Raw genomic sequence first — 72,089 nt, 5'->3', positions numbered from 1 at the left:
ACCCGCTTGAAAGACCAGATAGCCTAGCCTCGTTCAAAAGCACCCACCTGGAAGACCAGATAGCCTAGCCCCATTCGAAAGAACCCCCTGGAAGACCAGATGACTCAGCCCGGTTCGAAAGAACCCACCTAGAAGACTAGATTGCCCAGCTCGGTTCGAAAGAACCCGTCTGGAAAACCAAATTCCCTGACTTGGCACATGTGAAGCCTAGCTAAGGAAAATAATAAAAAAAAAAATCAAATTGTTTTTCTATTTATTACAAGATTGGATGAACAGAGAATTTCTCTCTTGTAACCATCGGTCCCAGATAGTCCAGTTTGGCTCAAAAGACCTAGCCTGGAGACCATATTTGGGTGACCTGACACATCTGAAGCCCAGCTAAGGAAAAAAAATAAAATGTTTTTTATTTATTGCAAGATTAGAAGAATAGAAAATTTCTCTCTTGTAACCATCGGTCCCAGATAGTCCAGATGGGCTCGAAAGACCCAGCCTAGAGAATATATTTCCCTGAACTGGCACATGCGAGGCCCAGCTAAGGAAGAATTGGGATCGGAGTACTAACCTTTTTTACAGGATTGGAAGAGCAATGAATTCCTTTCCACAATTGGTAGCCCCAGGTAAGTCCTCAACTTCAAAGTAGGTAGGAGATATTATCTATTACATTTTTCAACTCCGTCATAACTGAGCAAGATGACGGCAGTACATGCTCTGGGTGACAAAATGTGGTCATTCTTTTCTTTGCCCTTTGGCCATTGGCATAGGCCTCGGCCAAAGAGGGGCATTCTGTAGACACCCAATTTTGTCACCCTCCTCTGGCTATGATGAAATATGGATCTTGGATGCGACTTTCGACTTCCGACCGACATATATGCTGATGAAAACATTCCCCTACCCAAAACCCTGGAAATCCCCACGCGGGAGAGAGGAAGGCCTAATTTTGACTTTTCATATATGAAGGAATCTGGTCAAGATGACCATACAAATGAATAGTGCTCAGAAATACGATTCTGACGATATATGATATGCCAAAATCGGACCAACGGATCTCTAGCAATCGTTCCTAGAAAATCATTTTTTTTCGCGTGCATGTCTCGCCTTCCTACACATATGCCGTGCACATGGACAGTCCCGCTGAAAATCTCAAAAAATCCTCACCTGAACCAAACACCATAAAATTCATGCCCTACCAACCCATATATCCCCGAAATCCTCCCGGGTCTGAAACCCTAGAAATCCCCGTGTTGGAGGGAAGGGGTCTAATTTTGACTTTTCATAATTGAAGGAATCTGGTTAAGATGACATTATAGATGAATAGTGCTCAGAAATATGATTTTGATTAATATCTGGTACGCCAAAATCAGACCGATGGATCTTCGGCAATCATTCCTGAAAAATCACGTTTTTCCTCGTGCATGTCGCCACACTGGCCAAGCTGGCGGCCCAACCGGCCGGCCCAGCCAAGCCAACCAGCCCAGTCAAGCCAGCCAGCTCAGCCAAGCCAACCAACCCAGCCAGCCTAGCAAAGCCCAGCCTGGCCGCACACCTATGCACAGGCCTGCCGCATGCTATGCGTGGGCCAACTGCACGCTGTGCGTGGACCCGCCGCACGCTGTGCAAGGGCCAACTGCATGCTGTGCATGGGCCTGCTGCACGCTTTGCGCCGGCTTGCCGCACATTGTGAGGGGCCTATCGCACGTTGTGCGTGGCCCCGTGGCATGCTTTGCTCGGCCCCGCCGCATGCTGTGCGCGGCCTGCTGTACGTTGTGCGCGGCCCCACCGCATGCTTTGCTCGGCCCCGCCGCATGCTGTGCGTGGCCCTGCAGCACAGTGTCCAGGCCTCGGCTGCACACTGTGCACACTGCGCATACTGCGCCCGCACACTTTGCACACCTGGGCCGCACACCGTGCACATGGCCTGCACACCATGCACACATGGCACGCACACCGTGCACATGGCCCGTACACCATGCACATGGCCCACACCCGTGACATCCCTCACACCCCTGTCAAAACCTTCTATCTCCTCTCGCTTTTGCGAAAACTATCTTTTCCAGCAAAATTATGCACATGGCCCACACCCGTGACATCCCTCACACCCCTGTCAAAACCTTCTATCTCCTCTCGCTTTTGCGAAAACTATCTTTTCCTGCAAAATTTTTCTCTCTCCTCTTGCTTTTTCAAAAGCTACCTTTTTTGGAAAAATTTTCTCTTTGCTCTCACTTTTTCAGAAACCGCCTTTTTTCGACAAAATTTTCTCTCTCCTCTCGCTTTTTCGAAAACTACCTTTTCTGGGAAAAATTTCTCTCCTCTCGCTTTTACGAAAATTGCCTTTTTTGGCAAAAATTTCTCTCTTCTCTCTTTTTCAAAGACTGCCTTTTTTGGAAATATTTTTTCTTTCCTCTCGATTTTTCTAAAACTACCTTTTTTGATAAAATTTTCTCTCTCCTCTCACTTTTTAAAAAACTATCTTTTTCGATGAAATTTTCTCTCTCCTTTTGCTTTTTTGAAAATTACCTTTTCTGGATAAAATTTTCTTTGCTCTCGCTTTTTTGAAAATTACCTTTTCTGGCAAAATTTTCTCTCTCCTCTCACTTTTTTGAAAACTACCTTTTTGGATAAAATTTTCTCTGCTCACGCTTTTTTGAAAATTACCTTTTCTGGTAAAACTTCCCATTTTACCCACTGGACAAAAGCCCTCCGCACCCATTTTTGCCTTCAACCCCCTTTTACCCATTGGACAAAAATCCTATCTCTTCACTTTGGGCAAGAGCCCCCCTTTCATCCACTGGATGATAAAGGGATTCCCCCTCTCCTACTTGGTTGAAAAAAAACTATAAATACCCCCCTCTCCCTTAGAAAAAAGGACACCAACAGACACCTGAATCCCTTTCAGAGTGAAATTTTCCTCCCCTCCCCCCTCTTGATTTTCTTCTGATCTTCGGAGCGATCTTCGTCAAGATCCAAAAACTCATTCGGATCTTCGAAGTGTTCTTCAGGATCTCAAAGATTTTCAATCCAAATCTTTAGTTAGATCATGTTTTTAGCCAAAAACAGTAATTTCTTGAGCCTCCTCCTTTGAGTGTTCTTGAGTGTTCTTGAGTATTCTTGAGCGTTCTTGAGATAGAAACCCTCACCCTTTTTTGAGGCTCTTTGGGTCTACGATGAGATCTTTGTCAATATCTGAAAATCTGTTCGGATCTTCAAAGTGTTCTTTGGGACTTTGGAGTTCTTCAATCCATTTTTAGGTCAGCTTGTTTTTTATTTTTTATTTTTCAGAAATAGCCTTTCCTAGTAGAACCTCTGTCCGAGTGTCCCTGGAATCTTTCTAGGAATAGCTGTTCTTAACGGAAGCTCTGCAAGAGTGCCACCTCATCCTAAGCTCAAAAATAGACTTTTCTAGCCGAACCACTATCCTTGTGTCCTTGGAATCTTTCCAAGAATAGCCATTCCCAGTAAAGCTCTGCCAAAGTGCCACCTCAGCCTAGCCTTCCCTTAGCCTATCCCCAGTGGAAGCTCTGCCAGAGTGCCACCTCATCCCAAGCCCAAAAATAGCCTTCCCTAGCCAAAGCCCTGTTCGAATCCAAATCTGAAAATAGTCTTCTCTAGCCGAAGCTCTGTTCGAATCCAAATCCGAAAGCAACCGTTCCTAGTCGAAACTCTGTCTAGATACCATCACAATTAGCATCTCTCAAGAAAGGAAGTTGGAGGTCAAGACCATCTTCCCCTGAGCTAGGAGAACATGAAAGACAGTCCGAGCCGGTACCGCAGGGTCAAATTCAGGTACAATCTCTCTCCCTACTCAAGCATAATGTAGATATCTAATAAGCCTTGGTTTAGTGTATATAATAGTTTGAATTCAATTAATGTATATATGTGTGATAACTTATCCGTACATGTGGAATAGTAATAATTGTGGAAAATGTTTGTTCCCAAGCGTCTAGCAAGAAGATCGGTTAAACCGGGCAGATTGGGTGTTCAACACCTTCCCAACTTTGTAACCTGACACTTACCCTAAATCTCTGGACCAAACCAAATTTTGGGCCCTTTTCTTAGGGATCAGGCCCAACCCCGGGTCCTAGGCCCATAACCCTAGGTGGTGACTTCAAACCCCATTTACATGATCTTCTCCCCTTATTGGACCATCATCAAAACCCCCGTATCAAATGAAGAATTTTACACCCTTGCAAAATAGGTCTCCACGTATCTCTAAGCGGTGATACAGTGGTGTGGGGCCCGTAAGAGAAGCCCACGCGATGCGAGCCACCTCCCCCTCACCACGAAGGTGAAGGGAGAGAGCAGAGAGAGGATGGGGATCCATCTTCGACCGCTACCCTCGCAACATCCTGCAAAAGTTGGAAGGGAAGATATGAGAACACTGATAAGATTTTTTTTTAGTAGGAAACTATAAAACAAGGAAAGAGAAAAGTCAAGTAAGTACAGTTACAGGGAAGTGATTAGTGAAAATGACACACCCTTACTGAGCATATTGAATGGGCAACATATGTAGAGTGACAAATAAGGGAGAAGAGCCCTACAAGTATAATGCCATTGTTATAATGAAACCACACATGAATGGTTAATGGCAAGAACCATATGTAGATAAATGAGTATTTTAGAGATTGCGATGCTTGATGTAATTCACTAATAAAAGAAAAGATATGGAAGCAATTATTTAAGGCATGGAGAGATGTAAATACCAAGGTTGGCAACAAATCGAGACAATTGACAGATTTTTCAAAAGAAGAAGGAAATGGAAAATTTCACAGAGAGGAGCATAAACCTAGCATAACCAAAGCATTGAGGAAATTTTTGGCAATAACATATGAAGGAAAGTTCAATTTCATGCAAATGTATATATCTTAGCATATTGAGGTCAAAATAAGTGAAAACCCCAAATTTTATATGAACCCTAACCTAGAAATGTCAAAAGTTCATGCCAAAATGAGAAAAGTGATGCATAGATGAAATGTGACACTCTTATTACTATTGTGCAGTCAAATGTGGGTGGATAGACTCATTGAATCGTACTTTGTGCAAGGAAAAGAGAAGAAAAAGGGAAAACCCTAAAACAGAAAAAATTTGGGAAAATAGGGTTATGAATCCATGGAAATGGTAAATGTGATGATCAAGGATGAAAACCATGGAACAAACAATATATACTCATACTACATTTTATCTATTTGGAAGAAAATCAATAGAAAAATGGATTTTAGAGAGCATAGGGCAAGAACAACTGAAATCCCAAAAAGAGAAGAAGGGAGAACCACTTACTTGAGCTTAGAGTTGGTGTTGGGAAACCTTGAATCCAAATGTATGTAAGAGGGATGCTTTATAGGGCTCCTAGGTCTTCTCTTGTTACCTCGGGCAATTTGGAGAAGAGAGGGAAAAGAGAGGGAATGAAGGTATTTGAAAATATGGGTTTTTTTCCCTTCATAACAGAACCACGCAGGTGACTGGCGGGTCCTGAAACTAGCCCACCCGTCGGTACAACCTGCCGGTGTGGGTTTTTGGGCCAAAAAATCCCAAAATTTGGGGAATTGTTATTCAAGCCTTGTAGATCCTATATTTGTGTAAATTATGGGTTGATGCACAATTAATCTTCATGCATGCTTATGTGGAATAATTATGACACCATATGTAACTTAATGTTTGGAATGCGTGCTATGATGATGAAACGCACTATGACTACACAATGGGAGGCATGATGTGCATTAATTTTGTGCTTACACGAAGTAAATGTGGCACTTTATTGTACCTAATCTTGATGCAATCCAGGTACAAAGCATCATGGTACATACTAGATCCAGTAGTAGTGCAAGAGGGGCCCCATGTGGTTCCTGTCCTGTTGGACGACCACCTATCCCTCGGGGATCTCGACCCCAGGTGAGTCTTAGATAAGAAGATATAGTTGAGGACTCACCTACACCTAAAATTTCAGATCATCCTCCTGTTGTTACTCCCAATGATGTTGTGGCTCTTATTCAACAGTTGCAACAGGTATTCCAGCAACAATTACTACAACAACAACCGACCTTCATGAATGTTGTGCACCAACAGTTGCACCCTATGCAATTGGGTCAACACCCTCATGGGGTACCTTTCCCACAAGATCCTCCTGTGGTGCCAAGTGTCGGAATTCAACTGGGGAGTGCTTCTCCTTGAGCACCACCTGTTGATACACAAGGGAGTGCACTAACTACTATACCACCATAGGACCAACCAGGGGGTACTCCACCTGTAGCTACTCCACGGTTCCCTCCTTATGGAACCTCTCCATACATGATGCCACCCCCGTATCAGTATTACCCGGCTTATCCTCTATACTATCCACTAGCAACCACTACTGTAAAGGTGGAGGAATCATTTAAGAGACACATGCCACCTATCTTCACCAAGGTGGGGAGTGATCCTTTAGAGCCGGATTGGTGGATCCCTGAAATGGAAAAGATATTTGAGGTGGTAGAATGTACGGAACCTTAAAAGCTTAACTGTGCCAGGTTACAGTTAAGAAATGAAGTTGATTTGTGGTGGAAGGCTTCTAAGCCTATTTTGGTGGCAACCCATCCAGAACTAACATGAGAACAGTTCAAGGAATTTTTCTTATCAAATTATTACCCCACCAGTTTCAAAGATTGAAAAGAAGCTGAGTTCTCAGCCTTGACTTAGGGAAACAAGTCTGTCCTTGAGTACTAGCAACAATTTGAGGAATCATTCTACTTTGCTCCTCCACATATGAAACAACGGTGGAAAAGGAAAAGAAAATTTTACAGTGGCTAAAAGTATCTATTGGCACAATTTTAGGGGCCATGGATTTACTAATTATGCTCAAATTGTCAAGAAGGCCAAGACTATAGAAGACAAGCAAAAGGGAGAGTCTACCACCACACCTGGACTTTGAAAGAGGTCCGATCCCTATGTAGATTTGGGCAACCCGAACAAGAGTTTTTGAGGGACATATAATTATGGTCCATCATATCAACAACCCTATAGGTTATCGGGTTATATGCCCTGGCCAGCCAGTAGATCGAGTGCTACCTCTTTCTGCCCTAACACTAGCATGGTGCGTACGACCCCGTGGCCACCTCATCCTCCTATTGCACAGGGCCAGATACAGAGGGCTCTAGTATCAGTGCAAGCCTCTCAGAATAGGTGCTATGGTTGCCATTTACTCTGGCATTTTGTAAAAGATTACCCATACAAACCAGTTGAGGTACATAGTCAGCCTCTAGTTCATAGACCCGCTTTGACTTAAGGTGGTCCTCCTCAAGGAAGAATGTATGCATTATCAGTTTAAGAGGTTGTGGCAAGCCCTAATGTCATAGAAGGTACCCTACCTGTCTCGGGTATACCAGCTTATGTATTATTTGACTCTAGTGCATCGCATTCTTTTATATCTAAAAGATTTAATAGAAAGATTGACATGACCCCCAGGGCTCTGGAAAGTAAATTGATTGTTAGTGCACCCGCGGGCAAGGTGGCACAATTAAATGAAGTGTATGGGCCCTGTCCCATAGAAATAGGTGGAAAGAAGCTGGATGCCCAGCTTATCAAATTTAATATGTAGAATTTTGATGTTATATTGGGTATGGATTGGTTATCTATTCACCGGGCAAATGTGATGGGTGCCGAGAAGCAAATTAAAGTGGTGAGCAATGAAGGTGAAGAGTTGCTGTATCAAGTAGATAAGATAAAATGACCCAGAGAGGTTCTTATCTCTGCATTATAGGTGGTAAAATTATTGAAAGACGTATGTCAGGGCTACCTAGCTTCAGTACAAGATGTAGAAGCAAAGGTCACACCATTGGAGGAATTGAATGTAGTTGGGGAGTTCCTTGATGTCTTCCCAGATGATCTAACTCGGCTCCCGCCTGACAGGGAGTTAGAGTTTGCCATTATTTGGTTCCTGGAGCAGTACCAGTGTCTAAAGCTCCATATAGAATGGCACCACCCGAGTTAAAGGAGTTACAGACTCAGTTGCATGATTTGTTAGAGAAAGGGTTTATACATCCAAGTATTTCTCCTTGGGGTGCCCCAGTTCTATTTTCTAAGAAGAAGGATGGGAGTTTGCATATGTACATCGATTACCTAAAACTGAACAAGTTGACCATCAAGAATCGGTATCTGTTGTAAAGTGTAGATGACCTTTTTGATCAGTTGCAAGGTGCTAAAGTATTCTCAAAGATTGATCTCAGGTTTGGTTACTATCAGCTCAAGATAAAGAGCAGTGATATACCCAAGAAGACCTTTAGAACCTAGTATGGCCATTATAAATTCCTAGTGTTGTCTTTTGGGTTGACGAATGCACCAACAACTTTTATGGATCTGATGAATCGAGTATTTTGTGATGTCCTCGATAAGTGGGTTATTATTTTCATCTATGACATCTTGATATACTCGAAGACTGAAGAAGCACATGCACAACACTTGCGAATGGTACTTCAAAGATTAAGAGAGCAACATTTATACGCAAAATTCAGAAAGTTTGAATTTTGGTTGAAGCAGGTTGGATTCCTAGGGCACATATTGTCTGAGAATGGAATCGAAGTCGATCCGGGAAAAGTGAAAGCAGTAGTAGGGTGGGAAGCTCCCAAAAATGCTACGAAGATCAGAAGTTTCTTGGGACTAGCAGATTACTATCGGCAGTTCATTGAGAATTTTTCTTGAATCACCGTTCCAATGACCGGTTTGACTAGAAAGGGCATGAAGTTTGAGTGGTTAAAGGAGTGTGAAAGAAGTTTTTAGGAGCTAAAGAAAAGATTGGTGTCAGCCCCAGTGTCAACAATTTCAGAAGGCATGGGTGGCATGACAGTCTACACTGATGCTTCCAGAATTGGGTTAGGTTGCATTCTTATGCAACATGGCAAGGTAGTGGCATATGCATCTATATAGTTGAAGGAGTATGAGAAGAACTATCCAACTCATGATTTAGAGTTGGCGGCAGGTATCTTTGCCTTAAAGATCTGGTGCCGTTACTTGTATGGGGAAAGGTGCGAGATATTCAGTGATCACAAAAGTCTCAAGTACTTCTTCACCGAGAGGGATCTGAATATGAGACAGAGGAGATGGCTGGAACTCATGAAAGATTATGACTGTGATATATAGTACCATACAGGTAAGGCCAATGTGGTGGCGGATGCTTTGAGCTAGAAAGCTCAGACTGTATCACTTGTTATTTGGCCACCATCCCATTACTTAAGCAAGAAGCCATATTGATGGATGAAATCAATTTGAATGAAGGATTGACCTTAGAGCTTGATCAGTAGCCAAATAATATCAAGCAGTTAACTATATCTCTAATAGCCCTATAAGTGCAACCATCCATTAGGTATGAATTAATCATGAAACAACCCATAGATCCTGAGTTACAGAAAATCAGAGTTAAAAATCCAAGAGTAAAGGATGGATGATCCTGATTTCACAATAGCCAGTGATAGAGCACTATTGTTTTAGAGCAAGTTGTGCGTATCTAATGACATAGAGATATATGACAAGATAGTGAAGGAAGCACATAGTTCTGAGTACATGCTTCACCCCAGAAGTACCAAGATGTATAAGGATCTTAAGCAAAGTTATTGGCGGCTAGGGATGAAGATGACAGTAGCTTTATATGTGGCATTGTGTCTCACATGTCAAAAGGTCAAGGTAGAGCGACATTGACCATGTGGCACTCTTCAGCCACTCCCAGTACCAGAGTGGAAATGGGACATGATTACTATGGATTTTGTCATCGGGCTACCCCGTACACCCAAGGGAATGGATGCAATTTGGGTGATAGTTGATAGACTTACTAAAACTATCCATTTTATTCCAATCAAGACAACCTACTCCATGGACAAGTTAGCATAACTTTACATGAAAAATGTAGTATGCTTACATGGAGTGCCGGTGAGTATTGTGTCGAAGAGACCCAAGGTTCACATGTAAGTTCTGGAAGAGCCTCCAACATGCTATGGAAACATAGGTGAACTTAAGCACTATCTTTCATCCACAGACTGGCAGACAACTAGAATGGACCATACAGATACTAGAAGATATGCTCAGAGCTTGTGCTATGGAAATGAGTAGCAGTTGGGAAGAAAACATCCCTCTTATGGAGTTTGCTTATAATAATAGTTATCAAGCCACAATCAAAATAGCTACATATGAGGCATTGTATAGCAGAAGGTGCAGAACTCCCTTATATTGGGATGATGTAGGAGAATGGCGAATGCTTGGGCTGGATATGATACAGATGATGTGTGACAAGGTTGATGTCATTCATGAGAAAATCAAGGCAACCCAATCCCATCAAAAGAGTTATGGGGACAACCGCAGGAAAGATACTGAATTCCAAGAGGGGGAGAAGGTATTTCTGAAAATCTCTCCTACTAAGGGCTTACATAGGTTCCATAGGAAGGGCAAGTTGAGTCCAAGATATGTTGGCCCGTTTAAGATCCTAAAACGGGTTGGCTCAGTAGCATATATGCTGGCCCTTCCACCATCATTCAGCAACGTACACAATGTTTTCCATGTTTTGATGTTGAAGCGGTATGCACATGATCCATCACATGTGCTATGAGGAGTAGCCTGCTGAAATCCTGGACCAGAAGATAAAGAATCTTCACAATTGATCCACTGATTTTGTAAAGGTGCAATGGGCCAACCATTCACTCGAGGAAGCATCATGGGAGAAAGAAGATGACATCCAGGATAAATGTCCTCATCTATTCAGACAACTAGATAACTTCAATTTTGAGGATGAAATTTTTAAAGAGGAGGGGTAGATGTAGAGCCCTGCTCTTTAAACCCAATTTATTGACCGGTTGATTCAGTTTGGTTTTGCAGGGCCCGAACCGAAAAGGGTCAATGCTGGTGCCCTATGGTACATGACAGCAAGGGTGACATCAAATGGGGGGTGGCCAAATAAGATTGAGCTAATACCCGAAGTGATTCGCACGTCTAAGTTGTGCCTTTGCACATATTACAAGGCCATGTACGAATAGGAAAGTTACGTTATCATATTTGAATGATAAGAACTTAGTCCACAACAAGAGGTGAGGGTGAGATATGCATAGGATTATACTTTCCCCAAGAATACAACAAGGTTAGCTTTGCTTTGGCTAACTGGTGGGTGTCACTGGTAGGTGCGAGTCCCACCAGTGTGACCCACCTATAGGGGTAATGTGGGCCCTAGCAAGACCAGCTTGGGCGAGCACGCGTGTTTTAGAATCCTCATTGTAATGAGGCCTTGTCTACTCGATAATGTTAGCTATTTTGGCCGGTATCACGAATTAATGCGTTTTGGTCCAAAAGGGGGCAAAACTAAACGGACCTTAGAAGATATTTATTGGCCATGGTATAAATAGCATTTATATCTTTTTCTCTCTCCCATTTATGATTTTCGGAAAAGGTTGGTGAGGGGAGTAAAGGGGAGGGAGAAAAGAGGAAGAAGGAGAAGAAGAGTAGGAAGAAGGCTTCCCCCTTGATTTCTGAAGCTGCACCTTACTTTTCATCGTCAGAATAGTGACCGGTGTCTTGAGATCTGCGTTTTGAGGTAAGTAACACCCTAAACCAATAAAATGTGATGAAACTCTCTTGTGTATGGTCAAATCAAGGAAATAATGGAATCCTTGTGTGATTTCCTTGATGGATTTAAGAAGGGAAACAAAGATTTTGGGAGTTATTGAAGTGACAGTGAGTTTTGGAGAGAGGATCTCAAGTTTAGGGTTTCTTGAGCCAAGGTAAGATTTCTTTCTCCAAAACCTTGATGATAGCTTAGATCCATGAAATGATCAAGTAGATGAAGCCATAGAATGTGTGGGAAATGAAGTGGAAACTGCCCTATTGGGTTCCCAAGAGGTGGAATGAAGAAAGGAACGAAAATAGCAAAACCCGCAGAATATCGACGGGTAGTCTGATCCACCAGTGTGAACCCCCTAGTCTTGCTTGGGCTTTTCGTCCAATCGGCCAATAGGACCGATGGGTGCCACACCCACCGGTGTGACCCACCGATCTTCTCTGGGCCAATCGGTGAGTAAGACCGGTGGGTGCTTGACCCACCGGTGTGACCTACCAGTCTCCCCAGTGCTTCTACTTCTACCAGCGGGTAGGACTACTGAGTACCAGACCCGTTGGTATGACCAACAGTCCCCTCTGAACCTATTGGCAGGTAGGACCAGTGGGTACTAGACCCACCAATGTGACCCACCGGTCTGTGTCTGTTTGCTATCAGCCTAGGCAGTTGCACAGGTGGGTTCACCTAGCCACCTGTATAACCCACCTATAGTCCAAATGAGCTCCGACGGAACTCAAACTCACCGATAACCACCTTCACACTATTATACGCGTCATGACCATATTTTACATCAGTTATAATTTTGAATTTGACGTATTCTAAATTCCTATTTGTGTTAGGTTTCAAGACACTCGTCTTCACTCCGGATCTCAACCGTACGGTGAGTGCGTGTTCTCCTACAAGAATAGGTAATTGAGGAGAAAAACCACAGTTGTCCAGATTTTCATATTTTCATCCAATTGGTTTAGAAAAACCACTTTTCCCCCCATTGGCTAAGGAAATTCCCTTTCCCTCCCATTGGTTCAAGAATCCTATGAATACCCCCCTCCCTTTGGTTTTTCACACCACAACTTCCAAGTCTCCAAGTGAACATCTTTGGTAGAGAAGCTCTGCCGTCTCTTCTCCCCTTTCCGCCTTGAGGTTTTTCAAGTCTTCAGAGAGATCTTCATAAGGTCCGAAGTGTTCTTCAGGCCTTTGAAACTCTTCAATCCTTTGCCTTCTTTGAGTGATATTTTACGTAGAAGAAATTTCCCCCTAGTATCCCATCCCCTCTCAGGTTCTTCTAATCTTTAGAGAGATCTTCATAAGATCCAAAATGGTCTTCAGATCTTTGAAGTGTTCTTCGGGCCTTCAAAGTTCCTCAATCCCTAGGATTAGCCTATACCCAGCGAAAGTTCTGGAAAAGTGCCACCTCAGCCTAACCCTCCTATAGTCTATCCCTAGTGGAAGTTCTATCGGAGTGCCACCTCAGCTAAAACCTGGAAGTAGCCCATTCCTAGCGGAAGCTCTGCCGAATCAATACCACAGTAGAAATTCGAAAGTAACCGTTCCTAGTTGAAACTTTGTCCAATAAATATCTCTCTAGAAAAGGAAGTTAGAGGTTAAGACCATCTTCCCCTGAGCCAAGAGAATACAAAAGACAGTCCGTGCTAGTGCTAATCAGGGGTCCACCCCTCTTAACCTGAGACAGGGGTCAAGCCCAGATTTAATTTCTCAACAGAATTAGCATAATGTAGACTTTATATTGACCTTGTTTTAGTATATATAGTTATTTAAATTCAATCAATGTATATATGTGTGAAAACTTAGCCATACATGCAGAGTAGGAATAATTGTGGAAAATGTTCATTCTTAGGCATCTAGTAGGAAGATCGGTTGAACCAGGTAGATTGGGTGCCTTACACCTTCCCAACTCTATAACCTGAACTTACCCTAAATCTCTAGACCAGACCAATTCTCGGGCCCTATTCCCAGAAATTGGGCCCACCCCTAGGTCCTAGGCCCATAATCCTAGGTGGCAACTCCAAACCTTTTTACATGATCCCGATCCCCGTATTGGAGCATCATCAAATCCCCATCTCGAATGATAAATTTTACACTCCTGTGAAATAGGCCTCCACGTATCTCTAAGCGGTGATACAGTGGTGTGGGGTCCATGGGTAAGCACACACAATACACCCCTCTCTGATTAAAGAGAGAGAGAGGAGAGAGGGCGGAATGTATGCAAGTCCTTTTCCCCCCCACCAAAGGGGGAAGAGACTAGTCTCCGGCCGCTACCCTCACAGTGGTGACTCCACTAGGGACAAATGTCAAGCTTCCGACACTTGATGCTACCTCTAAATGCAAGAACATTTTTCACCACATCTATTTGAAAATATGTTTGCTAACCCCATGTTTGTATTTGTACTCGCTAACAGCATCATGCATCGTGCTTGAAGTGAAATCATTTGGCGATGGACTCCCTGTCATGCCCACACCCTCAGAGAGGTCAGTGCATGGTATGGAGAGTACTCTGAGAGAAAATGGTAGGCACTTCCTGTATATGGGTGTGGGGTATTGTTAAACGGCGAGGATGTTCATAATTGTGCCAGTAGCCTCAGAGAGGTCCGTGCACTTTATGACATTCTGAGATCGAATAATGATATTCTCACATTACACTTTTGTACACAATCACTCAAGAATCCACCACCCCGTGGTCAGTTGCTTAACCTCGTGTGTAGTCATGAGTAATAGGAAAGGAAGTCACCCCCTTGATCTCGTACTGTGAGGGTAGCGGCCGGAGAATGATGAGATGTCTCTCTTCCCTTGGGGAGGGAGAAAAAGACTTACATCCCATCCTCTCTCCTCTCTTTCTCTTTCATGAGGGAGGGGTGTGTCGTGTGTGCTTACCCTGTGGGACCCATACCGTCATATAGCCGCTCAGAGATACGAGGAGGCCTATTTTGCAGATATGTGGAGGCCTATTTTACAAGAGTGTAAATTCGTTATTTGAGGTGGGGGTTTGATGATAGTCCAATATGGGGATTGGGATCATACAAATGGGGGTTTGGAGTCGCCACCTAGGGCTATGGGCCTAGGACCCTGGGGTGGGCCCGATTCCTTAAAAGGGCCCGATAATTGGTCTGGTCTAGAAATTTAGGGTAAGTGTCAGGTTGTAGAATTGGGAAGGTGTTAGGCACCCAATCCACCTGGTTCAACCGGTCTTCCTACTAGATGTTTGAGAACAAACATTTTCCATAATTATTCCTATTCCACATGCATGGCTAAGTTATCACACATTTATATATTGACTGAATTTAAATGACTATGAATACTAAAACAAGGTCTATATAAAGTCTACATGATAAAAATTTGGTTGAGAAACTGTACCTGAACTTAACCCCTGTTTTGGGTCAAGAGGGGTAGGCCCCTGATTAGTACAGGCTTGGATTGTCTTTCGGATTCTCCTGGCTCAGGAGAAGATGGTCTTGACCTCCAACTTTCTTTCTCAAGAGATGTTAACTATGATGATATTTGGAAAGAGTTTTGATTAGGAACTGTTACTTTCCGATTTGGATTCGGACAGAGCTTCGGCTAGGGGAGGCTTTTTCTTGATTTAGATTCGAACAGGGCTTCGGCTAGGGGAGACTATTTCTAGGTTTGGATTCAGACAGGACTTCGGCTAGGGAAGGCTATTTCCAGGCTTAGGATGAAGTGGCACTCTGATAGAGCTTCTGTTGGGGATAGGCTATGGGAGGGCTAGGTTGAGGTGGCACTTCGGTGGAGCTTCCGCTGAGGATAGGCTAGGGGAGGGCCAGGCTGTGGAGGCACTTCGGTAGAGCTTCCGCTGGGAATGGCTATTTCTAGAAAGATTACAAGGGCACTCAAATAGAGCTTTCACTAGGAACTACTATTTTTGGAAAGAAATAGATTGACCTAAAAATGGTTTGAAGATTCCCAAAGCCCCGAAGAACACTTTGAAGATCCGAACAAAACTCCGGATCTTGACAAAGATCGCTTTGTAGACCCGAAGAACCTCAAGGGGGGAGGGATTTCTACTTTTGGTAAAAACTAAGAACACTAACAGGAGGGAGGCTAAGAACATACTATTTCTAACAAAAAATAGATTGGACTAATAACTTGGATTGAAGATCTTCAAAGTCCTAAAGAACACTTCGAAGATCCGAACAAGATTTTGGATCTTGATGAAGATCGCTCTGAAGATCTGAAGAAACTCAAAGGGGGAGGGGAGGAGGAGAGAGGGCAGAGCTTCACTTCCTAAGAGGGGTTGTGGGGTTGTGTTGGTGTGTAAAATCCAAAGGAGGGGGGTATTTATAGGATTTTCGGGTCAATAGGGAGGAGAGAGAATTTTTAACCAATAGGTAAAAAGGGGTTTTGTGGACTGAAGTGGGTGAAGAGGATTTTTAACCAATGGGAAAAAGGGGTTTTATGGACTAATGGGAGGAGAGAGTTTTTAGCAAAAAGTATGCTTTTGGACTAAAGTGGGTGAAGAGATTTTCTCTTCACCAGTCGGGCCAGTGGAACACAAATCCTGGCCATTGACGATGACACACAAGGTTGGGTTGAAATGGATGGGGCATGCAGGCAATGTGCGGGTAATGGTGCATAGCTAGGCACAGGTTAGGAACAAGGGTGTGCGGGCATAGGCACATAGCTGGGCACAAGCTGGGCACAAGGGTGTGAAGGGAGGTTGGCATGGGTGTGCGGCACATGGCGTGTGGAGTAGGCTGAACTGCATGGGGCAGCATGTGCATGGTGTAGGCAAGGTGCCCGCGGCAAGTAGGCAGGTGCACGTGGCTTGCTACGGGGTGCGTAAGCAAGCGACGACGGTGGATAGGCCATACAACAGGGGTGCACGCAGCGTGTGGTGGGGTGTGCGGGCAGGCAGCGGGGGCAAGTAGGCTATACAGTAGGGGTGAGCGCAGCATGCGGCAGGGGCTCACAGGCCATTAAGTGGAGTGGCACGGGGGCTGTGAGAGATAGGCTGGGTTGGCTGGTCTGTGTGCGCAACATGCACATGAAAAAAATTTGATTTTCCAGGGAAGATTGCCAGAAATTCGACGGTCCAATTTTGACGTGCCATATATTGTCGGAATGATATTTCCGAGCACTAATCATCTGTACGATCGTCTTGACTAGATTCCTTTATAAATAAAAAGTTAAAATTGGACCCTCTTTTCTCCCACAGGGGGTTTTCAGGGTTTTCAGGTAGGGGGACGAATTTGGGGTATTTGGGTAGGTAGGGAATTTTTTTTAGGTTTCCAGCAGGCTTGCCGCATACTTACGAGAAGATGTAATTTTTTGGGGACGATTACGAGAAATTCGAGGGTCTGATTTTGACGTGCCATATATCGTCAGAATCGTATTTTCAAGCACTAATCATTTGTATAGTCATCTTGATCGGATTCCTTCATATGTGAAAAGTCAAAATTGGGCCCTTTTCCTTCTTACGTGGTTTCCAAGGTTTTAGGCAGATGGGGAATTTTTTGGATTTCATCATCTCTGTTGATCGGGAGACAAAAGTCACATCCAAGATCCACATTTCATCATAGCCAGAGGAGGATGACAAAATTGGGTGTCTATAGAATGCCCCTCTTTGGTCGAGGCCTATGCCAACGGTCGAAGGGAAAAGAAAAGAACGACCACATTTTGTCACTGAAGCATATACTGCCGTTATCTTGCTTATTTATGATGGAGTTGAAAAATACAGTAGATAATATCTCTCAACTACTTTAGAGTTTTAGCGCTTAACTGGGCTGTCGATTGTAGGAAAGAAATTTGCTGCTCTTCTAATTCTGCAAAAAATATTAGTACTTTGATCTTTGACTTTCCCTTAGCTGGGCTTTACATGTGCCACTTCAGGGAACTTGGTCTCCAGGTTGGGTTTTTTGAACCAATCTAGACTATCTGGTACCGATGGCTACAAGGGAGGAATTCGCTGCTCTTCCAATCTTGTAACAAGCAAAAACATTTAATTCTTGGATTTTCCTTAACTAGGCTTCACATGTGCTAGTTCAGGGAATTTGGTCAATGAGATCGGGTCACTCAGAGCTGATACAAAGAGAAAGGGTCACCCGAGGCCAGGTAAATGCAATTGGGCCACCTAGGGCTAGGTAAATGCAATTGGGCCATCTGGGGCCGATCAATGAAATTGGGCCACCTGGGGCTGGGTCAATGCAATTGGGCCACTTGGGACCGAGTCAGTGAAATTGGGCCACTTGGGGCTAGGTAAGTGCAATTGGGCCACCCGGGGTCGGGTCAATGAAATTGGGCCACCTGAGGTCGGGTAAATGCAATTGGGCCACCAAGGACCGGGTCAATGAAATTGGGCCACCTGGGACCGGGTCAATGAAATTGTTTCTTTTCCTGATTTTCCCTTGATTTCTTATTTTTTTTTCGGTTCTTTGATTTAGAATCTTACTTTTACTATTGATCTTACTTTCTACTTTTGACTTTGAATTTTGACTATGAGAAATTCTTTTACCTATTAATAAAATTTTGAATTTTACTTTCCTCTTTCCATGTGATATAATTTTCACCTACGACATGAATTTGAATTTTGCTCTCCTTTTGATTTTTACCTTCCATTTCCATGTGATACCTACCACATGGATGTGAGTTTTACCTTCTTTTTTATTTTTACTTTCCATTCTTATGTGAATTTGAATTTTCAACTACCACAAGAATTTTTACCATCCCTTTGATTTTTTACTTCCCATGTGACAAAATTTGCAACTACCACAAAAATAATTTTGAACTTGGTATTTGATGGTAAAAAACTTTAATTTGCACCTTGGGATTGGAATCTCAAAAAAAATTTTTTTTTTTTGGAAAACAAATATTTTACCCATAAAATGGTCCCCCTGCCTTTGTTTATTCCTTATTCTAACTTTTCTGAGTGGGGAACGATTTGTGAGTGAGTGAGTTTGGGTTTTTGAAATCTTTTCAAAGATCAGAACCATTTTGCATTTTCTTGGGTTTCTTCAAATTTTTGCGAAGATCTTCAGGTTTTTCTTGAAGTTCTTCATCTTTCTCTTGAATATCTTCATAGTTCTTGAGGAAGGAGTCATTTGGAGAATTTGACATTTTGTGAGCTTTTGTGGAAATTGGGAAACTTCTTGGGGCTCTTTTGTGATTTTGAAAAATATGGCTGAAAGAAGATAGAGAAAGACTTGTGGAGAAATCTAGCTGGAGAGTTGCAGTAGTTCCCCCTAAAGGGATGAGGGCCTGGCCATTTGGTACTCTGGGTAGACTCTTCATAATAGTCAGAACCACATTAGCAACTCCATATGGGGTTCTTGGGTAAGTCTTTACATTTGCTCATTTATATTTGCTCATCTTTTATTTTTGTTTTGTTCACTTTTTTTTTTTTTACTATCTTTTATTTTTATGATTTTTTATGTATATATATATATATATTCTTTGTTTCTATTAGCATGAAGGGAGGGAACCACCTACCTTGGCCCTGTATGGCCATTCGAACATGGTTCAGTCATGGTATAGGATACTTCCTCGTAGAGTGAGGGAGATGGTTGATTCATCGTGCCTGTGTCGGTTAGCCCTTATAGAGACCCAAAAATTCAATCCGACAATGGTAGTGGCCTTGATATTACAATGGTGACCAAGTACTCACTCATTTCATCTTCCTATTGGCGAGATCAAAATCACGCCTCTGTGCTTCTATGCCTCGATGGGCGTTCCATTTGGGGGTAGACCCATGATCCTTCTAGAGGCTCCGACAGTCAGGGAGTTTGCGGACCTGACGGGCCTTACCATTGCTGCTGATTAGACACATATCCATCTTGGGGAGATTAGTGTACGATGGTGGAGAACCGACATGTGGGTAAACCTTGGCAACATAGCCCAGGTGACCCATTCTTTCTTGTTGTTTGCTGTGGATCAGTGTCTTTTTAGTGATCTCTGAGGGGGAGTAGACATTTGCCTGGTGTTCTTCTTCCAGGATCTTTAGGAGGTAGATTCTTGGGATTGGGGTGGGGCTGCCTATGCATATCTCTTGCGGACCCTAGACCTGTTATCATATAGAGAATGACGTCTCAAGGGAGCAGGATACATTCTCCAGGTAATTTTCATTCTTGTACCCATCTCCTTTCATTCATTTGGATTGCATTTCCTTACTTTGATATTTTTAAAATAGCCTTGGTGCTTTAAGCACCTGGAGATTATAGCTCCCAGACTGAGGGATCCTCAGGCATTTTCCTTCCTCATAGCTACAAGGTGGGGAGACAATCAGGTGCTTAGGGGTCGGCGCCATCCTTAGGGGACCACTACTCGTTCTCTTTTGAATGGTCTTACTAAGGTATGCACATTTAAAACTAAAATTCCTTTTGTCCTGTGTTGTACTTACTTTTCCTTGAATTTGCAAGTCATTTGGAGGCCGTTCCAGTCTCTCATATTTCCAAATTCTGACTAAGTTGTCTTGGCCCGATGCTTATCTGAGAACCGGGTCTTGTTTCGAGGCATATGGGGCCACGTCTGGTACCTGGGAGAGAGAGTCATACCCCAGTGGTCTGATCTCGAGTCACGTATCTCTCCCTATCTTCCATCACCTACCATGCATTGCCCAGAGATCATCCTTGTGGACAAGATTGAGAGTTTGACCAATGGAGTATGGGATGAATAATTCCTTAACCGAGATAGGGACAATAGAGCCTTCCTGGAGGAGGAGACAGTATGCACCCCTCTTAGTCTTGATGGTTTAGTAGTAAGTCGCCCTTTCTTGAGTATTTCCTTCATGCTTCAACTTCTTTTTTGTTTTGGTCTTGACTGATGTTCTTTTAGGGGAGAACACGTTGTGTGGACCCTTCTACTGTTCAGTTGCACGTCAGTGCTATTGATCCTTCTCAAGCTGGACCCTTTACTAGTGCGGACGGAGCTCTCAGAATAGCCAATATCCCCTTCTGTGGCTTCCCAGCTTGGTGTTATCCCAACGTGGCCAATCCTAGCCTCCCTAATCTTCTGGAGCGAAGGACAGATGTAGATGCTTCCCCTTGGGCTGCCCATTCCTTATGACTATGTGAGTATCTGATCATCCTTCAAATGACTTTTGACTTCCTTTGGCTGATATGCTATTTCTCAGTGTCTCCGGAGGTCTATTCTGAGATCAGGAGGATGCATTATGGCTTGTGTGAGGCGATGACTGCCAAGGTATTTCCTACTTTCCCCTTTTTTCTTTTTGCCCTTCTTCTTTCATTATTCTTCTTCTTGATCCTTTCCTATATTGCTTAGGATGGAAGGATTGTCGCCTTGGGGAGCCAAGTCAGCTCCTATGAGTAGGAAATTGCACAGCAGGAAGCACTGATTCAGGATATGACAAAAAGACTAGAACATACTGGACTAGCATCTGTGAATTCCCTGGTATTCCTTGAGGGTGATGCCGAGTATGGTTTAGATGATGACTTTACTTCTTAGGGACCTGTTTTTGTAGTTTCTGCAAGTGTAAACACATGTATATTTTTTATTTTTCTTTTTCCCTCCCTCTTTTATTTTGGCATCTTATGAATGGAAATCTATCTTTGACATAAAGAGAAAATTTTCCTTTTGTTTTTGTTTGTGGCTTGCAATGTTTAGGCATAATCAATTCCACAACACAAGTCATAATTAGAATAATTGGGATAACATAAAAATCCAAATACTTCTTCATTCTATTACCAAGTGAATTACATGAAAAGGGGAAAAATTTTCCTACCATAGATAGGATAGGTAAGTAATAAGGTGAGGAGACAACTCTTGAGGTGGGTGAGAGTTCACTAACTCTTCTGGGTCCATCACCTCGAGCCCATATTGTTGGTCGATGCATGTAGGCAAAGAAAATGATGTGTAAGTCAATCCCATCAACCTGACGTAATTGTAGCCAAGGGACTTATTTGAGATTTAAAATGTAACCGCAAGCATACGGATCAGTGTAGCTACGGGTCGAACACAGGGAGAGCAGCCACTTTATTTTTTTATTTCTTTTAATAATGCGAAAGTGAACCGATTAATGGTTGTGATCTAATTCTAATTACCGTCCTAAACATATGTATCTAAAATAACGTCCTAACCATTCGTCATCTAAGAATTTAAAGATGCAAGCCACGCAATTAAAATTAAATAAATAACTAAAAATAAACAACCCACGCAATTAAAAAATAAATAAATAAAGGAAAAAAATGTTGAAATAAAAATAAAGTAAAAGAAATGGGATAAAGCTAGAGAGAGACTCACAAGTAGGTTTCTCTACTTAGCCCGAGAGATGCATCATAATATGAGCTTCCCTACTTGACCAGAGAGTCACTCTTACAAGGGTTACTCTACTTGGCTTTAGGGAAAGGGAGACAATTAAAATAAAAGCAATAAATTGATAGTTCTATGGCTAGGAGGGGCAAAGCCAACACATACACTAGCCATGAACCTTGGGGGAAAGGGATAACAATAATGTAACAACTGAAAATAAAAATCCTAAATTAAGAAAGAAAGGGTAGTCAGAAGAGGGAATGAGAGGGGGGAGAGAAGACTACTGAAGGAGCCTACTTACTTGAATCAATGCTTGAACTTGAAAAAAAAATTGCTCCACGGCTCGTGATCTTGTCACCTAGATCTAAGCCTAGAACTATAACTTAAAAATTACAACTCAATTGCATAAATCATAAACATAAAAAGGCTGAATAAGAATAAAAGAGTGCTTGCATTAATTGACATAAAAAACTATTACAAAAGTGATTAAAGCAAAAATAGAGAAGAACTAAAACTAAAGAGTGAGAGAGTGAGAGAGGGAGAGAGAGAGCAACTAAAAAAAACCTAGAAGAAGAATGAATTGTCTCTCCTCCTCTTACATGAGTTGTATTTATAGGGAATAGGGAGGTAGGGTGACAAATTTCTCTTTCCTAAAAGAGAGAAACACACAATTGATTGTGGGATCTTTTGAGTCCAAAAGTGCTAAGATGGAGGAGAGATAAGAGAGAAATACATTTGGAGAAATTTCCTATAATTTTTTTGCTTATTTTCTTTCTTTTTTTTTTCTAATTTATTTCTCTTCTTTTTCTCCCTCCAAGGGACGATTTTCTTCTTGCTTTGTGTGATTTGGACAATATTTTGGTGATGATGTGGAGGAGAGAGAAGATTTGGACAATCTTTATTTCTCCCTTTTTTTTTCTTTCTCTATGCCCTTAGTGCTTTAAGTGAGTGAAAAACAAGAAATCTTCAACAAAATTCTCTAAAAAAAAACAATCATGAGATTCGAACTTGAGACCTCTTGGTGAGCAAGGGAATTTTGCACACCATAGCTCACCAACTATGCTAGGTAGTTGTTGTTATCAAAAACAAATCTTTAATCACTTAAGGATGTGGTCCATCGATCCTTGTTGGCATTTGGAGTATTCCTTGTGCCTCTGAGACAATTGCAAATGGGCTGGTTCTGCATCTCGGTTCAGTTCTAATCCATTATTCTTTTTCTGACCTGAAAAGAATAATCATTTGTACGGGTGACCAAACGAATGTGTACTTTTAATTGAACACGTCCATCTTACTCAGAATTTCATCCTCTTCGCAACCATGAAAAGAAATAGGACCTCTTTACATGTAAAATTGAAGATATAGCACCCGATAGTCCTTAAGGCCTTGAAAATATAAAACCTGCAAAAAGAGAGTAAAACCCAAGGTAGCTCCATTCTAAATATGTAAAATGCATGTTTTATTACCCTAGATTTCACACATAAATGTGCTTATTAGAATTCCCCCACACTTAGACTTTGCTAGTCCTCGAGGAAAACAAAAAGAAAAAGAATAAAGATAAAAAACCTAACTCACTTTCGTAGGAATCACGGTTGCACTTAGCATGTGCAACAAGCTTTTAAACCCCTAGGTCACCCCTAGTGGATGAGTTGTGTCTCGTGGGTGTTTGCAGTGAATATACACCCAAAATTCAGAATAAACAAATCCCAACCTTGGCTAAAGGTAAGGCTCATACCGATCCGGAGCAAAGATAATTTCTCTTACAAGGGACCCCCACACTTGAACTTTTATTACTCTTTATCAATTCCAGGCACTAGCATATTTCTTAATTTGGAACTCACCTCGTCTCTTCCAAAACATCCTTATCTTAAGGCAAAACCACTTGTGAAGAAATAGGGAACCAATGACTAAGGCGTTGGAGTGTTTTTGACCAAACATGTTACCAAGCAATAATGACATTTACACATTTTTTTTTAAGAATAATAAACTCTATTCTACTCCACTACTTTTGGCTTGAATGACATGGTGGAGTAAACACCAGACACCAAAATTACTATGTAGCTTCGCTTTTTGCATATGCCCACAAAGGTAGTGATGCTAGAGTTACTTCAGAAGTTTCTCCCAAGGAATTTCGATCAAGACACCACGCTTCCTGAGACGCAATGCCCTGTCTAGTTATAAGGGAATCAACTCTTATTCTTCTTTATACCACATTTCACATTTCATTTAAAATTGTGCATTTGTCAACCCATGCCAAATTAAAAAGAAGGTCTCAACTCCAAATCAAAAGTACAAGGAACCCACAGACTTACATATGGTCCATCACCATAAAACAGGGGTCTCTTATTTTTCAAAAGAAAGTCTCATCTCAAGACACATGCTTGTTTTTTTCTTCTCAACAGGGTTTTATATATTCAAAATGGGTACCTTAGTCAAAACTTTTATTTTCATACATCAAGCAACCGAATGGTATGATCATTAGCCAAAAGCCAAAGTAGGACTTCATCCTTAGCAAGCTCAAAAAAAACAAAAAGAAAAACAAATAAAACAAAGTGAAAAAAAAACAGAAACTGGTTTCCCTCCCCCACACTTAAGTCATGCAATGTCCTCAATGCATGGAAAGAATTAAAAGCAAAGACAATGCAAGGGGGTCATACCTGATTAAAAGTTAGTCATCAGTGTAAAGAGGTTCATGGAGATTCATGACTTCTTCACTACTAGTAGTAGGAAACTCAAGGAACGGTTTCAAACACTGATCATTAACCTTCGAAATTACCCCTGTTCCTGGATTCAAAATCTCCACAGCCCCATGGGGATATACATTATGGACAATAAAAGGGCCATCCCATCGGGATCTAAGCTTACTAGGAAAAAGATGCAATCGAGAGTTGTACAATAAGACCTTATCACCAATTGCAAAAGATTTACGCAGAATGTGCTTATCATGGAAAGCTTTAGTCTTTTCCTTGTAAATCCTAGAACTTTCATAGGCATCATTCCTAAGTTCCTCTAACTCAGATAGTTGGAGCCTATGGTGAATTCCCGCATCAGACAAATCAAAGTTGAGCTTCTTGATGGCCCAAAAGGCCTTATGCTCTAACTCAACTGGTAAATGACAAGCTTTCCCATACACCAAACGGTAGGGAGACTGGCCAAGGTTAGTCTTGAATGCAGTCCGATGGGCCCACAAGGCATCAATGAGCCTAAGGGACCAATCCTTACGGTTGGGATTAACAGTTTTCTCCAAGATTTGTTTGATCTGCCTATTAGACACCTCCACTTGGCCACTAGCTTAGGGGTGATAAGGGTTAGATAACTTATGGGTGATCCTATACTTTTTCATTAAGGCCTCAAAAGGTCGATTACAAAAATGAGTACCCCTATCACTAATTATTGCACGTGGTGCACCAAAGCGGGAAAAAATGTTCTCTTTGAGAAACTGGACCACTACTTTGTGGTCATTAGTTTTACAAGGTATGGCCTCTATCCATTTAAAAACATAATCAATGGCCAAAAGTATGTACAAATTCCCAAAGAAATTAGGGAACGGTCCCATAAAATCGATGCCCTAAACATCAAAGATCTCAACTACCAAAATAGGGTTGAGGGGCATTATGTTCCTCTTATTGATACGGCCAAAAGACTGGCAGGCGGGGCAAGCATTGCAAAAATCAAAAGCATCTCTAAAAAGAGTGGGCCAATAAAATTCGCATTGGAGAACCTTTGCGGCAGTCTTTTTAGGTCCAAAGTGTCCACCATATGCATGATCATGACAAAAAGAGAGAATGAAATGTTGCTCATGATCAGGAACACATCGTCGGATAATCTGATCTGGACATATCTTAAACAAATAAGGATCATCCCAGAAAAAGTGCTTAACTTGGGAATGAAACCTATACTTATCTTGGGTGGACCAGTGATCCGGAGTCACACTTGAAACTAAGAAGTTGATAATGTCAGCAAACCATGGTTCACTGGACATTGTAAATAATTGTTCATCTGGAAAGTTCTCGTTGACTGGAGAATCAACAGTCAAGGAATTGGGAAGCCAGGATAAATGGTCTACAACTAGGTTTTCAACTCCTTTCTTATCCCTAATTTCTAAATCAAACTCTTGCAAAAGTAAAACCCACCTAATGAGACGGGCTTTGGCATCCTTCTTCTGAACTAGGTATCTGAGGGCAGAATGATCAGTATACACCACCACATGTGAACCAACTAAGTAAGATCGAAACTTTTCTAATGCAAACACAACATCTAAAAATTCTTTTTCAGTGGTTGTATAATTGAGTTGTGCATCATTTAAGGTCCTACTAGCATAGTAAATGACAGTGGGCAACTTATTAATCCTTTGACCCAAAACTGCTCCTATGGCAAAATTCGAAGCATCACACATCAGTTCAAAAGATTCAGTCCAAATAGGTGGTTGAACAATGGGTGCATTGGTCAACTCCTTCTTAAGTTGTTTGAAGGATTCTAGGCACTCTTTAGAAAACTCAAAAGTTTGATCTTTGGCAAGTAATGAGGTGAGAGGTCGGGCTAACTGACTAAAGTTCTTAATAAACCTTCTGTAGAAGCCTGCATGCCCTAGAAAGGACCGAACATCCTTAACAGGATTGAGGAGGTGGTAAATTATCAATTAAATCCACTTTGGATCTATCTACCTTAATTCCCTCCTTGGATATTACATGGCCTAAAACAATACCAGATTTAACCATAAAATGGCATTTCTCCCAATTCAAAACCAAATTCTTAGATATGCACCTTTTCAAAACTAGGGAAAGATGATGAAGACATTCAGAATAGGAATTCCCATGAATTGAAAAGTCATCCATAAATACTTCTAAGAATTTTTCAACCATGTCAGAAAAGATGCTTATCATGCATCGTTGGAACGTAGCAGGGGCATTGCAAAGCCCAAAGGGCATATGCCTGTAAGCAAATGTTCCATATGGGCATGTAAAAGTGGTCTTATGTTGGTCCTCTAAAGCAATTGGGATTTGGTTATAGCCAGAATATCCATCAAGAAAACAATAGTATTCATGTCCAGCTAACCTCTCTAACATCTGGTCAATGAATGGCAATGGGAAGTGGTCCTTCCAGGTTGCCGCATTTAACTTCCTGTAGTCTATGCACACTCTCCACCCTGATTGGACACGGGTTGGAATTAGTTCATTATTGGCATTGGGAACTACAGTCACACTAGACTTCTTAGGCACTACGTGAACTGGGCTTACCCATTGGCTGTCAGAAATAGGATAAATTATTCCATGATCCAAGCACTTTAGGATCTCTTTCTTAATGGCTTTCATCATCACTGGGTTAGCTCTTCTTTGGGGTTCCGTGGATGGTTTGGAATCCTCCATAAGATGTATATGATGTTGCACAATAAAAGGGCTTATACCCTTGATATCAAGCCATGGTCCAACCTAGGGCTTCCTTATTATCTTTTAACACTTTAAGTAACTCCTCTTCCTGGCTAGAAGTCAAATTTGAAGAAATTATTACAGGAAGAGTCTGGTCAGGCCCTAGGAAAGCATACCTCAAATTGGATGGCAACTCCTTAAGATCTAGCTTAGGGGGCTCAACTATGGAAGGTTTGGGAATGGAATTGGAAAGGGGTCCTAAGGACTCCACAGGTGTGTGAAGACTCAAGACTTCAGAAAAGAAATTTTCACTATCATCATCCAACTCATCTATACACTCTTGGAATTCTGAATCAAAATCAATATCAAAGTTGGTAACTAAATCAGTAGAAAAATCCTGAAAATCCTCAAGTATATTGATCTCTTCTTCCATATGTGGTTGCTTGCCAATCCTAAACATGTTAAACTCAACAGTTTGGTTACCAAAAGATAATCTTAGGAAACCATTCCGGCAATTGATTAATGCATTACTGGTAGCCAAGAATGGTCTTCCTAGAATTATTGGGATCTCATCCTTGGTTGAGAAGGGCTTAGTATCTAACACAATGAAATCAACAGGGAAAATAAATTCCCCCACCTTTAGTAAGACATCCTCAACCATCCCTTTAGGAATCTTAACAGACCTATCTGCCAACTGAAGAGTAGTTCCAGTTGCTTTCAATTCTCCCAATCCTAGTTGCTTGTACACATGGTAAGGTAAAAGATTCACACTTGCGCCAAGGTCAAGTAAGGCATGCTCAATGTAGGTGTTGCCTATGACACAAGATATGGTAGGGCTCCTTGGATCCTTATACTTGGCTGCTATAGGCTGAGTAATTATGGAACTAATGTTACCTGCCAAGAACACCTTTTTGGGCACACTAGTGATACGTTTGTGAGTACACAAATCTTTCAGTACCTTTGCATAGGCGGGGATCTGGGATATGGCATCCAAAAGAGGGATGTTCACTTCTACCTTTTTAAAGACTTCTAAAATTTTATCCATGGAAGCAGTCTTCCTTTTGTTTACCAAGCGATTAGGAAATGAGACAGGATGAACATAAGGACTGTTAGGGATTTGCCCCTGTTTAGAAGAATCATTTTTGGTTTCCTTAACCAAATCATCTTTAGTTTCAGAAAAAATCTTTAGATTTATCAGACGAACCTGGAACAAGAGGCACACTTGTGTCCTCAACTGAAGAAGAGTTAACAGAAGTAATAGATGGGGAAGATTTAGAAATACTCTGTTGGTACTCTCTACCACTCCTAAGGGCATAAACAACATTACATTGGTTAGAGGGCCCTTGTTGGGTCTGACCTTGTACTATATTCAGTGGTGCATTAGTTGGTCCTTGTGAACTAACAGGTTGATGATGCCTAGGGTTAGGCTCTGGTTGACTGGGTAAAGTTCCCTTCTCCCTCTCACGCATAATTGAGACAACTTGGGTAAGTTCTCTAGTAAGATTTTGATGGTTTGTCATGAGGAGGGTCATATTTTTTTCCAAGTCACTTATTCTACTTGCCTCTCCAGTGTTGGTAAACCAGGGGGTTGCTGATAAGATGATAGGAGAGGGGTTGTAGGAAAACTCGCCTGAGGTCCTACATTTGACCTAGGAAAAGTATTTTGAGAAAAATATTGTTGTGCAAAGGGAGGCCTTTGGGGTCTAGGTTGACCTTGATTATAGAAATTGGAAGGTCCTGCTTGGTTGCCCTGATTCCAAGAGAAATTTGGGTGATTTCTCCATCCTGGATTGTAGGTGTTACTATATGGATTATTCTGGTATAAGGCATTAACACTATCATTAGAAGTGCCCCCAGAGGTGTTGGGGCATTCTTCTATGACATGTCCAGGGGATTGGCACCAAGCACAAATCTTAACCAAATTGACTGATGATGGCTCTCTAGGAACAATAGCCTCAATCCTCTTGATTAGGCTATCCAAATGGGCTTCCTTGGCTACTATCCCATCCACAAAATATCCTTTTCCTCCTATGGTTCTTTCACTCTCTTGGGTTGATTCCCACTCACGGGTTTTGTCAGCTAAGTCAAGTAAGAATTCCCATGCCTTTCCTTCATCTGTAAAAGATGTGAATCCCTCAGGGCACATAGACTCTATCATTTGTTTAGTTGGGTAATCAATACCCTCATAAATTATTTGACATAAATGCCATAGGTCTAGGCCATGGTGAGGGCATTCTTGGAGTAGATCCTTGAATCTCTCCATAAGTTTGGAAAATGATTCATTAGGCATTTGCCTAAACTGAAGGATATCACTTCTAAGCTTATTGGTCTTGTGAGTTGAGAAAAACTTCTTAAGGAAGACAACTGTGAACTGTTCCCATGAGGTTATGAAATTTGTGGGTACCCCATACAACCACTTCTTAGCTTGGTCTTTCAATGCAAAAGTGATAAACCTAAGCTTAACAGCATCATCAGAAAGCTGTTGGATCTTAATTAGAACACATACCTCTTCAAATTCCCTTAGAAATAGGTATACATCCTCAGAGGTCAACCCATGAAAGTGGGGGAACATAGTGATGTATTGAGATTTGAGTTCAAAATTATTACCCTGGGCTTGTGGTAGAACTATGCAGGAAGGTTGGGCTGTTCTAGTAGGGTAGAACCTATCTTTCAAAGATTTAGGTGAAGGGTTTTGCTGTTGGTCTCCCATATTGAAGGGTTTTAAAGAGAGGAAACGTATAGGGCCACTACTTATTGGATCTCTTCTTTTTAACCGATTCTTAGTATTACGTACCCACTTAACACTCATGCAACAGAAAACTACCCGCAACTAAAGTAAGACAAGCACAAAAGAATGGATAGCAAAACTTTTTTTTTTAATGATTTTTTTTATTTTTTTTATTTTTTTGATTTTTGGCTTTTTGGAAGCTTACTGGTAGGGATCCGGGGTTGCTCAGGTCAATTCCTGAGGTACTGCTACAAGGCGAAACCTGTCTTTATCATACTATGAGGCATGGCAACCTCCACCGATGCAACTATTATTGCAAGTTGTTCTTCTCAGGAATTCAACAAAAGAAAAGGAAAAACAAAAAAAGCAAACAAAACACTCCGATTTACCAAAAGAAAGCAAAAAATAACATAGAACTGTCTCCCTGGTAACGGCGCCAAAAACTTGTTTGAGATTTAAAATGTAACCGCAAGCGTACGGATCAGTGTAGCTACGGGTCGAACACAGGGAGAGCAGTCACTTTATTTTTTTATTTCTTTTAATAATGTGAAAGTGAACCGATTAATGGTTTTGATCTAATTCTAATTACCGTCCTAAACATATGTATCTAAAATAACGTCCTAACCATTCGTCATCTAAGAATTTAAAGACGCAAGCCACGCAATTAAAATTAAATAAATAAATAACTGAAAATAAACAACCCACGCAATTTAAAAAAAATAATAAATAAATAAATAAAGGAAAAAAATGCTAAAATAAAAATAAAGTAAAAGAAAGGGGATAAAGCTAGAGAGAGACTCACAAGTAGGTTTCTCTACTTAGCCCGAGGGATGCATCATAATATGAGCTTCCCTACTTGACCAGAGAGTCACTCTTACAAGGGTTACTCTACTTGGCTTTAGGCAAAAGGGAGACAATTAAAATAAAAGTAATAAATTGATGGTTCTATGGCTATGAGGGGCAAAGCCAACACATATACTAGCCATGAACCTTGGGGGAAAGGGATAGCAATAATGTAACGACTGAAAATAAAAATCCTAAATTAAGAAAGAAAGGGTAGTCAGAAGAGGGAATGAGACGAGGGAGAGAAGACTACTGAAGGAGCCTACTTACTTGAATCAATGCTTGAGTTTGAAAAAAAAAATTGCTCCACGGCTCGTGATCTTGTCACCTAGATCTAAGCCTAGAACTATAACTTAAAAAAATTACAACTCAATTGCATGAATCATAAACATAAAAAGGCTGAATAAGAATAAAAGAGTGCTTGCATTAATTGACATAAAAAACTATTACAAAAGTGATTAAAGCAAAAATAGAGAAGAACTAAAACTAAAGAGTGAGAGAGGGAGAGAGAGAGAGAGAGAGCAACTAAAAAAAAACTAAAAGAAGAATGAATTGTCTCTCCTCCTCTTACATGAGTTGTATTTATAGGGAATGGAGAGGTAGGGTAACAAATTTCTCTTTCCTAAGAGGGAGAAACCCATAATTGATTATGAGATCTTTTGAGACCAAAAGTGCTCAGGTGGAGGCGAGAGAAGAGAGAAATAAACTTTGAGAAATTTCCTGTAATTTTTTTGCTTATTTTCTTTCCTTTTTTTTTTCTAATTTATTTCTCTTCTTTTTCTCGCTCCAAGGGATGATTTTCTTCTTGCTTTGTGTGATTTGAACAATATTTTGGTGATGATGTGGAGGAGAGAGAAGATTTGGACAATCTTTATTTCTCCCTTTTTTTTTTCTTCTCTTCTTGCGCAGGAACCCTTCCACGATTTTGCTTGCTTCTAATTTGATGTGGAAATCCCCTCCATGCCCTTAGTGCTTTAAGTGAGTGAAAAACAAGAAATCTTCAATAAAATTCTCTAAAAAAAACAACCATGAGATTCGAACTTGAGACCTCTTGGTGAGTAAGGGAATTTTGCACACCATAGCTCACCAACTACGCTAGGTAGTTGTTGTTACCAAAAAACGAATCTTCAATCACTTAAGGATGTGGTCCATCGATCGTTGTTGGCATTTGAAATATTCTTTGTACCTCTGGGACAACTGCAAATGGGCTGGTTTTGCATCTCGGTTCAGTTCTAATCCATTATTCTTTTTCTGGCCCGAAAAGAATAATCATTTGTACGGGTGACCAAACGAATGTGTACTTTTAATTGAACACATCCATCTTGCTCAGAATTTCATACTCTTCGCAACCATGAAAAGAAATAGGACCTCTTTACGTGTAATATTAAAGATATAGCGTCCGATAGTCCTTAAGGCCTTGAAAATATAAAACCTGCAAAAAGAGAGTAAAACCCAAGGTAGCTCCATTCTAAATATGTAAAATGCATGTTTTATTACCCTAGATTTCACTCATAAATGTGCTCATCATTATCCAAAGGGTAAGGACAAAACTTTCTCTCTAGAAGCAAACCTATTATCTTTTGCAAGGCGGACGGTAATGATTCAGTCAATCTTAGCTGCTACTCCAAATCACCTGATGTTATGTTTTGCTTTTTTCCCAAGCAAACTTGCCAATAGCTAGATTCGATCCAACTCCATTTCTGGAATGGAGATGGCAACCAAAATAAGAAGGCACACCTGATAGGCTAGACCAAAATTTGTTTACCTAAAAATGTTGGAGGCCTTGGTCTTCACAACACTGCAACTCAGAATAAATCTCTCCCTCTTAAACTCTGTTGGAGATTGCTCACGGAAGGCAATACCCAATGGTCCCAAGTTCTTGAAAGTAAGTACTTTCCCAACAGATCAGTTTTCCGTCCAAAAACTCTCAACAAGAGGCTCCCCTACTTGGAACAGCCTGGTAAGCATCCTCCCTACACTTAAACAAATGATTATCCGTAAAATAGGGGATGGCCGATCCATTTCTATCTAGTTTGACCCACGGATTCCCTCCAACCTTTTGTTGGACCCTCCGCAACACACTGATTCCATAAACAAAGTTTGTGAGCTCATTGATGAGAATGGTTGGAATCATTCCACACTCACAGTGCACTTCCCACCAAACATTAAATCAATTATTATGGCCATCTCGCTCCCCCTCCTTCTCCATCAACAGACACATGGTGGTGTCCATTATCACAATCTGGAAAATTCTCTGTCAAATTGGCAATTAAGTTTCTCACAAATAATCTAGGCGCTAACCAACATGGGCTTTCCAACAGGTGCACATGCTCCTCACTTTGCTCACACTGGTGGCGTTTCTTTTGGAAATTGAATCTGCATCCGAAATTCAAACTCTTTTTTTGGAGGGTGGCTCAAGGGGGTCTCCCAACTAAAGATCGATTGTAAAAATAGATGCCATTAGACCCAATGTGTGAACTCTAGGGAGGTCTCCCAACTAAAGATCGATTGCAAAAATGGATGCCATTAGACCCAATGTGTGAACTCTGTCACCACCATATTCAGAACTTATGGCATATCTTTGTGTCATGTGAATTTATCAGAAGAGTTTGGGCAGCCAGCCAATTGGGCCTTAGGATTGGGCGGTTACAACCTCCATCCACCACTTTGAATACCTTAGTTTTGTATTTATTTAACTCAGGGATTATAAATCAGTTGCATCTAAGACCCTTTTTCATCTCATTCATAATAAGGTGTTTTTTTCTCTAGTCTCATAGGAACAGAGTTGTGATGTAGAAAGAACAACCAAACCCTCTAGAAATCATGCATAACATGTATAACTGATCCCAAGGTGTAAACTCGGTTCTCACAAGAGACCTCACCACCCAAACCCAAATAGTACCAACCACCATAAGTTCACCACACAATGAATACAAACTAGCCTGCTCCATACATAAATCCGAAGAAGGTAGGATGTATGGATGGGCCTATGGCATTTTCTATAGCACTAATACTATTTATGTTATGGCCAATTATGTGATGACAAGAAACCATACTGAAGCCAGCGCAAGGTCTATCCTTTACGGATTGAAGACAGCCAAATACAGTGGGTGGCAGATCAAGGAAGTTTGGAGCGATGATCTAGTTTTGGAATCTCTAATTCAGCACTTTTCTAATTTCACTACATGACCTCTAAGTATTATCTGTATATAATAATCAACCTAGCTTTACATTCAGACTTAAGCCAAACAGTATGATGGTGCGATCTACGCATCAACTAGCTATTGCCTCCACTAATACCCAATTACCACTTACTATGGACACTATTATCTTCAATTAATATAATATAGTTTAGTGTGTGTTTTACTATATATATATATATATATATATATAAAAATCTATGATTGATCTGCTCACCCTACAAACTACACTAACTTAATAGGAACTTAATTTAACACACTTTTTTTTTTTTTTTGTTGGTAAAAGGTAATATTAACACACATATAACAAGAATGAAACTCTCTCTCTTGCTCTCTTTCTATGGGATAACTTGCGAGTGACAGTGGTTGGATGAAAAGGTAAGGAGAGGGGATGGTCTACAACAAGCGCTTTTATGATGAAAACATTTCTAGCTCTTAAGTCGTGTTGTTCTAGTTCTATCTCTACCAAGAAAGGAAAAAAGAAAGTTGTGTCAGATAAGGTAAAAATTCTCACTGGGAGAGAATCCAGACTCCATTCTTTTAGCAGAACCCTACATTTGTTTGAGGAGAGAGTGTCTATGGGCCCCATGACTCATATGTGAGGAGATGTGGGAATGAATCCCCACTAGAATTGTAGAGATCTTTTCCTAAAGGGGAGTTGTTTCTTGAGGGGAGTGCGGTTCTTACGCTCATGTGTGAGGGCCAATTAGAGTACGCGAGGAATATCCATGAAGATGTTATTTTCTCTTTCATGGGGAGTGGGCAGGTCATTTCGTGCCCCCATAATGTCTAGGTGCAGTGGCAATAATCCCCTCTAGAAAACTTTTTCCCTAATAAGAAGGCAAAGGGTTGTGTGCACTGTCATGCATGCAATTGTTGGATGAAGTCGAAGGGTTGTGTTGTAAACCTTCATCCCCATCCAATGGCTTTTTGCATAGTTGTGCACCATGCACAACCATGCACAAAACCCCTCCCGTAATAGTAAGGGATAGAAAACTCTACCTGGTCACATGGCCCTTGCGTCAGTGCAAGTCAATGGGAGTGTCCAATTGAAGCATCCAATAGGGACAGAGCAATTATTTTGCTGCCCCTGTGTCTAAGCATAGGGGCGCACGATCGGATAACATTCTTTTCTAACCTTAAATACAAACCTCTCTCTTCACCAAAAAAAAAAAAATACAAACCTCCCTTTATCGTCAAGAAACAAAACTATCCTTTCAAATTATTCACAACTCAATTTCTAGTTTTTTTTTTCAACTTGAAATTTTAGTAGGGAGGAACATTTTCTATCGCACGCAAGGTTTTTCTTTTCCCCTCCAAACCATATAAAAGTTTAGGGCAGTGTTTTTTGGGGGGGAGTGCAGTTCTCCATTTGTGCAATGGCCAATTGAAGCACACGAGAAAGCATCTACAGAGATGTCTTTCCCATTTAATGAGAGGTAGGTTAGTCATTTTGCTCCCATGTATCTAGGCGGAAGGGCCACACTCCTCCATAGAAATCTTTTACTCAGGTTTTATGTCTCTAAGATCATATTATTGGTACCAGTGTATGGGGGTGCCAATTCCAAGTCCGACCCAACAAGCCCAATCGAGCTTGAAATAAATTGATCCGATTAAGCCCAACACATTTATTAAATAGGCAGTACATGATGCAAGATGTAAGCAAGACGGGCTCCTGACCGACCCGACACATTTACAACCCCAGCGCTCAACTCAACCAATTAGCTCGACGTTTATTTGGTATATTTTGATTTTTCTTTAGTCGAATAAGGTGTGTATATATATATATATATTTATCAATTGTTGAATGTAATTAAGTGTAGAGTCTTTCCTAAATTTTTGATGATCAAATTAATATATTAAATTTTCTTAAATCTAAGACAATTAAAGCCTTCAAAATGTGCATTAGCTCATTTAAGGCCAGATTAAGACAAAAATATGGCTCAATTAGTAAAAGCCCAGTTAAATCTCGGAACCCAATTGAACCCTACTAATTTCTTAAATAGATAGTTCACGGTGCAAGCCAAGAAGCCAACAAGGTTCGACTAGGCCTGACCGATTGACACCCCAACCAGTGTATCACCAAATATTCTATCAAATATCAACTGTGGTACAGAGGTAACTGGTAACCTTGGGGCATAATCAAATATCACTATAGTAGGCTACGTTTGGTAGTCATTCAATTTCAGAAACGTCGTTTCGTGTCAAAAATAGAATTTTCAGTTTCTATGCCGAAATTCCATTTTAGAACAAAAAATTGGCGTTTGGTGAACCTATTTCAGGAACTATTACCGGAGTTGTTCACTTTTACATATTTGGAACGAAACTGAAATGACAGAATAAGATTTTGTCATTCCATCATTTTGTGTTTCTATCGTTTTTTCCCCTTTTTCATTCCAATAAAACCAAAAAATATGAAGTTGACACCAACCGCTTTATTCCCTTTTTTTGTTCTCATAGAATGACTAAACATATTTTAGTTGCTATTGGTTTTGCCCACCTAGCCAAGCGATTAAGCAGGGGGGGCGTGTTTAGACATAGTTAGCGAAAACGAGAACAGGAAAAAAACAGAAATGGACAGTACGGGTTTTAAACAAAATTTTCCAAACGATGCGGTAAAAAAAAAGAGAATGGTAAAAAAGGGAAAACGGACCATACGTGTTTTAAACGTGTAGATTTCAAAAAAACGGGATCAAGAAAACGGTAGTATACTCGTATAAATTAAGGAATTATTACATGAATACATGCATCTAATGTTCAAAACAACTACAGTATCCAACACTAATGCATATTGCATATGTATATCTCATGTCTCATTATAAGTTTTATGACATATAATTGAGCAATGTGGCTTGGCTATGATGTTGTTCATTGTTGTCAACATAGTCTTTTTTTTTTTTTGCTAAAAATTGTTGTCAGTATAGTCAACACACTTTTGGAGTAATGTATGTTCAGTTTGAGTTGGGAGTCATCACTTAAGAAACATTTTTCAGCAAATGCATCAATTTATATCTCAATTTCAGGGTCCATACATTGATATTGAGTTAGCTTCAAGTCGGCGAAAGAATCTAGTCGATCAGAGTGCGGGAGAAAGAGATATGGTCAATTAAGTAGACATTATGTTCAACAAGTTAAGTCTTAAAATACGCCAAAAAAGGGAAAACGTGTTTAAACCCATTTTAATTGTGTTTAAAACGAGAATGCTTGTCGTTTGGAGTTTTTTCAAGTACCTTTGGGAAGCATATGAAAAAACGTGTTTTAAACGATAAAAAACGAGAACATGTTTAAAACGGATTTTTGCTAATAGTGGTTCGGACTTGAAATTCAAGTGGACATACTGACCCTTCGGATCATGGGTCTAGGGAAACCCTCCAAGCCCAGCCGGTTCTGATCAAGAGCTGAACCACATATTAGCCCTTTATTTATCGGGCTAGGTTCATTCGTCCCGGGTTAGAATAGGAAATTTGGCGCGAGCCCACCAGCTAAGGCCCAAATCCTTCTAGACTTCTAGTCCGTTCATCCTTCTTCTCTTCTATTTCACTAAACTATCGAAAATTATTCTTCTTCCGATTTTGCCCTTGTTATTTCTACCAAATCGTATGTTTCTGCTATCGATAAAATCCAGATCGAAAGTCGAAACCCTTAAATTCTTCATTTCTTCTCTTCCTCTGATTCATAAACTCTATCCTGTTAGATCGGATTTTCGGTTTGATTAACTACTATCTTCCATTATCCTCTTTCTCTGATTCGATTTCAAGCTCGATCGACTACTCTCCGTCTCTGTGAAGGAGTTGAGATGGCGACGGCAGTGGATAATTATAACCCACCGCAATCAAACAAGGTTCGATGGGGTGAGCTCGATGAGGACGATGGAGAGGATCTGGACTTCCTTCTTCCACCTCGTATGGTGATTGGACCGGACGAGAATGGCTTGAAAAAGGTCATTGAGTACAAGTTCAATGAAGATGGCCACAAAGTTAAGATCACCACTACCACTCGAACTCGAAAACTAGCTAAGGCTCGACTCAGTAAGCGAGCCCTTGAACGACGGTCTTGGCCTAAGTTTGGTGATGCCGTGCATGAAGAGGTCGGTAGCAGGCTCACCATGGTTTCCACCGAGGAGATTCTACTTGAGAGACCTAGGGCTCCTGGTTCTTTTTCTTTTTCTTTTCCTTCTCTTCTCTTTACCTTCAAAATTCGTTTTTCCTTTCTTTTTGTGGCATGCCATCCTTTTAATCTAGTTTTTGAATTGTTTTATTCATATGTTTGTTCAAGTGGAGAGAAACACTATATATTTACCCTAAAAAAAAAAAAACCTATTTACACTTAGAAGATGGCTTTTGTTGAACAATTTGAGTTGTGTATTGTCATAGAATCCCAAATTCGCATGGGTTATGATTATTTCTAATGTTTTTATCCTGATGAGTTTCCGTTATATAATGATTCAAGGAAAGCTGTAGAGAAGTGGTTGGTTTCATAGAGGACTTTGCCAAGACTCCTTGACAGGTTCATATAATCTTTCGTAGAGGACTTTGCCAATTCCGTTATGAAATGTTTTTATTCTTGAAACTTGTAGCCATGAAGGAATATGCGAGTGGCATGAGATTTATGGATAGATGAGCTTTAGATAGGTAGTATTCTGGAGGACGTTGTTGCTCTGATGAGAAAGAAGAGATGGTTGAGTTTTCTCATGAGAAAAGCTGAAGTCAAGGAAGTCTTCAAGAGGTTGTTTGAATGGATGAAGCTAGTTGGTGTTTATGAGAATCATTATTGTAAAATGCAAAAAGTTTCATTTATATAGCTGATGATCAAAGAGGATGCAATAATGAATCATCGTCAAGTTGGTGGATTTTTGGAAGCCGAAGGCAAGTTTGATGGCCATATGATGGTGTGCCATAATCATTACTTAGGAGGGCATTTTAAGCTGCGTTCCTCCTTCATTTTGAAAATCTGTTGGGTTTAAAGAATCCTCCTGTTTCTAAGGTTGGATAATTACCTTCTTTGTGGGAACAAGAAAAATTTTGCCGGGTTCTTGGATTTCATGGGCATTAAGGATCCCAAAATACCCGAGGTGCACCTCCAACTCATGGTTTTGGTTTCTCAGCCTGACACTGAGGATCTGCACAAAGGAATCTACCCAAACAGGCACTCCGTCTGATGCAGATTCATACCCATGGACCGATCCAAACCCATCTGGGTATCCAGACAGAGTTGAACCGGATCCATATTTGGTTACTTGTCTAGTAGAATTTTAGGAAATCTTATTTGTTTGGGAATATTATGTAATCTTTTATTTCAAGTAGGATACGCAGGGAGATCAGTTTCTTAATTTATTTTAGTTTCTTAGATTGTGTTAGTTTCTTATTTAGAGTTGGTTTATAGTTTTAGTAGTTTTATTTCCTTTAAATACATGTGTAACTGAAAAATGATGAATTAAGTTAGTGTTTGAGTGCCTGCGGGCGATCCCCTTCTTCCCCCTTTTCTTAGTGCGATTTCTCCCTCACCCCTGCAACTCTGAGTTCATCTCAGAGATTCTTCTCTACCCCTACCGGCCCTCCATCACTGTCAGCTTGGCTAGGAGCTTAGCCAAAATGTCCACTTGGACCTGATTGACCTGTTTCACCCACGTCTACAAGTTTACAATTTAAGTATGGCGTTTTATCCTTGAAAGTCAAAAATTTATTAGATACATTTACAACTACTGCTATCTGGAGTTTCTGGTTGATGAGGTGCAGACTTTGAAAAGAATTTGTATGAATACAATTTCATACAAATTCATATTAATGTAGGGCTGAATACAAGTACTCAACCCCAAGAAAACAACTCCAACACTGGTAGGGAAAACACTATACTAAGCAGAAAAATAGAAACTCAGCAATTCAACCTATCAACTGGAGAGAACAACCAGCAAACCGGGGATATGCTAACCTACTTAGTAAACATCAGGTAAGGGCCAAATAACAACCAGGGACAATCCCTAAACTTCAGGAATTGATCCTTGTGATAGATCACAAAGTTAGGACAGAAGCACAGTACCTCAGATTTAGAGAATTTAGGTTAAAACTAAGAATTCTTAGAACTTACAAACAAAGACCTCGACAAGGCTGAAATTATGGTCGAAGGTTGTTTATGATGAGCTTAATAAAACCTCAAAGTCCAAGCCTGAGTTGATGGCTGGGTTTTAGAAATCTAGAAGTTCTTGAGAAATTAGTGCAGAATTAACTCCAAGCATAAGCCTTAGATGGCTGCAATCTCCTGGTGAGTGGCCTATTTGGAGGGACTATTTAGGGGCACAATTGCTGCCCAGAAAATCTCCAAGCAGTTCTGCCGCAAGCTTGGATGATGTTCTCTGATCAGCAGTAACAACAGCAACAGTTGGGGATCTTCAATGGATCTCAGTTAGTCGAATGAGACCCAGAAATGGAAGAAATAGAAAAGGAGAGAAGAGGGAGTCGATGGGGAGTAAGGCGGTGGGTAAGGAGAGGCTCTCTTAGCCTGGGCCTCTCACCCACAACTATCTCAGTTACAGTCTATCTCAAACAAAATTTGAGCAAGCAAATAACATAACAATTCATTGATTTAATTCTGTGTTTCAGCTTACAGTCAATGGCTTTATATAGGATCAGTTAAGCCTCACAAAAATGAAACTTTACAATAGGAAAGTACCAGAAAAAAGAAACTACTTCCCTAACTAAGGACTTTCCTAAGATGAACTTAATTGCTTGCTTAACAAGAAGAATAAGAACTAAATAGGAAAAAAAAATCAAGTGTTCTAGAAGGTCAATCAGTCCTCCACTTAAAACAGAAATTGGTAGTGGATCCTCCTTACTGGCCAAGCTTTAGATTAAGACAAAAATAGGTCTCCATCTTGGATGCGGATCCGGGTTCCCAAAATCAGGGATTGGATCACTTAGGGCCCACCAGTATGACTAAGAAGCTCAATGTAATGGTTGAGGGGTATTCTTGTAATTTCAGAAACAATTTTAAGAGCTTAAAAGAGAGGAAAATAAATAGTAGGTCAAACTGAAATATAAAAGTAGAAGAGGAGGGGTAATGTGTAATTGCTAAAGTGAGGGGGAGGAATAATAGAACACAATTTCAGGAAAGGGGCTTTTAGGTTATAACAGGGAATAAACACTTTTAAAACAAAAGAAAAAAACCTGGTTCTTCTTCTTCTTATCGTGAGAACCAGAAACCAGCAGAAACTGAAGAATCGTCAGTTCGAGAGAACTTCTTCACCAGGCCTCGGTTTGGCCTGAAATTTCAGGTGAAGCTTCTTAGGAAGAGGCTCTATCGATCCCACAAGATAAGCACTTGGATTTGCAGGTTGGGAGGCTACGGGAAAGACCAGAAGTAGAACCTGACGGTAGGACAACGTCGGTCTTAGTTGCAGGTATGATAACATATGGTAAAGGGACTTTTCAGCAATTGATATCTGATGATTTGTGTCGCCTGGGGAAGGACTACCTTCGATCAAATCCTTGGCCCAAACAACTCACACATAAAGGAGCTCGAAGCAGTTGAGTACAACTACAACTATTGGCTAGAAACAGAGTATTCTTAGATCAGAAAAGTAACAGTGACTACAATAAAGAATAGAGAGGAGAAGGAGACAAGAGAGGGAGAAGAAGAGAAGTTCAGGGATGGGAAGGGGGAGATGCAAGCTTCACGGCAGCCATGGCATTCATTCCAACTTTCAATTCTTCAAATCTTAAAACGGAGTTCTTCTCTATTACATGACTAATATAAAGGAAAAATCAAACAATTAATGGAAACTATTAAAAAATTAGAAGCTAGCTAATTTAAAAAGAAGTTAATTCTAAAACAATAGAAAATCAAATCAAAAGATATTTCTTTCCTAAGTCCATCGTGCGACTGCATTAGCTCTCCCGGTCTTAAAAGAACTCGACTCCGTCGAGTTAGGTCGTGCTCCCAAGATACCCTTGTAAGTTGCTCGCTGATGAGGTGGAACGTATCTTGAAGCAGAAGATGGGAACATAACACCAAGAGGGAGGGTAGGTTGACGTGTCACTAGAGTAGGAGTCAGTTGACAACGTGGCATGTTTGATAATGCGTGTGACCTCATTAAGTACATACGACCTCCTTGCTTCACCTTGATGGTGTTTCGTGCACCATCATAGAGAATGCCTACATGTCGCTGCCAAGGTCGCCCTAGAAGAATGTCGCAGTGTGCCAATGGGGTGACCAAGCAAGTCACATGGTACTGTAGTGGCCCAAACTGTAAGTGTACTCGAACAACTGTAGTGGCCTCTTCTCGAGCTGTGGGTCCAAAACCTCGCAAATGAATCTTCTTGAAAAGCTGCTTCTGTGGAAGGTTGTGTGCTCGAACAAATTCAACAGATATGAAGTTTGCTTCTGCCCCAGTATCAACAATTGCATGAACATCAGTATGGTCGGAGCCATGCAGGAGAGTACTCTTCTGTCTGAAGAGAGGAGCTTTATCAACTAGTCTATTCGAAAAGGATGAAAGGCTAGCTGAATGAGCTTCTAAATCCTCATCTTCATCATCGATAATATCATCGTCCTCGAGGGGATAAGGATATAAATGAGATTCATCTTCACTCTTTTCTGTTGGTTGCTTCTCTGCTACGTTCACAGAACGAGTCATGTTGGGACACTTGTTGGAATAGTGACTCTTCTCGCCACAACTATGGCATATGATATTCTTCACCCCAACACTATCCTTGTTGAACTCTGACCTTTTCTCTTCAACTCTGTGAGCTTCAAGCTTCTTTTTCTCCATACGTGATGGAGGTCTATAAACTGAAGAAGTCTTGAGCATACCCTTCCAATAAATGGACTTCTCTTCAGCTGTCTTGGCATGAGCTACTGCCACATCAACAGACCTGAAATCAGTGTTAGCCAACTTAAGTCGAATCTCAGTACTTAACCCACTGATATATCGCATCACCCGTTGTTGGTCTGTTTCCTGAAGTCGACACCTTGATGACAGTTTGTGGAATTCGAGGGTGTAGGAATCCACATCTTTGTTTCCTTATTGCAAGTTAAGTAATTTATGGAACATTACCTTTTCATAATTAAGAGGAACAAATTCTTCAGTCAGGATTTGCTTCATGACCTCCCAATTAGTAACGGGTCCAAGTCTTCTGACAAACCTTGCATGGATTACATCATCCCACCATGAACATGCATACCCAATAAACTTGGTGATGATGAGTTCACACTTCTTCGCGTTTGGAAGAGACTTATACGCAAAAATTCTCTCCACTTTGGTAAGCCAGTCAAGAAATTCCTCAGGTCCCTTTTCACCACTGAACTCGGGAACCTCAACTTTGATGCCATAATCTCTGTCAGAAAATTGCCGGGTAACATCCTGTGGAACAACTGGATCAAGTTGCTGCCTCTGAGGCGTATCTTCGATCCGTAAAGTGTTGAGCTGAGGAGGTAATGTAGAGGATCCTTCTTCAGCTCGCTTGTCAGACCTCTTCATAAATGCAATCATCTCTTCCATAAATTTGTCAAAATTGGCTTCAGTCCTCTCAAGCCTAGCATCAGCATTCTGTTGGTTCTCAGCTAACTCGCGATACAATTTGTGCAACTCAGCATTGGTGATGTGACTTGCCATGGTTAGAAAATTGTAGGAAAATTTGCTCTGATACTACTTGATGCGGATCCGGGTTCCCAAAATCAAGGATTGGATCACTTAGGGCCCACCAGAATGACTAAGAAGCTCAATGTAATGGTTGAGGGGTATTCTTGTAATTTCAGAAACAATTTTAAGAGCTTAAAAGAGAGGAAAATAAATAGTAGGGTCAAACTGAAATATAAAAGTAGAAGAGGAGGGGTAATGTGTATTTGCTAAAGTGAGGGGGAGGAATAATAGAACACAATTTCAGGATAGGGGCTTTCATGTAATAACAGGGAATAAACTCTTTTAAAACAAAAGAAAAAAAACCTGGTTCTTCTTCTTCTTATCGTGAGAACCAGAAACCAACAGAAACTGAAGAATCGTCAGTTCGAGAGAACTTCTTCACCAGGCCTCGATTTGGCCTGAAATTTCAGGTGAAGCTTCTCAGGAAGAGGCTCTATCGATCCCACAAGATAAGCACTTGGATTTGCAGGTTGGGAGGCTACGGGAAAGACCAGAAGTAGAACCTGGCGGTAGAACAACGTCGGTCTCAGTTGCAGGTATGATAACAGATGGTAAAGGGACTTTTCGGCAACTGAAATCTGACGATTTGTGTCGCTTGGGGAAGGACTACCTTTGATCAAATCCTTGGCCCAAACAGCTCACACACAAAGGAGCTCGAAGCAATTGAGTACAGCTGCAACTATCACCTAGAAACAGAGTATTCTTAGATTAGAAAAGTAACAGTGACTACAATAAACAATGGAGAGGAGAAGGAGACAAGAGAGGGAGAAGAAGAGAAGTTCAGGGATGGGAAGGGGGAGATGCAAGCTTCACGGCAGCCATGGCATTCATTCCAACTTTCAATTTTTCAAATCTCAAAACTAAGTTCTTCTCCATTACATGACTAATATAAAGGAAAAATCAAACAATTAATGGAAACTACTTGAAAATGGAAACTATTCTAAAATTAGAAGCTAGCTAATTTAAAAAGAAATTAATTCTAAAACAATAAAAAATCAAATCAAAAGATATTTCTTTCCTAAGTCCATCGTGCAACTGCATCAATCTTCACATTGGTAGAGACAAAACTGGCCTATATCAAGGGCTGACTGGACCAGCCTTGGACCTCGACTGGGACTGCTTAGGCGGGTCTTTCTTCTACTATACTTCAAACCAGCCAATTGATCTAAGATCAAACATTGAAGCAAGTGATTGGTTGAGTGGAAGTTCTGATGAATATGGATCCTGAAGTCATTGGAAGATATGTGGTAACAAAGCTCATGAACCATACATGCTATGGTCTTTACAAAAATGAAACAGTAAGCAATAGTTTCTGGAGGTAGCTGAAGATTTTGATTAAGAGTCAGTCTTGGGAGAACCACTGATGGAACTGTTACTGTGCTTGCAATGATTTAAACAGTGGTGACTTTCTTGATTAACTCAGTTGAAAGTGTGAACTGGATATTCCAAAGCACTTGCCTTGAACACTTAACAAGGTTAGAAAAAATGTTATTGATGGTCCTTGTAGCTAAGTACAAGCGTATCATTATCAGGGTTTCATTGCTGGAAGTCAAAAAATTCTACATGAGTTAAAGAGTCAGATAAATCGTATGATCTTGTTAATTGCTGGTTCTTGGATAATTTTCTGTAGAGGTTTTAAGTTCAAGTTTAGTTGGTGGAAATGTAAAAAAAGGTCTGCATCTCGGTGACATAATTATTTTATTAAATTTTGTTAACTTGATGTTCACCATCAGGGAAATGGGCTGACAGTCCAATGTGAAATATATAATGGACTGACTGTCTAATTTGTACATTCCAATGCGGTGGGCCCACATCGGCAATAGAATAAAACAAGGGCGAAAAAGTTAAATAATAAAATGGGCCTTATATGAGTTTTGTATTGTCATGACTTTCCACTTCAGCAACAGTGGGTTGGTCCATCAATCTGATGCAGAATCAAGGCTGAATCGGGTTGACCCTTCTAGCAATCTTGATTGAGATGAACTGGGTCTAAATTGGATTTTTGGGTTCAGTAGGATATTTTAGGAGAAAAATCTATGTAACCTTTTGTTATGATAGATATTGGGTGATGCGGATCCGGATTCCAAAGCTGGAATCAGATAGCATGAAAGCCCCCCCAAATAAGAGAACTCAATAATCAAGGTGCAGTGGTAGTATTGTAATTAAACAGAAGTTATAAAGGGAGTGGCAGAGTTGTAAATAACCACAAGTTCTATGGTATTACTTGATAGCTAAAGGAGAAGAACATAACAGGAATTAGATTTATTCAGTATGAATAAATTAGGAAGAGAAATAAATATAAGGGCAGCAAGTAAATAATGATAAGAGAGAAGGGCAATGATATGAGACTTTAAAACACAAGAAGACAAAGACAAAAAGACAAACATAATTTCAGCAAAGGGAGAAATAAAGGTAGAAATAGACTAAACAGTGTAAACCAATAAAGTAAGAAGAGAAGGAGGGACACACGATGGAGAGTTATCTTCTTCCTTCAGCCAAGGAGCAGAGGCAGTGAACACCAAAGAGGAAATCAGCCTCAGCCACAGGAATCTCCTTCAACAGCTCAGAAATTCCAGAGTTACTGTCGCCTAGACTTGCTGGATCAACCCTAACCAGTATAATTCACAGATTCAAGCAATACATGGAGTATTGAGTCTGAAACTTGAAACAACGATAGTTGCAGGTGTGATCTGCAACTCGTTGACCTGCTCACTATGGAAGAGGGCTTTGAAGGAAAGAGCTCAAGGGTTTGGTTCGCATATGGCACCCAAACCTTCGATCCAAATCCCAGATGCAGTCGATGGGATTTATTGATTCAGCAACACTTCTCGTAAGCCTGAGATGATCGCCCAGAACAGGGGAAGGGAAAGAAACCAGAATAATAAAAAGGAAGAAGAGAATGAAAAGAGAAAGAAGAGAAGAAACTGGAAAATTTTAGAGGAAGAAGAAGGGGGAATCAGCAGCCATGGTTTCAAACCCAACAACTCTTAATCAAACTTCTATATGTAAAAATCTAAAACTGAGTTCTTCTCCATTGCAAGGCTATTTAAAGAAAATAATGTCATAACATTGGAAACTAATTAAAATGGAAACTAAACCTAAATAGCAACTAAAATAAAAATCAAATCTAAATAAAAGATTGCCAATCTAATTTCTAACCAATAAAGGAAAGTAAATAAAAAATCCCAAATCAAAGAGATCCCTTCCATCGCCCAACTGCATCATTGGGTTGAGTAGAAATTTCCAATTTGAGTTTATTTTTTTTTATTTAAGTAGGTAGATCTTAGGAATTGTATTAGGAGATTTTTATTTGGGTTCAGTTTTAGGTTTTAATTGGGAAGCTTTAATTTGGTTTTCTTATAAATAGGCTTGTAACAAGTAATTGGGCATGTTTTGAGAATGAATTGAATGAGTTGTTGATTGTGCCGGGGTAGGTACTTCGCAATGGTTGTGTGACCTTTTCCTTCCCCCTCCCCCCCCCCCCCCCCCGCGTCCTCTCTCTCTCTCTCTCTCTCTCTTTCTCTTTTACTTCTTATTTTCTGATCTTCTTAGATCTCCCTTGATACTCCTCAGATGAGCCAGAGATTTAGGGCGTAAGAACCCCTATCCTAGGCGACTTGAACATTAGAATTTCAGTCCCAAAGAAGATCCCTGCTGTGAGAAACTAACCTGCAACCATAACCATACCTATACTTGTTGCCAGGCCTTGCTTCAGAAGTTATTGAGTTGATTTCATGAGGTTTATTTGGGTGTCTATTGGGTGGGATTAACAGGTTAGTGGGTTAGGTATAATCCCCTAAATTTTCAGCTTGAATCGATCTTGTGTGAGAGAACCATGTTGATTTGATTGGAGCTGATTTACCGTCCCTGTTTCTTGGCTGGAGGTAGGAGACAACTTCCCAACCCTTCCATGATTCCATGGCCCTTTATTTCAGTCTTTTTGTTTCCCATATCTTTACCGCTACTTCTTCCACTATATTACATCTTGCCATTAAGTTCTACCCATTCCTAGTTTACCCCTAGCAAATAAATCAAAACTCTTCCATATCCTTGTGACCTTTTTAGAATCTTGTTTATTACAAAATTCTCACCCTTCTTTGAGACTTTGTTTTACTTACAAATCTGCCATTAGTTTGTGCAATTGAGTTAAGTATCCAAATGGGTCCATAAGCGATCCAATTTCGATTTTGGAACTCAGATCTGCATCACAATCCCTCTGATAGAGGAACCACACCCATTCCACTAACAAGTTTAAGCCTAGAACGAGGGGAAGTGTGCCTTAAATGGGAATTCAAAGTGACAAAATCACAAGTTTTCTAGATTATGTAAATTTTTATGTAATTTTCAAGAACTCCAAACTCATGACCACTTCCAGTGCTTGTTTTAGGAGAAAATTTGACCAGTGTGATGGGTATTTGTTCCTCTATCTCATTTGTCATCCGCACCCATCCAAATCATCCGTGTGGGCAAGAAAGCACAGCCTAGTGACAGAAAAAACACAATGACAAATGTTGTTGCTCATATATAACACATACATTTATTTTCTCCCGTCATTGGTCCATCAGGCCATTTTCCTGATGGTGATCATCAAGTTGGCATTTTTGAGATGTTCTGTATATAATTCAGTGGTTCGCTTTACTGGAAGTTTTAGAGGCATTATGAAATGACCTTCTTTTGCAATTCCTGTATGCTTGTGGTGGAATGGAAAAATTGGTTGTTGAAGGTTTCTTAGTGGCGTTGGTGATCTTGTTATATCTCTTCCCAGTTATTGTATGATCCTTGTCCCTTTACAACCACAGTGTTCCTGTTGTTAGTGGTTGATCATACATAAAAAGGGATAAGTAAGTTTAAGAGGATATTGTGATTTGACAACAGAGTTAGGAGCAGGATGTATGGAGCAGACTAGTTCTAAATTGGGTTTTGCTGGTTTATATTGGTTAATTGAGTTGTAAATTCATGGTAAAAGAGTTATTTAATAATTTCTTTCTCCAATGGGGTGTGTGTGTATAGGCGCATGCGCTACACGAAGGTATATGTTTTTCTTGAAGTCTTGAGTAATGCTTCCAGTCTTGCTTTCTGGTTTTCTTGCATGGCCGGATGACCCAGTCATTTCTTTGGTTTGGCCGCTTGAATTGTTTAAGAGAATTACTGAACATATATGGCTAGGCAACAACAATTGATTTGGTGGTTCTTTTTTTGGCTAGAATGGTGGTTCATGTTTATAGCTTATAGGATACTGTTGACGTGTTGATAGAAAAGCTCATTTTTTCTCTACCTGCACTCTTTTAGTCACTGAAGTTTTTGTTCAGAAATGTAGTTTATGCTTGAGCTGTTGTCCTTTTCATTTCCATTTCAATCTTCTGTTCTATTTGGAATGCGGTTGCCTCATATTCTCTAAACTGGGCATATATCACTTTAGGGAGCAAACCTGAAGAAACAAAAGTTGCTGGAGACCCCTTGGCACAGCTTGGGAAAGGTGGTGCTGTTCTCATGGTATGCCGTACATGTGGCAAGAAGGGTGACCACTGGACATCAAGGTGCCCTTACAAGGATCTTGCTGCTCCATCTGAAGGCTTTGTTGACAGGCCTACTGCATCAGAAACTACCGCACCTGCTTCTGGTGCAGGCAAGGCAGCCTATGTTCCTCCTGGCATGAGAGGTGGTGCAGAGAGAGGCAGCGCTCCTGACAGGCGCAGGAATGAAGAAAATTCGGTTCGGGTTACTAATCTTTCAGAGGATACACGTGAACCTGACTTGCTTGAGCTCTTCCGTACCTTTGGTCCTGTGAGCCGTGTTTATGTTGCTGTTGACCAGAAGACTGGCGTTAGCCGAGGATTTGGTTTTGTCAACTTTGTGAACAAGGAGGATGCTGAGAGAGCTATCAACAAGCTGAATGGTTACGGATATGACAATCTCATCCTTCGAGTTGAGTGGGCTACACCAAGGTCGAATTAGAAAGTTTATAATCAGGAATTAATGACAAAATCAGTTGACAGTTTTGATTGAGATCTGATTTGAAGTAATTGGCACCAATTGTTTTTGTTCTTGAGGGTTTTCTTATTGCATTATTAGCATTGTTAGCATTGTTAGCATTTGTTTTTTATGATGAGAAAACGTCAAATGCATTAGAAAGGGGAATTAAATCTTTCAGGAATGAGCTGGTTGGAAAATTTATTCATTGATGATAATAGGTTGTATATTACATGTATTTCTTCCTTTTAATGGAGGTTGTTATTATGAATGTAGAAATGCAACCCTAAAACGATGCAGAAGATAATGGAAAAACAAAACAAACAATGCACACGGATTTTTCGAGGTTCGGCAAGGTTGTCTACGTCCCCAGTGATAGGAGATTTTGCTTCACTATCAATGGAGAATAGGGTTACAGTGTTCGTTCTCACACCTCTCAGTATTGCTTGCATTATAGAGAAATCCTCGCTACAAATGTATAGCGAAAAAACCCTAATCCAGAAGTATATAATTGCCCTCAAATAAAAAATTCAAGCGGGAGGCTGCGCCCCTCTACACCCCGTACTATGCAAGGGGGCCTCCTGCCCCCTTTGCAACCCCCACGGCCCTCTAACCGGTTAGCGGGACTGTCGTCCTGCCTGTCTAGGTGTTGTATCAGTACTCTCTGGATTAAACTGCGACGGAATACAAGACATTGTACACCAACAATCTCCACTTTGGTTTGAATTCTGTCGAACCTCCTGTAAAGATAACTTGTAGACGTCTTCATCATTGTACCTCATTAGAGGTATAAACCCGCACCTGTTTGGTGCGTCCCTCATCTTCAACAATGAGTAATATTAATCAAGTCCAAACATGACTCGAACTTCTCTATAGTAACTGGTTTCGTAAACATATTTGCAGGATTGAGATTTATATGAGTTTTTCTCAAGTGAATACTGCCTTCTGACACAAGCTCCTTGGTCTTGTGAAATCTCACATCAATATGCTTTGTCCTTGCATGAAACACCTAATTATTTGCAAGATGTATGACACTCTGACTGTCACAATGTAACACTGTACCTCCTTGCTCCAACCCCAACTCACGAACCAGTCCAGCCAACCAGACTCCTTCCTTGGCAGCCTCAACTGCTGCCATGTACTCTGCCTCTGTAGTGGACAATGCAATTGTAGACTAAAGCATTGCCCTCCATGATATAGGTCCACCAGCCAATGTAAACACATACCCTGTAGTAGACCTCCTATTGTTTAAATCACCAGCATAGTCAGAATCAACATAACCTGTCAATTCTGTAGAACTTCCCTTGCCACTGAACATAACACCTATATCTTTAGTCTTGCTCAAATATCTGAAGATCAACTTAATTGCATTTCAATGCTCCTTCCCTGGATTACTCATGTATTTGCTAACAACACTGACTGCATGAGACAAATCCGGCCTGTTACAAACCATAGCATACATGAGACTCTCAACTGCGATAGCATAAGGGACTTGAGACATCTACTCCACCTCCTCATGTGTTGTAGGGCATTTTCTTTCAGATAACTTGAAGTGACCAGCTAACGGAGTGCTAACCGGCTTAGCTTTTTCCATATTGAAACGCTCTAGCATCTTTTCAATATACCTCTTCTGAGTTACCCAAATTTTACCTGCATTTCTATCTCTAAGGATTTCCATGCCAAGGATTTTCTTAGCGGCACCAAGATCCTTTATCTCAAATTCAGCACTCAACAAAGACTTCAAAGAGACTATATCATGTTTGTTATTTGTAGCAATGAGCATGTCATCAACATAAAGCATCAACAAAATAATGGAATTATCATTTGACACTTATAAACACAACTATCATACTCACTTCTTGTGTAACCAATCTTCATCATGTGGGAATCAAAGCACTTGTACCACTGCCTAGGAGATTGTTTAAGGCCATAAAGCGACCTCTTAAGCAGACAAACATGGTCTTCCTTTCCCTGCACCTTGAAACCTTTAGGCTGCTCCATGTAAATCTGTTCCTCCAAGTCACCATGAAGAAATACAGTTTTCACATCAAGTTGTTCAAACTCTAAATCATACATGGCCACCAAAGCAAGTAGTACCCTGATTAAAGTGTGTTTCACCACTGGAGAGAATATTTTATTGTAGTTTATCCCCTCCTTCTGTGCATAGCCCTTGGCTACAAGTCTGGCCTTATACCTTTCACGCTCCTTCTCAGATCCTGTCTCTTTCTTACGAAAGACCCATTTACACCCAATGATTTTTCTTCCCTTGGGTTTTTCCACAATCTCCGAAGTCTTGTTCTTCTGTAGAGATTCCATTTCCTCTATCATAGCTGTCATCCATTTATCATGCTGTGCATCACTCAAAGCATCATGGTAGGAAGATGGATCATCTGTACCTATAGTGAGGGCATAGGCAACCATGTCCTCAAACCCGGATCTCATAGGTGCTTTATGAGTACGCTTCCCTTTACCCTTTGCCACAGTGTAGGGAACTTCTACTACTTCCTGTTGTCCTGGTAAGTCACTTGATGACTCATTCTCTCTTGTTGTTTCTAACTCACCTAACTCCACCTGCACAGTAGAACCTTCTTTCTTTTCATCAACTGTTTGTGAATTGTAATTTGACTTCACTATATGAGACTCATCAAACACGTCTCTGCTAACCATAACTTTCTATGAACTTGGATCCCACAACTTGAATCCCTTTACACCTTTCTTAAAACCAAAAAAGATACACTGCTTAGACTTTGAGTCTAACTTGGAACGCTGCTCACTCTCAATATGCACATAGGCTGGACAACCAAATATTTTTAGAATAGAATAATCTACTGGTTTTCCTGTCCATACCTCTTCAGGAATTTTACAATCAATCGCCTTTGATGGAGACCTATTAATGAGGAAACATGCCATGTTCACTGCTTCTGCCCAAAATCTCTTGCTCAACCCTGCATTCAGCCTCATACTCCGAGCTCTTTCTAGAAGTGTTATGTTCATTCTTTCAGCTACACCATTTTACTGTGGTGTCTTTAGAATCGTGAAGTGACTTGTAATCTCTTCAACTTTGCACAATTCTAGAAACGGCTTGTATGTGTACTCTCCTCCATTATCTGTTCTCAAGTATTTAATTTTCTTTCCTGTCTTCCTTTCTACCTTAGCCTTTCATCCCTTAAATTTAGTGAACAACTCACTTTTATGCTTCATGAAGTAGATCCAGACTTTCCTTGAGTAATCATCAACAAAGGTCACGAAGTATTCTGCCCCACCTTTAGATTTTGTTGTTGAAAGACCCCATACATCGCTGTGTACATAATCAAACACCCATTTACTCTTATGTTTTGCAGTTTTGAAACTAACCTTACACTGTTTTCCAAACACACAATACTTGCAGAAGTTATGTTTACAAGTTTTTACTCCCTTCAACATTTTCCTTTTATAAAGCTCCATCAATCCTCTTTCTCCCATATTCCCTAACCGCATATGCCACAGATAGGTATCATCTGTATCAAATACTGCATCTATAGTCACAGATGCTCCACTTATAACTGTGCTCCCTATGAGTCTGTATAGGTTTCCTGCTAGCTGTCCCTTCATGACAACCATTACACCCTTAATAACTTTGAGAACTCCACCTTCTGCTATGTACTTGCAGCCATTTGAGTCAAGTGCCCCCAAAGATATTAAGTTTTTCCTTAATTCTAGTGCATGTCTCACATCTGCTAAGGTTCTTACTATCCCATCAAATATCTTGATTTTGATAGTGCCTATCCCAATGGTCTTGCATACGGCATCATTCCCCATTAGGACAGACCCACCATTATATGGTTGATATATATCAAACCAATCCTTATGTAGACACATGTGATATGAACATCCAGAATCTAAAATCCAAGAATCAAGAGGTTGATTCTTACCTAATGATATAGAGAGTACATCTCCATCATCTCCATCTGAACTATCAGCCACGCTAGCCTCCTCAGATGCCTTATCTACACCTTTCTTCTTTAAGTCCGCCTTCCTCTTCAAGCACTCTCTCTTCAGATGACCTTCATTCTTGCAATAGTAACAAGAGACCTTTGTCTTTGCCCCTTTTGATTTCGATCGACTCTTCCTAGATTCCTTCTGATTTGATCTCCCTCTTTCCTACTCCTTGTCATCTCTGAAAAACCCTTCTCCTTGAGATTTCGTACTACTGGCCTTCTTTCTTGTATCATTGGACATGAGGGCGGCTACGACTTCATCCATCTCAAGGGTCTCCTTCCCGTACAAGAGAGTCGTTACTAGGTGATCATATGATTCTGGGAGTGACGACAGCAATAGTAACGCCTTGTCTTCATCCTCGATCTTAACCTCCAGGTTTGTAAGTTTACTTACGATCTGATTAAACATGTTAAGATGCTCTAATAGATCCGTACCTTCCTCCATCTGTAGATAGTACAATTGCTTCTTCACGAACAACTTATTCGTTAAGGATTTCGTTATGTAGATGCTTTCAAGTTTCGCCCATAACTGCGGTGTAGATTAGATACCCACAACATATTGTAGGGCATCATCAGAAAGATTTAATCGAATAACACTTACAGCCTTTTCCTCCATCTCTTCCCAGTCTTTATCAGTAATTTTTGTAGGTTTCTTCGACTTCCCCAACAACGTTTTCGCCAAACCTTGCTGTATCAGAAGATCCTTCATCCTTTGACGCCAGAGGGTGAAATTGTTCTTCCCATTAAACCTCTCGATATCATACTTGACATTCGATCCCTTTTCCTGCCATCGTGATAGTAAACCCTAGAAAACGGAAACCTAGAGCTCTGATACCAATTTGTAGAAACGCAACTCTAAAACGATGCAAAAGATAATGGAAAAACAAAACAAACAATGTACATGGATTTTACGAGGTTCAGCAAGGTTGCCTACGTCCCCGGTGAGATGAGATCCTGTTTCACTATCAATGGAGAATAGGGTTACAACGCTCGTCCTCACACCTCTTAGTATTGCTTGCATTACAGAGAAAGAAACACTCGCTACAAATATATAGCCAAAAAACCCTAATCCGGAAAGTACACAATTACCCTCAAATAAAAAATTCGAGCAGGGGGCTGCACCCCGCTACACCTCTTGCTATGCAAGGGGGCCTCCTGCACCCCTTGTAACCCCGACAGCCTGCTAATCGGCTAGCAGGATTGCCGTCCTGCCTGTCTAGGTGCTGCACCAATACTCCCTGGATTAAACTGCGACGGAATACAATACATCATACACCAACAATGAATATACACAATCTTTAGTATTTTTTCACTAAAAGGTCGCTTGTATCAAAGAAAAATCAAAAGGAATATACAAAATGATCAAGAAAACTCAAAAAATTACGAGACAAAAAATCTATTTTTTACCCCCACCTTCGGCATGGCCATCAGCACGAGAAAGACCAGAACCAACAGAATCTGAATCTTGCTCTTCCCTGAGCATTGAATCTTAATTTCTCATGGTGTAGACTTCCAATTTTGGGGCACCACCAAAGATTCCAACTTTGCAACTGTCTTAGCCAAAAAATCGTTGCAGACAACAGAAATGGTTGAAGGTAACCCATTGTTGCTTAAAAATCCATGGAACAAGACCCTTCATAACCATTGTCACTACTGTAGCTGAAATGCTGAATAACATCTGACCCATAGATGAGAGAGACCAAGGTCTCTAGCTATCTCCAAACCTGGGATCAGTGCATGATCAACTTCAAAATTAGCATTGATGCCGAAGTAGAGACCGAATGATGAAATCGCTCTAGTCAACTCACCCCTAAAGACACCTTAGCACCCGCTTTTCCTGGATTTCCAAGAGAGCAGTTGCCTCCGTTTAGTTTGAACCAACTCCACTCAGGGTGGCACCAAAACACTTCCAACACTCTCTGCTCTTGGACGAGGAACAATGATGGCCAGCTTCTTGGAACTTATCAAATCTACCATTGAAGAAATTCTTCCTTTGAAATTGGGAGAGAGAAGCCTTAGATCGCTCAGCATAAAGGAAAAGACAAGTTGAGGACTTCTAGCCACCATTGAATCTGCGAGAATTTCTTTTTAGCCAAATGATATAAGGGATTAGAACAAACCCAGCAGACCACGCTCCTTAAGGCCAAGAATACTCGCTTTGTGAGACTTCCACTTTCCATGAGCAACTCAATCATCTCTGAAAGTTCCATTCCTAGAGACACCAAAGTAATGAGCAAAAGAGGACCATAGATACCTGGAGAAATTGCATACGAGGAAGAGATGGTGCAAAATTGCATACAAGGAAGAGATGGTGCAAAGAATCTTCATAATTCAAACACAGCTAGCATCTGGAGGGAAGACACACCCCTTTTGCATTTAACTTGTCGCCACAAGCCATTTAATTATGTATGAGCCTTCAGCCAAAAACTGATTGACGAGGAAGAAGGTCAGAGCCCCAAATCAATCTTGACCAGCCTTCTTTAGTAGAAGATTTCTGCAGCCCCTCCCTGTGGATTTAGTGAAAAAATTTCCTAAAGAAGATAGCTCCCAACTGCACACATCTTTCACATTTCCCAAACGGATTGGAAAAGCCTTCACCTCCTCTATAATATTCTTTTCACGAAATTGGACTGAACCTGAAGGAAATACCAATTGATGATCTATTATGAAATCAGCCAGTTTCGTCGAGCAGCCTTGAAAGAAGGAAAAATGAGAGGGGGAGGGGAGGGGGGGGGGGGGCTATTTGTCACTGAAGTTGACATGAGAGGAAACAAAGTCTCATAATTTTTCAACATCTTTCTAGACGGATGATTGCTTATATATTCCTTTGAGAGACCTGCATGGATTTACAGACCTTACCCGGAAAGAATTACTCATTAGAGTCTTCATGTTTCTCTTGTCAAACCAGCTTACTTAGGCATGCTTTATTATCCTCTCTTAGGCGACGAATTCCTAGGCCACCCTCAGACTTAGGCTTGTAAATGGTATCCCATTTAACTGTTATTTTCTTCACCGTATCGATTTCCCCATACCAAATAAAATTTCTCATCTAGTACTCCACTAATTTGATAACCAACTCTGGCCACCAGTAAACTGCAAAGTTATAGATGGACATATCTACGATAACAGAGCGCACAAGCTCCACTCTACTAGCCATAGAGAGGAGTTTGCTATGCCACCCTACAAACGGGACTTTACCTTATCCATTAGAGGTAACAGTTTGTCCCTAGAAACTCTTCCTTTGAAGAACTCCACTCCAAGGTACCTCACAGATAAGGAGCAACGAATTTCCAGCTCATCTGAAATAAATATCTTTAGTAGATTGTTGTTTCCATGTCGTAATACTTGTTCGATCAGTTTTCCTTTTTATTAAGATGAAAATGTAATAAATAATGATGTCTGCCATAAAAATCCATTTTGCTTTGCAAATGGTTCGACTATATCAAGGAGAAAAAAAAAATTTGGCAGTGGGGATGGGTGGGTGGGGAGTGGTTTAGAGGATATAAGTTATTGCTTAATTGTTAGGGGGACAAGATGGATATCAATGGACCGCCCAATAAATTTTGAACTTTTAACACGCTAGCATCTTCGGCAAGAATATTAATAAATTAACTACGGGTCTTGTTCGTTAAATGATAAAATTTAAGCATGTTACATTAGATACACAAAGTAATTAGATCACATATTATTTGCTCATCCTCTAGTTTTGAAAGCTAGAACTGCTAAGGTTAATGTTAAGCTGATTGATGATCTTAATCCTGCTCTTTTCTCCTCTCTCTCTCTCTCTCTCTCTTTTTGATATTTTATTTTTCATGAAAAAAAACCCATATATGGAAATAAATTCACCCATTTTTTCATTTATTAAAATGACCATGTTCCATGAACATACAATTTTCATTTTATGTGTTTAATGGATTCAAGTACATTTGCCTCTTCTAAGACATACCATACGTAGTATTAATGAAGAAAAAGAAAAAAAAGACTAACATAGCCTTATTGTATTGTCTAACATAGCTTGGCAAGTTGGAACTCATGCATTTTACCAAATAATGAAAAACACAGTAAACCCATGCACGTAGAGCAAGCAAACTTTGAGTGCACAAGGTGATATTACATAGGTTCTATTTATAGAATTCCATGATAGAGGAGGTAAGAAGACGAAAGATGAGTTTAGCTCCACTAAATCCAGCACCATTTGCCAAGGTCCTGTATTCCTTTTCAGTCCTCTCCTTTCCTCCATTATGTTGAGTCATCATAACCACATCCAATATAAATGTATATTTGGCCATCAAATCAGTCTCAGGTATCTCTGGAAGAATTGTCTCGAAAATAACCACCTTCCCATTTTCTGGTAAAGCTTCATAGCAGTTCTTCAATATAGTCAAGCAATGCTCATCACTCCAGTTATGAAGTATGGTCTACAAGTAGTTTTCAGAAACATAACAACACATTAGTTTGGTTTGGCTATGTTCAAAGTGTAGTAGACAAATCAAAATCAAACCGTTTATTAAACATATCTAGTGAGGCTGCGTTTGGTAGTCATTCAGTTCTAGAAACGGCATTTCGTATGAAAAATAGAATTTTCAATTTCTGTGTCAAAATACCATTTTAAAACAAAAAAATGGTGTTTGATGAACCTGTTTCAGGAACGATTTCCCAAGTTGTTCACTTTTTTTTGTATTTGGAACGAAACCGAAATGACGGAATAAGGTTTCGTCATTCCATCATTTTGCATTTCTAGTTTTTTTTTTTTTTTAACCAAGTCGACACCCAACACTTTATTCCATTCTTTTGTTCTCATAGACCAGAAACGTTTTTTCTGAATGACTACCAAGCGCAACCTTGGTGAAATTGAAACCAGTTATTACACATTTTTTTATTTCCCCATATGTAAACAGTTTCGGTCTCAGTTTAAATGGTCCTTAAACGATTTTTGATTTTAAACCACTTTCCTAATTGCATATTTTGTGTATCGGTTCTAAATTCTAAGTACACTTACCAAAATGCGGAGGCTTGGTGTAAATGGTCTTGGTCGGGTTAAATACAATCAGTTTAATGTTTTGTAAACACATTAGTCAAGGGTGTTCAAGCTGAAAAACTACAACGTGCACGTTAGGGAACGGTGCTCAAAAGGTTCGGTTCAACAGTTTAACAGTTTAAACCCAACGGCTAAATAGTTGAAAACTGAAGCGTCAGTTTATTAAATGGTTGCACATTTTCAACTTCAACCGTTTATTAAACTGTTTGATGGCTCGTATTTAAAAGGGTTGGTTTGATTTTGATAAATGATTTTGGTTTACGTCTAACACCTTTGACATTTGAAGGAAGTCATGAATAAGAACATTAATGCTACCCTATTAGCACAGGTACACACCACTACATGGGTCAATGAGAGGGTGCATAAGAGTATCTTTTTCTGCACCCACTGTGTCTAAGCTTGTACCTCCTCCAGCGGATATCCTTCTTTCTTCCTAATTAAAAATATGTATGAGTCATGAAGAAATCACTCAAGGACCCATGATACATATTTGCACAGTGGCTCTCAGGTGCTCACCTTCATAAAGATAATGTCTCCTTTTGGAACACTCAAGAACATATCACCTGCAACATGGTCCACCCGGCCTGGAAACAAAATTGTGAGAAATTATCCTTTTATCTTCACCATCAACAAAACTCAAATCAAAAGATATATATATATATATATATATATATAGAGAGAGAGAGAGATAAATTACCAGGATAAGGTGGTGCATCAGCTATCACATGTGGCAAATCAAAGTTAATGCCCTTAATGGTAGGGTACTTGTAAGTGATCAAGTCAAGATTCTTCCCTACTCCACCACCCACATCAACCACCACATTCACACCCTCAAATCCCTCATAAACCTCAAGTATTAGCTTCATGAGTGTGATGGAGGGGACATACATTGCTTCATTGAAAACTTTGCTGAACCTTGGGTTAATGCCAAAGTAGTCATACATTTGCATTCCATGGGCCTTGTTAAATGGAACTCCTCCTTCAAGAACTGCATCTTTCAAGTGGTACCTACATGTCTCAAAGATGTTAGGAGTTAAGTTCCACACTGGTCACTAATGAGTCTACAGCCTCTCTTATACACTTGGAAGTCCCTCCACCTACTAATTTGAACTTTTGGGTTGAAAACTTTACATGGTATCAAAACAGGTTTTCACTATATCCATGTGTCCATAGTACATACTGCCACATGTGTGGGAAAGTTTTTTACCTGACAAATCCTGGATTGGGCAACGGTAACAGATCAAGGGTTAAATGATTATAAAAAAAAAAGGAAAATAGGGGTAAAACCCTCTGATTCCCGAGATTTAAAACACCGTAGTTGGGAGTTTAGTTCGACATCAGCTACTAATGAGTCTACAACCCTTTTATACACTTGACTTGGAAATCCCTCCACCTACTTGTTTGAACTTTTGTGTTGAAAACTTTATGATAAATTTCCTTTTCAAATAACCGATCTAAAGAGGAGGTCTTCACAGGTATACAGAGAAAGGGATTTTCCCACTCAGAATCATTGTGGGACTACCATTTACACAAGATAAATAAAAACACTAAATTGAAGTAATGGATGATTAGTAAAAGATAACAAGTAAAAAAAAAAAAAAAAATCAGTTGTATTTATAATTGAATACTAACCAGCTCTCCTTGAAGACCTTGTCTTGCACCAAGAAAAGCATAGGAGACATTGAAGCTCCATCTTCATTTGAAACAAAAAATTTGCAGACAGGACCTAAACCATAAAGCCTTTGAACTCTACCATCATCATTGGTGACCTGAGAGGAAGTGAATATGGAATAGCTAGCCAAGAGACGTAAGATACGATCAAGCATATCAGGGGCATCTGGATTATTCTTTATAGGGAGCAAAGCTGCAATCTCTAGAGGAGAAAGTTGCTTCCCTGGACCAGCTCTTTCCATGATATCTATCAGGTTTAGCTCTATGGCAGCTTTGAAGACCATATGAACCAATGATCCCGTCGCTAGTTGTACTGCAAATAAGCAACATTCTTCTTCTTCTTCATCGATTGCATCTATTGATTTTTGTATTGAAGACATATTTCTGATCGGTCAGAAATATTTTCAACTAGATGGTATGGCTTGGACTACACAATTGATATATATAAAAAGAACAATCTAATGCACAAAGCTCCCACCACTGCAGGGTCTGGGAGAGGCAAATATATGTATATATAGAGAACACACAGCACTGTAACTGCCCACCAAGAGCTGAAAAGAATCAAGAGCTTAATTCATTGTCTTCTTCAAAAGTTGGCCCAAACAGTTTGGTCTGACCTGAATCGACCGGTTGAAGCCCCAGATCGGCCTGATTGATTACTTAAATATGTCAAACTCAAGAACTAATCGATTAATAATCGGGTTTTTTATCAAAAAAAAAGATTAATAATCGATACTCCCTATAAGATTTCTAATCTTGATTCTTGGATTGGGATCAGTCTCGATCGATATTGATCCAATATCAATCCGATCCTAACAATTTTATCAATCCCAATCTGATTTTTTGTACCATAATTCCCAATGTAAGGTAATGGCCCAACAGTTGCCTGACTAGATCGATTGACTAATAACCACCGTTTATAGCTTGTATAAAGATGTTGATGGCTCATTTTAGGGACCATTTATAGTCAAAAAAGAATAATTAATCCATTTAAGGCTTGACTATAGCTCGATTATGAATCAATAACTTTTGACATACGAGGTCAGTTATTTACATTTCCAAATGAAGCCTTAAAATGATGTAGACCGATTAGGCCAACCGAGCAGACCGGATGACAACCCTATCGATCTACTAGTTCCACACTTCTCATCAACACAAAGCGAAACATCCCAACAGCATAAGGACTAGGGAATCCCAACTGACCCAAAGTCAACTTTACAATTGAGTACACCCAACCCTTAACAAATAGAGAGAGTTTATATATTTGCGTGTCATGTGATTCTTAACATGGAGTACACCCTACCATTTACTTAACACAGAGACACCTACCATTTACTTAACAGAGAGAGACAGAGAGAGAGAGAGAGAGAGAGAGAACCCGGCTGGGCCCACCGTTGCTGTCGATTAATGGCCTTATGGTCTGGCGTGTACGTGGGCTTTGGCTTCCTTAATAATCTAGGTTTTAAAATGATCCAAAAATTGCGAGATGGTTGGGTATGTTTCTCATAAGTTAGAAACTTGCATCAATCACAGCATTGGACAGAAGAAGAGCAAGGAAATCTTCTCTGAAAGGGAGAAAAGATGTTGACACATGCGTCGTGCTTTTTCCTTTAAAATTAGAGAAAGATTGAAAATATCTAGTTTTTTATTTTGCTTGATTTCCATCACCAGTTCCGTGTTGTTTCATGATGTAGTGAGACAGCGATCGAAGTAGGTGCGATTGTCCGAGTGTTTTTCATTTTGAATGGCCTAAATATTTAAAATAAAGAAGAGGGCATGACTGTACTGATGGACACATATCCTTTTATATGAAAAAAAAAAAAAAATCTACCAAAAAAAGTACAACCAAGAAATTACTCTTATATGAATCACACCACTTTATATGTACAAAGTATGAATTATATCCTTAATATGTGGAGAGGCATTTCTATGTTACTTCCAAGGGTATAAAAATATTTCTCTATATATATCAAGACATGTCTATATGTATGGTTGTACTTATATTAGAAGGTACCTATACTAAGAGATGCAATTATAATCAAGGATTTAGAATCTTCTATTGGGATTTAATCCCAGCCACCCAAATCAGATAGATACAACCTTTCAAATAAGTATTATATCTGAAAAAGTTCTTCCCTCATAAATAGAGGAGTGGCCAGCATCCCAAATCACTCAATTCATGCTACTTATATACTCTCTCTCTCTCTCTCTCTAAGTGATTGGTTATGTATATATATATATATATTGGGCTATAAGTGATTGGTTATTGGTAGATTACAGTACTCAGTCAGGTGTCTCATTGGGCCATTACCACTACCTTGCTACCTTGCATTAAGAATGTCAGATTATTAATCGATCAGTACTCAAACTCAACACGTTTAATAATCGATCAGATTAGTTTCTGGATTCAACCTTTTAGTTCAGATCAGGCATATATACTGGTGCTAACCACCTTTTGACACCCCTACCAGCCTCTGTTTTGAGTCATCTACAATGATACGGGATCTGTTACTGGTATCCATTGTCCAGCTTGCTATCAATGTCCCCACTCTTTTTGGCCGCATTACTCTCCTTGATTGTCTAGGAGGCAATATATGTATTATGTAGAATTCTGGTTTTCCTTGTAGCTTAGTGGTTGATAAATTAAGGCCTTATGAAATCATTTTACAATGAAATACATGAAAAACAAGAACCATCAGATTGTCTATATGTTCCCATATTGTGTCTTATTTAGCGAATATAAATTAAACCTTTGATAAATTTCATATGGGAGAGAGTTCTTCGAGCAAGCAGTATAGGGATGCACACCAGTGAGGAGCGATGTGACAGGAACATGGCAGAGAATGAGAGAAAATAGGAGAAAGAGAGAAAACAAAAGAGATAAATGGGGTTTTGGCTAATTAGCCAACCTTTTGGCTTAACAGACGGAGCTGGACGTCCTTCTCTGTAAGAGAAAATTTAGGTAATTATCTTCTCCTTATCTTCTATTACTTCACTAATAACATATCTTCTAACTTCTCCAACACTTTAATAAAGGATGTTATTCCTACTAATAACAATAGATAGGATATTGCCATACAATCATTGAATCACAAAATTAAACTATAAGGGTGAACGCATACTGTTCACCATCGACTGTGAAGAGTTTACCACCATTATATTTTTCTCGTATCTTTATTCTTGCAATCCCAATCACGAATACAATAGATCCTCTAGGTTTCTCCCACTAACTCCCCTTAATGCTCTCTTGGTGATGGAACCAATAATGAGATTGACGTTAGAATAGGAGGAGGACCTAGAGTCCTATTAAATAAAGTCTATGCATTCTCTCATCAAGGTGTGCCAAATAGGGTAGGACTCTTTTCCCTAATTAGACGAGGAGTGGGTTTTCTATTTGGAATCCAATTCTATGAGATTAGTATCGATCAATTACCTAATTGGTATATGGGATAATAATAGAGAATATTCTAGAGAATATTCTTACAATCTCCCACTTGAACCATGTGACCACATAATAATCATCTCAAACATAATTTGGATTCTAACATCATATTGCAGTATTTGAAAGTAAACCCATCAACTTTATGTCATCACAATCATAATACCATATTTGAACAAAACTACTAATGTGGATCATGACGGTTATACATCATACAACGACATACTCCCTTCCATAGTCGCAACACTAATAACTTCATCCAAACAGGTGCAAAAGTAGGGAATAGACTAGAAAAATCTATAACTAAATAGTCCAACATAATATCTCACATATATTAAATAAAATATGTACACACAATAATAAAATGAGAAATATTCAGAAACAACAAATATCATAATCATTTAAATAAATAAGTAAAAATGTCTAACATAATATGACCATTATATCAAACTTTACATAAACCCATGTCCATTACAAGATCTGTAAAGTGTTTAGGCGCTAATACCTTGGTCATATGATCAGCAATCATCAGACTTGTCTTGATGTGTGTAATAGACACTTCTTGTTTCTGAATTGATTCATTCACAAAATTGTATTTTACTCCAATATGTTTTGCTCTACTTGAATGCTTTTCATTCTTGGAGTAATATACGGTAACAACATTGTTACAATACATTCTCAACGGCTTCGAAATGGTGTTGACAACCCGAAGTCCTGAGATAAAATTCCGTAACCAAATTGCCATAGATGTGGTCTCAAAGCATACCACAAACTCTGCTTCTATAGTAGAAATAGAGACATAAGTCTGTTTCTTGGACTTCCAAGAAATCGCCCCACCAGTAAGTAGAAAGATGTATCATGATGTAGATTTCCTACTGTCGAAACATCCCACATAATCAGAGTCTGAATATCCGATTACTTCTAACTGATTAGATGCTCTGTGAGTAAGCATGTACTCCTTAATCTCCTTTAAATACCTCATCACCTTCTTTGCTACAATCCAATGATCCATGCTAGGATTACTCACATATCTGCCTAACATACCAACAGCAAAACTGATGTTTGGACGAGTACAAGTCATTGCATACATAAGACTCCCTATTACGGAAGAATAGGGAATATCCTTCATTTGTGCTCTTTCCAGATCATTCTTAGGGAACTGATTTAGACTGAACTTATCTCCTTTGATAATGGGGGAAACACCTGATTTGTAATTTATCATGCCATATCTTTCTAAAACTTTGTTAATATAGGTTTTCTGTGATAACTTAAGTATCCGACAAGATCGATCATGAAAATCTCAATGCCGATAACGAAAGAAGTTAAACCCATATCTTTCATTTGAAAGTTCTTAGAACGAAAATTCTTTGTATCACTCAACAAACCAAAATCATTACTAGTAAGTAAAATATCATCCACATATAAGATCAGAAATATAAATTTACTCCTACTAAGTTTTAGATATATACACCTATCAAAGACATTCTCAACAAATCCAAAGAAAACAATGATGTGGTTAAATTTAATATATCACTGTCTGGAAGCTTGTTTAAGTCCGTATATGGATTTCTTAAGTCTGCACACTAGATTTTCTTTTCCTTGATCACTAAATCCCTCAGGTTGGTTCATGTAGACTTCCTCATCTAAATCCCCTTTCAAGAATGTAGTTTTCACATCCATTTGGTAAAGCTCTAGATCAGCTACTAATGCCAATATGATTCTCAGAGAATCCTTCTTAGAGACAAGAGAGAAGGTTTCATGGTAATCAATGTTTTCTTTCTGAGTGAATCCCTTTGCAACTAGTATAGCTTTATGTCTCTCAGTATTACCTTTCGAGTCGTGTTTAGTTTTAAATACCCATTTACAACCAATCGCCTTAAAGCCCGTTGATAATTGAACGAGATCTCAGATATCATTGTCACTCATGTGCTTTATCTCATCTTTGATGACATCTACCCATTTAAGAGAGTCATTATCGTTTATGGCATGTAAAAATTTTAATGGGTCATTCTTGATTCTAATATCGAACTCTGAATCTTGGAGATATACTATATATTCATCAGGAATAGCATACCTCCTAACCCTCTGAGGTCTTTCTTGAATTTTCGATTGAGAAACATTCATAGTATTATCAGTGGTAACTATATCATGTAGTGATACATCTTCAATAGTTTGTTGTTCCATAAGGTCATTTTCAATAGTTACCTGTGGGACAAAATCATCATGATGAATATGTACATCTTCTATAGTTTGTTGTTCCACTAGATCATTATGAACAGTCACCCGCGGAACAATAATATTATTACGATGTACATAAGTCGATAAGGAAATTTGATGTTCTTCAAATGCCATATTATGTGGTTTCTCACTCCCACTAATGTTACCATCATCTAAGAATCTAGCAGTTCGAGTTTTCATAATTCTGGTACTGTGTGTGGATGCATAAAACCTGTAACCCTTTGACCACTGACAATAACCAATAAAGTAACAACTTATGGTTTTAGGATAAAATTTCTTTCATGTGGATTGTACAATCTGGCTTCAGCAGGACAACCCCATACATGTAAATGCCCTAAACTAGGTTTCCTTCCATTCCATAACTCGTAAGGAGTTTTAGGAACTGACTTACTAAGAAACCAGTTCAAGATATACATAGTTGTCTTTAATGCTTCGCTCCATGAGAATTCAGGCAATGAGAAGTTGTTCATCATGCTACGTACCATATCTGTGATGGTACGATTACATCTTTTCGTAACCCCATTTTGTTCAGGTGTACCAGGAGTTGTGTATTCGGGGGTTATACCCTTCAACTTAAGGAATCGGGCAAATGGGCCTTCACTTTGCCCTACATTAGTATATCTACCATAATATGCATCCCCTCTATCAACACAGAACACTTCAAAAGCATTTAAAGTATCGGATTTTTTTCTTTTAATAAGTAGACATAATAGTATCGTGAGTATTATCAATGAAGGTGATGAAATATTTTTCACCAGTTATACAAGGATCAAAATGACCACAAATGTCAGTGTGTATCAATTCTAGAAGTGAATTGGTCCTTTTGGCAGTAACTTTATTTGTCTTAGATTGCTTACCTTTGATGCAATCTATAAAAGTGGTGAAGTTAGTGAAGTCTAGATTTGACAATATTTGATGTTTCACTAACCTCTCCATTCTAGGTCTAGAAATATGACTTAAAAGTCTATGCCATAGGGATGAGAAATCATCTTTGTTAGATTTACGCTTTGATCTAACATTCACATGTAGTGCAAGAATGAATTTTAAAAAATTATTATCCAAATTATGTTTATAAAGACTATCACATAAATATCCAGTGCAAACTAGATTGATGTCTTTAAAAACGTTTACAATCTTATCACCAAAAGAAAACTTAAAACCTTCACAATTAAGTCTCGATAATGAAACTAAATTTCTAGAAATAGAAGGAACATAAAGAGTATCCATAAAGTCCAACTGGAATCTGGTGTCCAAAATGAGTCTATAAGTGTCGATAGATCAAACTTTAGACTCTTGTCGGTTTTCCATGTAGACGGCGCTCTCACTTTGATTTAGTTTTCGAGTTGTAAGAAAGCCCCTTCTTTTCGAACTAAGTCTTGCGTTTTTGACAGTCTTTCTGAAGGTGTCTTACATTCTTACAGAAGAAACATTTCAACTTGTCAGTTTTCTTTTCATTATCATCAGACTTTGGACTGAAGCCTTTCTTTGATGCATTGTTCTTTTTAAAATTTTTTCTCTTCCTTTTATTCTGGCTGGATACAAAATTGACCACCTGGCCTCCCTCGTCATTCAATCTCTTTCCTCTTGGACGCACATACTCTGAAGTTCATTCAGAGTCCACTTATCTTTATTTTTATTGTAGTGGATCTTGAATGCTCCAAAACCAGGAGGAAGTGAAGTCAGAATGATTTGGACAAAGCAACCTTCATTCATTATCAATTCGAGGGGTTTTAGTTCTGTACAGATACTTTCCATTTCAGAGATATGGTCCCCTATCCCATTAGTACCAGTATACTTCATTGTTACTAGTTTGGTCATCAAAGTCCCAGCTAAAGATTTATCAGCAATAGCAAAACAGTTCTCTACATTGATTAGGTATTCCTTTGTATTTTCAGAAGTTGGTATGGAGCTTTTAATAGTCATTCTAATCGTCTTCTCGATATATAAAAGGCAAAGACGGTTGGAATGCTCCCACCAATCATGTAAAGTAACCTCATTATCAGTACTCTCATCAGTGAGAGCAGTAGGTTTCTTATTATGCAATGCATTATCATGATCCATGGCAGCAAGGTAATAAATAAGTTCTTCATGTCAATCATTAAAGTTTGATCCATTTATAAGTAGCACGTTATTCGAAATAGGGATAGGTGTTGAACCTATGAATAAGAGTAAATAATACATGCATATCAATTATTATACTTTGAGTTTCAGTAATAGAATATTAACATTCTAGAAAAGTAACCTATTACATCATTACAATCTATCCTGTGGGGTCGAGATGGTAACATGCTAATGGTTCACTTTACATTAGATGAAAGACGTCATTAAAGTAAAATATTTAAGTCATCAAAATGATCAAATAAGATGTATACATGTGGATATTTTCATCCCATTTAACTGTTAAACTATCATATATAGATCAACGCAGTCAATCAAGAATGTGTACCTGCGGATATTCTCATTCTATCTTGACCATTACATAACGATCTTCATAAGACCCTAAAGTTTGAAATTTAAATTGAATGTGTGATACGATTATGTTTAAAGCCAACATATATAATTATTGTGATTAAGAAAAATGTGTGCCTATGGATATTCTCATTCAACTTAATCACATAATCATTGATGCCCTAAACGTATTTAAATTTGAGAATTATACACTTTTAATTTAAATTTAACATAAATTATCATCCAAACATCATAGGTGTTCTAAAATAATGCATAAAGACACAGACAATATCTATTTCTATCTTATTCTACCATAAAAGTATTCTAAAAATCATAGAAATTCAGTTGATAATATAGAGCATAAGTAGATATAGATGTACAATCCATGAAATATGTACAAACTTAAGTAGAGAGTACAAAGAAACCATCTTTATTATGAATAGAATCGGAAATAAGACATAAAGAGAAACATATTCAAAAATAGAAATAAATAACCAAGAATAGAAACAATGAGAAAAGTGTTTCTGATTTCTTATTTTTCTTTCTATTTATATAATAGTCCTTTAATGAGCTTAAGTAAAAAATAGAGATGAGTTTATTTCATAATAGGCTTATGGTTTCATTTAATCAAAATGCCTTTAATGGGTTTAAATAAGGAAAAGATGGACTTACATAATGGGTTTATTTAATTAAATCCCATAATATGGGCTTTTATTATGAGTTTAGTTTATTAAACCCCAAATATAGATTTTTTTTTAGGTAGGGTGCCATAAACCCAAAACCCTAAATTATATTATACAAAGTAAATCCTTGGGTAAAGTATAACAAATAAACCCTAATTTACAATGAGAGTTTAAATCTTTTCAATACTTATGAATCTCGTGCAAATAACATAAAGGAGATTTTGCAATTGTCCATATGATATTGGTCATGAATCATATGGATTAATATCAAAGCTAATACAATTCATCCTATTTAAGTCGATCCGATCAATCGGATCATACTAACATAACATGGGTCGAGTACTGTTCATGAATAGTACCGTAAACAGCAATACTCGATTTTGTTCATGCAACATTACTGTGTACTGTTCATGAACAGTGCCGTAAACAGTAATTGGCACTGTTCATGAATAATGGCATGCACAGTAATGGGAACAGTGCCATGAACAGTACCAAACACTGTTGAACGGTGTCCCACTCATTTACTTTAACATAATATGGGTACTGTTCATGAACAGTACCAAATACTATTCATAAACAGTACTTTCCATGTGATTCAAGAACGCATTGGCGTAATCGTATAGCTCTGATACCACTTGAATGATGTTATTCCTATTAATAACAATAGATAGGATCTTTCCATGCAATCATTGAATCATAAAATTAAACTATAAGGGTCGACATATACCGTTCACCATCGACTGTGAAGAATTTACCATCATTATATTCTTCCTATATCTTTATTCTTGCAATCCCAATCACGAGTACAATGGATCCTCTAGGTTTCTCCCACTAGCTCCCCTTAATGCTCTCTTGGTGATGAAATCAATAATAAGATTGACGTTAGGGTAGGAGGAGAAGCTAGAGTCCTATTAAATAAAGTTTATGCACCCTCCCATCAAGATGTGCCAAATAGGGTATGACTCTTTTTCCTAATTAGACGAGGAGTGGGTTTCCTATTTAAAATCTAATTCTATGAGATTAGTATTGTTCAATTACCTAATTGGTATATGGGACAATAATAGAGAATATTCTTACATTTAACACCTATAACACCTATTACAATCCACTACTTATCATATATTTTTTGGTAATAATCCACTACTTATCATAACTACACACCCAAGTCATCCACTCTCCATGATATATCCCACATCTTTCCATTGACTAATAACTTCCATTAACTTAATAATAAAATACTCAAATTAACTGAAAAAACTAACACGTAACACGACGAAACGTCTTCATACATATAAGAGGGTAGGGATGTCACTTCATGTGAAGAGAATCGAGAACATAAATAAAAGAGGTGCTAATGTACCCTCCATGTATAGTCAGTTCACAGAACGTTTTCACATTTCATATTTGACAAGTATTAACTGAATATTTTAAAAAATGACCGGAAGAAATGAACGAAGTAAACATAGGAACTACAGATCATGAAAAATCTAGTTTTACCTATGGAAATGGTCAGTGGAGGAGAAATTCGGCCCTGACAGACTGAAACCGCCTTAGCTCATCCTGAGCCCGAACAAGGCTTGGGCTAAGATTTTTTACCCACAGGGCAGATTAGAGATGAAAACACTGACTCTGGGTCAAGGTTAGGCCGGGCTTGGATTGAGGCCTAGGCCCAGCCTGGTCCTAATTTTAACCCTGATTTATATAATATAATTTAGGGCTATCATCTTATCTTTTTATTTAGAATAATGAAATATGGGTTATTGATTCTTATGGTTAGGTGTCCTAAACATCTATTATACTGTTGAACTTCAACAATTTAATTATGTATTGATCATTTTAATTTTTTTTTTTAAATGCATAGGACACAAATGAAAAAAAAAAAACATGGTCAATGGGCTAGCCCTGGAAAAAATCAGGGCCAATTAGGATCAACTCGGCCCATTAGTGTTAATTAGTACTGGATTGGACTGGCATGTGTCCGGCAAGGTTGGGCCTAGACATGAGCCCGACAAGGTTGGGTTGGGCGTAGGTTAGGTTTTGGGTACCTGTCCCTTTTGCAATCTTATATGCCCTCTTCACCCTATAAATGTCAAAAAGTGGGATTGATGGTGTGGGATTCTCACATGTTCAGGGGATCCAATCTCTCCCATGACCTCTTAAGTTTGAGGTGTTAATCGTTTGACTCCTTTCCAATTGAGGTAGCCTTGGGGTTAATCCACCCTATTTTAGACTTGTACCATTTCATTTCTCTGATTTGCAATTTAAGGGGATCAGTTGGAGAAACGCCAAAGAAGTTAGAAATAATTAAAAGGGATCATCAACTGATCTCACATTGCATTTCATGAAAGTACTAGCATCCTTATATCATATAAGATGGAATCCTTTACTGCCTTTGGAGTGTTTGAAGTTACCGTCAAACCTTCTTGAATTTCGTTCTAGCCATATATGCAAAGGAATTGGAACAAAACCTGATAACCAAACTGATTTCAGGTCTACCAATCTTGATTTCATGTATCACCAATTAAATAAAGAATTGTCTCTACAATGATCACTTGTTCTAGACTTAGCTAGTCAGTCTGTTCACAAGTTGTTTACAAATTTCCTTATCTGTTGAAGACTTTTTGGTCCAATTCATACCTTAAGAGGGGAAAGGTGACTCATGTTTAGTTGTTCTGTAATGGGTTTGGGTCTAATGTCTATGCAATGACGACAGTTGTCAATGTGTTTGTGAAAAGAGTGCTCAACTTGATCATCCAGAGAAGATGTTTGATAGAATGTGTCAGAGGAATTTGGTTGTTAGGTGTTAAGTTTGTCTTGAATTCTTGATCCATTTTGAAAAGTGATCCGTTTCAATATATTTTAAAGGCTATTCGAATGAAATTTTTTTCGAGATTTGTGATGGAAGCAGAGGGGCATGGTTCGACCTAATCAACTGCGATTCTATGGATTAACCCGCGACGTAGAGGAGTATATAATGTACTATCATCTTGTTAAGCAAGCAATTGTAATTTGGAGGGTTTTTTCGAATTAGGGTTTCAGAGCGAGTTTTTTTTTACTGTTGTTTAGGTGT

At 39.5% G+C, this 72,089-nt stretch overlaps 2 protein-coding genes and 1 non-coding gene across 3 annotated transcripts; 2 read left to right on the top strand and 1 right to left on the bottom strand.

The window, feature by feature from the left end:
• The first annotated feature begins 29,366 nt into the window (after positions 1-29,366).
• LOC122092579 lies at positions 29,367-29,473 on the top strand. The gene has a single exon (XR_006144232.1). It is a non-coding gene; the product is annotated as a small nucleolar RNA R71 (small nucleolar RNA).
• Positions 29,474-37,492: 8,019 nt separating this feature from the next.
• LOC122091529 (eukaryotic translation initiation factor 3 subunit G-like) lies at positions 37,493-49,709 on the top strand. Its single transcript, XM_042661539.1, has 2 exons — positions 37,493-38,072; positions 48,975-49,709. Exons 1-2 carry the CDS (start codon positions 37,718-37,720, stop codon positions 49,508-49,510), a joined length of 891 nt encoding a protein of 296 aa, XP_042517473.1. The 5' UTR covers positions 37,493-37,717; the 3' UTR covers positions 49,511-49,709.
• Positions 49,710-57,333: 7,624 nt separating this feature from the next.
• Positions 57,334-60,710, bottom strand: LOC122090996 (caffeic acid 3-O-methyltransferase-like). Its single transcript, XM_042660789.1, has 4 exons — positions 60,173-60,710; positions 59,238-59,548; positions 59,057-59,124; positions 57,334-57,920 (listed from the first exon to the last, which is right to left on the bottom strand). Exons 1-4 carry the CDS (start codon positions 60,589-60,591, stop codon positions 57,624-57,626), a joined length of 1,095 nt encoding a protein of 364 aa, XP_042516723.1. The 5' UTR covers positions 60,592-60,710; the 3' UTR covers positions 57,334-57,623.
• Positions 60,711-72,089: the final 11,379 nt, after the last annotated feature.

The sequence above is a fragment of the Macadamia integrifolia genome, chromosome 10, assembly GCF_013358625.1.
Source record: "Macadamia integrifolia cultivar HAES 741 chromosome 10, SCU_Mint_v3, whole genome shotgun sequence".
In the NCBI taxonomy this organism is placed as follows: Eukaryota; Viridiplantae; Streptophyta; class Magnoliopsida; order Proteales; family Proteaceae; genus Macadamia; species Macadamia integrifolia.
Note: the sequence above shows the minus strand (reverse complement) of the source record. Positions and strands in the feature narration are given on the sequence as shown.

Excerpts from the sequence above, each read along its gene's own strand:
- LOC122091529 (XM_042661539.1), top strand. The coding sequence starts at position 37,718 with ATGGCGACGGCAGTGGATAATTATAACCCACCGCAATCAAACAAGGTT. Across the intron at positions 38,073-48,974 it reads TGAGAGACCTAGGGCTCCTG|GGAGCAAACCTGAAGAAACA; the intron begins GTTCTTTTTCTT and ends ATATCACTTTAG.
- LOC122090996 (XM_042660789.1), bottom strand. The coding sequence starts at position 60,591 with ATGTCTTCAATACAAAAATCAATAGATGCAATCGATGAAGAAGAAGAA. Across the intron at positions 59,549-60,172 it reads AAGGTCTTCAAGGAGAGCTG|GTACCACTTGAAAGATGCAG; the intron begins GTTAGTATTCAA and ends TGAGACATGTAG. Across the intron at positions 59,125-59,237 it reads TGATGCACCACCTTATCCTG|GCCGGGTGGACCATGTTGCA; the intron begins GTAATTTATCTC and ends TTTTGTTTCCAG.